Raw genomic sequence first — 72,089 nt, 5'->3', positions numbered from 1 at the left:
AAGTAACACAAACACTCACTTACACCAAGTAACAGAGACATACACTGACACCAAGTAACAAAGACATACAATTACACCAGGTAACAAAGACACACACTTACACCAAGTAACACAGACATACACTGACTCCAAGTAACAAAGACATACACTGTTACCCAGTAACACAGACACACACTTACACCTAGTAACAAAGACATACACTGATACCAAGTAACACAGACACACACTTACACCAAGTAACACAGACACACACTTACACCAAGTAACAAAGACATGCACTGACACCAAGTAACAAAGACATACACTTACACCAAGTAACACAGACATACATTGACACCAAGTAACAAAGACATACAATTACACCAAACAACAAAGACACACACGTACACCAAGTAGCACAGACATACACTGTCACCATGCAGCAAAGACATGCACTGATACCCAGTAACGGAGACAGACACTTACCCCAAGTTACAAAGACATACATTGACATCAAGTCACAGAGACTGACACTGACACCCAGTAACAAAGACAAACAGTGACACCAAGTAACGAAGACAGACACTGACACCCAGGAACAAAGACAGACATTGACACCACGTGACAAAGACATACACTGACACCAGGTATAAAAGACATACATTTACACCAAGTGACACAGACATACACTGACACCAAGTAACAAAGACATACACTGATACCCAGTAGCACAGACACACACTGGGCGGCACATTGGCACAGTGGTTAGTAGCCTCACAGCTCCAGGGACCCGGGCTCGATTATGGGTACTACCTGTGCGGTGTTTGCAAGTTCTCCCTGTGTCTGCGTGAGTTTCCTCCGGGTGCTCCGGTTTCTTCCCACATGCCAAAGACTTGCAGGTTGATAGGTTAATTGGCCATTATAAATTGACCCTAGTATACGTGGGTGGCAGGGAAATATTTCGGGACAGGTGGGGATGTGATAGGAATACGGGATTAGTGTAGGATTGGTATAAATGGGTGGTTGATGGTCGGCACAGACTCGGTTGGCCGAAAGGCCTGTTTCAGAGCTGTGTCACGAACCTAATTCCTGACACCCAGTAACACAAACAAACACACACTGACACCCAGTAACATCGAGAAACACTGATACACAGTAACAAAGACATACACTGACACACGGACACACACTGTCACCAAGTAACAAAGACATACACTGACACCCAGTGACAAAGACAAACACTCACACCGAGTCACAAAGACATACACTGATAACCAGTAACACAGACACACACTTACACCAAGTAACAACGACATACACTGACACCAAGTAACAAAGACATACACTTACACCAAGTAACAAAGACATACACTGACACCAAGTAACAAAGACATACACTGATACCCAGTAACACAGACACACACAGACACCAAGTAACAAAGACATACACTGACACCAAGTAAGAAAGGCATACACTTACACCAAGTAACAAAGACACACACTTACACCAAGTAACACAGACATACACTGACACCAAGTAACAAAGACAGACAATTACACCAAGTAACAAACACATACACTTACACCAAGTATTTTGACAGACACTGACACCAAGTAACAAAGACATCCACTGATACCCAGTAACACAGACACACACTTACACCAAGTAACAAAGACATACACTGACACCAAGTCACGAAGACACACACTGACACCCAGTAACAAAGACATACACTGACACTAAGTCACAAAGACATGCACTGATACCCAGTAACACAGACACGCACTTACACCCAGTAACACAGACATACACTGACACCAAGTAACAAAGACATACACTGATACCCAGGAACACAGACACACACTTGCACCAAGTAACAAAGACAGACACTGATACCCAGTAACACAGACACACACTTACACCAAGTAACAAAGACATACACTGACACCCAGTAACAAAGATATACACTGACACCCAGTAACACTGACACACACGGACACCAAGTAAAAAAAGACTCACACTTACACCAAGTAACAAAGACATACACTGACACCAAGTAACAAAGACTGACACTTACACCAAGTAACAAAGACATACACTGATACCCAGTAACACAGACACACACTTACACCAAGTAACAAAGACATACACCGACACCAAGTAACAAAGACAAACACTTACAACAAGTAACACAGACATACACTGACACCAAGTAACAAAGACAAACACTGAAACCAAGTTACGACGACAGGCAATGACACCCAGAAACAAAGACAAACAATGACACCACGTCACAAAGACAGACACTGACACCAAGTAACAAAGACATACTCTTACACCAAGTAACACAGACATACACTGACACCAAGTAACAAAGACCTACAATTACACCAAGTAACAAAGACACACACTTTCACCAAGTAACACAGAGATACACTGACACCAATTAACAAAGACATACACTGTTACCCAGTAACACGGACACACACTTACACCAAGTAACAAAGACATATACTGATACCAAGTAACACAGAAACACACTGACACCAAGTAACACAGACATACACTGACACCAAGTAACAAAGACATACACTGATACCCAGTAGCAGAGACACACACTGGGCGGCACATTGGCACAGTGGTTAGCAGCCTCACAGCTCCAGGGACCCGGGCTCGATTCTGGGTACTGCCTTTGCGGAGTTTGCAAGTTCTCCCTGTGTCTGCGCGAGTTTCCTCCGCGTGCTCCGGTTTCTTCCCACATGCCGAAGACTTGCAGGTTGATAGGTTAATTGGCCATTAGAAATTAGTATAGGTCGGTGGTAGGGAAATATATAGGGACAGGTGGGGATGTGACAGGAATACGGGATTAGTGTAGGATTAGTATAAATGGGTGGTTGATGGTCGGCACAGACTCGGTTGGCAGAAGTGCCTGTTTAAGTGCTGTATTTCAAAACAAAACTAAATACTGACACCGAGTGTCACAGACACACAATGACTGCCAGGAACACAAACAAACACACACTGACACCCAGGAACACAGAGAACCACTGATACACAGGAACAAAGACATACTCTGACACCAAGTAACACAGAAACACACTGACACCCAGTAACAAAGACATACACTGACAGCAAGTCACAAAGACATCCACTGACACCAAGTAACAAAGACATAAACTTACACAAAGTAACACAGTCATGCACTGCCACCAAGTAACAAAGACATACACTGACACGAAGTAACAAAGACACACACTTACACCAAGCAACACAGACATGCACTGACGCCAAGTAACAAAGACATACACTGACACGCAGTAACACAGACACACACTGATACCCAGTAACGCAGACACACACTTACACCAAGTAACAAAGACACACACTTACACCAAGTAACATGGACATACACAGACATACACAGACACCCAGTAACAAAGACATACACTGACACCAAGTCACAAAGACATACACTGACACCAAGTAACAAAGACATACACTGATACCCAGTAACACAGACACACACTTACACCAAGTAACAAAGACATACACTGACACCAAGTAACAAAGACATACACTTACAACAAGTAACACAGACATACACTGACACCAAGTAACAAAGACATACAATTACACCAAGTAACAAAACATACACTTACACCAAATAACACAGACATACAATGACACCAAGTAACAAAGACATACACAGAAACCCAGTAACACAGACACACACTTACACCAAGTAAAAAAGACATACACTGATACCGAGTGACACAGACACACACTTACACCAAGTAACACAAACACTCACTTACACCAAGTAACAAAGACATACACAGACACCAAGTAACAAAGACATACTATTACACCAAGTAACAAAGACGCACACTTACACCAGGTAACACAGACATACACTGACACCAAGTAACAAAGACATACACTGTTACCCAGTAACACAGGCACACACTTACACCAAGTAACAAAGACATACACTGATACCAAGTAACACAGACACAGACTTACACCAAGTAACACAGACACACACTGTCGCCATGTAGCAAAGACATGCACTGATAACCAGTAACACAGATACACACTTACACCAAGTAACAAAGATATACACTGATTCCCGGTGATACAGACACACACTTACACCAAGTAACAAACACATACACTGACACCAAGTAACAAAGACATACACTGACACCAAGTCACAAAGACAGACACTGACACCCAGTAACAAAGAGAAACACTGACACCAAGTAACGAAGACCGACACTGACACCCAGTAACAAAGACAGACAATGTCACCACGACACAAAGACATACACTGACACCAAGTAACAAAGACATACACTTGCACCAAGTAACAAAGACATACACTGTTACCCAGTAACACAGACACGCACTTACACCAAGTAACAAAGACATACACTGATACCCAGTAACACAGAATCACACCGGGCAGCACATTGGCACAGTGGTTATAAGCCTTACAGCTCCAGGGACCCGGGCTCGATTCTGGGTACTGCCTATGCGGAGTTTGCAAGTACTCCCTGTGTCTGCTTGAGTTTCCTCCGGGTTCTCCGGTTTCCTCCCACATGCCAAAGACTTGCAGGTTGATAGGTTATTTGGCCATTATAAATTGACCCCAGTATAGGTAGGTGGCAGTGGAAAATATAGGGACAGGTGCGGATGTGATACGAATACGGGATTAGTGCAGGTTTAGTATAAATGGGTGGTTGATAGTCGACACAAACTCGGTTGGCCGAAGTGCCTGTTTCAGTGCTGTATCACTAAACTAAATACTGATAACCCAGTAACACAAACCAACTCACACTGACACACAGTAACATAGAGAAACACTGATACACAGTAACAAAGACATACACTTACACACAGACACACACTGTCACCAAGTAACAAAGACATACACTGACACCCAGTAACAAAGACATACACTGACACCAAGTAACAAAGACATACACTGACACTGAGTCACAAAGACATACACTGACAACCAGTAACACAGACACACACTTACACCAAGAAACAACGACATACACTGACACCAAGTAACAAAGACATACACTTACACCAAGTAACAAAGGCATACACTTACACCAAGTAACAAAGACACACACTTACACCAAGTAACAAAGACAGACACTGATACCCAGTAACACAGACACACACTTCCACCAAGTAACACAGACATACACTGACACCAAGTAACAAAGACATACACTGATACCCAGTAACAGAGACACGCACTTACACCAAGTCACAAAGACATACACAGATACCCAGTAACACAGACAAACACTGACACCAAGTAACAAAGACAGACAATTACACCAAGTAACAAAGACATACACTTACACCAAGTATTTTGACATGCACTGACACCAAGTAACAAAGAAATACACTGATACCGAGTGACACAGACACACACTTACACCAAGTAAAACAAAAACTCACTTACACCAATTAACAAAGACATACACTGACACCAAGTAACAAAGACATACAATTACATCAAGTAACAAAGACACACGCTTACACCAAGTAACACAGACATACACTGACACCAAGTAACAAAGACATACACTGTTACCCAGTAACACAGACACACACTCACACCAATTAACAAATACATACACTGATACCAAGTAACACAGACACACACTTGCACCAAGTAACAAAGACACACACTTACACCAAGTAAAAAAGACATACACTGACACCAAGTAACACAGACATACACTTACACCAATTAACACAGACATACACTGACACCAAGTAACAAAGACATACAATTACACCAAGTAACAAAGACACACACTTACACCAAGAAACACAGACATACACTGTCCACCATGTAGCAAAGACATGCACTGATACCCAGTAACACAGACACACACTTACACCAAGTAACAAAGATATACTCTGATACACCGTAACACAGACACACACTTACACCAAGTAACAAAGACATACACTGACACCAAGTAACAAAGACATGCACTGACACCAAGTAACGAAGACGGACACTGACATCCAGTAACAAAGACAGACAATGACAGCACTTCACAAAGACATACACTGACACAAAGTAACAAAGACATACACTTACACCAAGTAACACAGACATTCACTGACACCAAGGAACAAAGACAAACACTGACACCAAGTAACAAAGACATACAATTACACCAAGTAACGAAGACATACACTGACACCAAGTAACAAAGACATACACTGATACCCAGTAACACAGACACACACTTACACCAAGTAACAAAGACATACACTGATAACCAGCAACACAGACACAAACTGTCACTAAGTAATAAAGACATACACTGACACAAAGTAACAAAGACATACACTTACACCAAGTAACAAAGACAAACACTGACACCAAGTAACAAAGACATACACAGATACCCAGTAACACAGACACACACTTACACCAAGTAACAATGGCATCCACAGACACCCAGTAACACAGACACGCACTGACACCCAGTAACAAAGACATACACTGACACCAAGTCACAAAGACATACACTGACACCAAGTAACAAAGACATACACTGATACCAAGTAACAAAGACATACACTGATACCCAGTAACACAGACACACAATGACACCAAGTAACAAAGACATACACTGTTAACCAGTAACACAGACACACACTTAAACCAAGTAACAAAGACATACACTGACACCAATTAACAAAGACATACACTGATACCCAGTAACACAGACACACACTTACACCAAGTAACAAAGTCATACACTGACACCAAGTAACAAAGACATACACTGACACTGAGTCACAAAGTCATACACTGACAACCAGTAACACAGACACACACTTACACCAACTAACAACGACATACACTGACACCAAGTAACAAAGAAATACACTTACACCAAGTAACAAAGGCATACACTTACACCAAGTAACAAAGACACACACTTACACTAAGTAACAAAGACATACATTTACACCAAGTAACACAGACATACACTGACACCAAGTAACAAAGACAGACACTGATACCCAGTAACACAGACACACACTTACACCAAGTAACACAGACAGACACTGACACCAAGTAACAAAGACATACACTGATACCCAGTAACAGAGACACGCACTTACACCAAGTCACAAAGACATACACAGATACCCAGTAACACAGACACACAATGACACCAAGTAACAAAGACATACACTGTTAACCAGTAACACAGACACACACTTACACCAAGTAACAAAGACATACACTGACACCAACTAACAAAGACATACACTGATACCCAGTAACACAGACACACACTTACACCAAGTAACAAAGTCATACACTGACACCAAGTAACAAAGACATACACTTACACCAAGTAAAAAATACAAACACTGACACCAAGTAACAAAGACATACACTGATACCCAGTAACACAGACACACACTTACTCCAAGTAACAAAGACATACACTGATACCCAGTTACACTGACACGCACTTACACCAATTAACACAGACACACAAAGACACCAAGTAACAAAGACATACACTGATACCCAGTAACACAGACACACACTTATACCAAGTAACAAAGACATACACTGACACCAAGTAACAATGCCATACACTGTTACCCAGTAACACAGACACACACTGACACCAAGGAACAAAGACAAACACTGACACCAAGTAACAAAGACATACAATTACACCAAGTAACGAAGACATACACTGACACCAAGTAACAAAGACATACACTGATACCCAGTAACACAGACACACACTTACACCAAGTAACAAAGACATACACTGATAACCAGCAACACAGACACAAACTGTCACTACGTAATAAAGACATACACTGACACAAAGTAACAAAGACATACACTTACACCAAGTAACAAAGACAAACACTGACACCAAGTAACAAAGACATACACAGATACCCAGTAACACAGACACACACTTACACCAAGTAACAATGGCATCCACAGACACCCAGTCACACAGACACGCACTGACACCCAGTAACAAAGACATACACTGACACCAAGTCACAAAGACATACACTGACACCAAGTAACAAAGACATACACTGATACCAAGTAACAAAGACATACACTGATACCCAGTAACACAGACACACAATGACACCAAGTAACAAAGACATACACTGTTAACCAGTAACACAGACACACACTTACACCAAGTAACAAAGACATACACTGACACCAATTAACAAAGACATACACTGATACCCAGTGACACAGACACACACTTACACCAAGTAACAAAGTCATACACTGACACCAAGTAACAAAGACATACACTGACACTGAGTCACAAAGACATACACTGACAACCAGTAACACAGACACACACTTACACCAACTAACAAAGACATACACTTACACCAAGTATTTTGACATGCACTGACACCAAGTAACAAAGAAATACACTGATACCGAGTGACACAGACACACACTTACACCAAGTAAAACAAAAACTCACTTACACCAATTAACAAAGACATACACTGACACCAAGTAACAAAGACATACAATTACATCAAGTAACAAAGACACACGCTTACACCAAGTAACACAGACATACACTGACACCAAGTAACAAAGACATACACTGTTACCCAGTAACACAGACACACACTCACACCAATTAACAAATACATACACTGATACCAAGTAACACAGACACACACTTGCACCAAGTAACAAAGACACACACTTACACCAAGTAAAAAAGACATACACTGACACCAAGTAACACAGACATACACTTACACCAATTAACACAGACATACACTGACACCAAGTAACAAAGACATACAATTACACCAAGTAACAAAGACACACACTTACACCAAGAAACACAGACATACACTGTCCACCATGTAGCAAAGACATGCACTGATACCCAGTAACACAGACACACACTTACACCAAGTAACAAAGATATACTCTGATACCCCGTAACACAGACACACACTTACACCAAGTAACAAAGACATACACTGACACCAAGTAACAAAGACATGCACTGACACCAAGTAACGAAGACGGTCACTGACATCCAGTAACAAAGACAGACAATGACAGCACTTCACAAAGACATACACTGACACAAAGTAACAAAGACATACACTTACACCAAGTAACACAGACATTCACTGACACCAAGGAACAAAGACAAACACTGACACCAAGTAACAAAGACATACAATTACACCAAGTAACGAAGACATACACTGACACCAAGTAACAAAGACATACACTGATACCCAGTAACACAGACACACACTTACACCAAGTAACAAAGACATACACTGATAACCAGCAACACAGACACAAACTGTCACTAAGTAATAAAGACATACACTGACACAAAGTAACAAAGACATACACTTACACCAAGTAACAAAGACAAACACTGACACCAAGTAACAAAGACATACACAGATACCCAGTAACACAGACACACACTTACACCAAGTAACAATGGCATCCACAGACACCCAGTAACACAGACACGCACTGACACCCAGTAACAAAGACATACACTGACACCAAGTCACAAAGACATACACTGACACCAAGTAACAAAGACATACACTGATACCAAGTAACAAAGACATACACTGATACCCAGTAACACAGACACACAATGACACCAAGTAACAAAGACATACACTGTTAACCAGTAACACAGACACACACTTAAACCAAGTAACAAAGACATACACTGACACCAATTAACAAAGACATACACTGATACCCAGTAACACAGACACACACTTACACCAAGTAACAAAGTCATACACTGACACCAAGTAACAAAGACATACACTGACACTGAGTCACAAAGTCATACACTGACAACCAGTAACACAGACACACACTTACACCAACTAACAACGACATACACTGACACCAAGTAACAAAGAAATACACTTACACCAAGTAACAAAGGCATACACTTACACCAAGTAACAAAGACACACACTTACACCAAGTAACAAAGACACACACTTACACTAAGTAACAAAGACATACATTTACACCAAGTAACACAGACATACACTGACACCAAGTAACAAAGACAGACACTGATACCCAGTAACACAGACACACACTTACACCAAGTAACACAGACAGACACTGACACCAAGTAACAAAGACATACACTGATACCCAGTAACAGAGACACGCACTTACACCAAGTCACAAAGACATACACAGATACCCAGTAACACAGACACACAATGACACCAAGTAACAAAGACATACACTGTTAACCAGTAACACAGACACACACTTACACCAAGTAACAAAGACATACACTGACACCAACTAACAAAGACATACACTGATACCCAGTAACACAGACACACACTTACACCAAGTAACAAAGTCATACACTGACACCAAGTAACAAAGACATACACTTACACCAAGTAAAAAATACAAACACTGACACCAAGTAACAAAGACATACACTGATACCCAGTAACACAGACACACACTTACTCCAAGTAACAAAGACATACACTGATACCCAGTTACACTGACACGCACTTACACCAATTAACACAGACACACAAAGACACCAAGTAACAAAGACATACACTGATACCCAGTAACACAGACACACACTTATACCAAGTAACAAAGACATACACTGACACCAAGTAACAATGCCATACACTGTTACCCAGTAACACAGACACACACTGACACCAAGGAACAAAGACAAACACTGACACCAAGTAACAAAGACATACAATTACACCAAGTAACGAAGACATACACTGACACCAAGTAACAAAGACATACACTGATGCCCAGTAACACAGACACACACTTACACCAAGTAACAAAGACATACACTGATAACCAGCAACACAGACACAAACTGTCACTACGTAATAAAGACATACACTGACACAAAGTAACAAAGACATACACTTACACCAAGTAACAAAGACAAACACTGACACCAAGTAACAAAGACATACACAGATACCCAGTAACACAGACACACACTTACACCAAGTAACAATGGCATCCACAGACACTCAGTCACACAGACACGCACTGACACCCAGTAACAAAGACATACACTGACACCAAGTCACAAAGACATACACTGACACCAAGTAACAAAGACATACACTGATACCAAGTAACAAAGACATACACTGATACCCAGTAACACAGACACACAATGACACCAAGTAACAAAGACATACACTGTTAACCAGTAACACAGACACACACTTACACCAAGTAACAAAGACATACACTGACACCAATTAACAAAGACATACACTGATACCCAGTGACTCAGACACACACTTACACCAAGTAACAAAGTCATACACTGACACCAAGTAACAAAGACATACACTGACACTGAGTCACAAAGACATACACTGACAACCAGTAACACAGACACACACTTACACCAACTAACAACGACATACACTGACACCAAGTAACAAAGAAATACACTTACACCAAGTAACAAAGGCATACACTTACACCAAGTAACAAAGACACACACTTACACCAAGTAACAAAGACATACATTTACACCAAGTAACACAGACATACACTGACACCAAGTAACAAAGACAGACACTGATACCCAGTAACACAGACACACACTTACACCAAGTAACACAGACAGACACTGACACCAACTAACAAAGACATACACTGATACCCAGTAACAGAGACACGCACTTACACCAAGTCACAAAGACATACACAGATACCCAGTAACACAGACACACAATGACACCAAGTAACAAAGACATACACTGTTAACCAGTAACACAGACACACACTTACACCAAGTAACAAAGACATACACTGACACCAATTAACAAAGACATACACTGATACCCAGTAACACAGACACACACTGACACCAAGTAACAAAGTCAGACACTGACACCAAGTAACAAAGACATACACTTACACCAAGTAAAAAATACAAACACTGACACCAAGTAACAAAGACATACACTGATACCCAGTAACACAGACACACACTTACTCCAAGTAACAAAGACATACACTGATACCCAGTTACACTGACACGCACTTACACCAATTAGCACAGACACACAAAGACACCAAGTAACAAAGACATACACTGATACCCAGTAACACAGACACACACTTATACCAAGTAACAAAGACATACACTGACACCAAGTAACAATGACATACACTGTTACCCAGTAACACAGACACACACTGACACCAAGTAACAAAGACATACACTGATACCCAGTAACACAGACACACACCGGGCGGCACATTGGCAGCCTCAGAGCCCCAGGGACCCGGGCTCGATTCTGGGTACTGCCTGTGCGGAGGTTGCACGTTCTCCCTGTGTCTGCGTGAGTTTCCTCCGGGTGCTCCGGGTTCCTCCCACATGCCAAAGACTTGCAGGTTGATAGGTTAATTGGCCATTATAAATTGACCCTAGTATAGGTAGGTGGTAGGAAAATATATAGGGACAGGTGGGGATGTGATAGGAATACGGGATTAGTGTCGAATTAGTATAAATGGGTGGTTGATGGTCGGCACAGACTCGGTTGGCCGAAGTGCCTGTTTCAGTGCTGCATCACTCAACTAAATACTGACACCCAGTAACACAAACAAACACACACTGATACCCAGTAACAGAGAGAAAAACTGATCCGCAGTAACAAAGACATACACTGACACACAGACACACACTGTCATCAAGTAACAAAGACATACACTGACACCCAGTTACAAGGACATACACTGACACCGAGTCACAAAGACATACACTGATAAGCGGTAACACAGACACACACTTGCACCAAGTAACAACGACATAAACTGATAACTAGTAACAAAGACATACACTTACATCAAGTAACAAAGACATACACTGACACCAAGTAACAAAGACATACACTTACAACAAGTAACACAGACATACACTAACACCAAGTAACAAAGACAGACAATTACACCAAGTTACAAGGACATACACCTCCACCAAGTATTTTGACATACACTGACACCAAGTAAGAAAGACAAACACTGATACCCAGTAACACAGACACACACTTACACCAAGTAACAAAGACATACAATGACACCAAGTCACAAAGACACGCACTGACACCCAGTAACAAAGACATACATTGACACCAAGTCACAAAGACATGCACTTACACCAAGAAACAAAGGCATACACTTACACCAAGTAACAAAGACACACACTTACAACAAGTAACACAGACATACACTAACACCAAGTAACAAAGACAGACAATTACACCAAGTTACAAGGACATACACCTCCACCAAGTCTTTTGACATACACTGACACCAAGAAAGAAAGACAAACACTGATACCCAGTAACACAGACACACACTTACACCAAGTAACAAAGACATACAATGACACCAAGTCACAAAGACACGCACTGACACACAGTAACAAAGACATACATTGACACCAAGTCACAAAGACATACACTGATACCCAGTAACACAGACACACACTTACACCAAGTAACACAGACATACACTGATACCCAGTAACACAGGCACACACTTACACCAATTAACAAAGACATACACTGACACCAAGTCACAAAGACACACACTGACAAACAGTAATAAAGTCATACACTGACACCAAGTATTTTGACATCCACTGACACCACGTTACAATGACATACACTGATACCCAGTAACACAGACACACACTTACACCAAGTAACAAAGACACGCACTGACACCAAGTCACAAAGACACACACTGACACCCAGTAACAAAGAAATACACTGACACAAAGTCACAAAGACATAAACTGATACCCAGTAACACAGACACACACTTACACCAATTAACACAGACATATACTGACACCAAGTAACAAAGACATAAACTGATACCCAGTAACACAGACACACACTTACACCAAGTGACAAAGACCAGCACTGATAGCCAGTAACACGGACACACACTTACACCAAGTAACAAAGACATACACTGACACCAAGTAACAAAGACATACACCGATACCCAGTAACACAGACACACACTTGCACCAAGTAACAAAGACATACACTGACACCAAGTAACAATGACATACACTGATACCTGTAACACAGACACACACTTACACCAAGTAACAAAGACAGACACTGATAACCAGTAAAACAGACAAACACTTACACCAAGTAACAAAGACATACACTTACACCAAGTAACAAAGACATACACTGACACCTAGTAACAAAGACATACACTGATACCCAGTAACACAGACACACACTGACACCAAGTAACAAAGACATACACTGACACCAAGTAACAAAGGCATACACTTACACCAAGTATCAAAGACACACACTTACACCAAGTAACACAGACATACACTGACACCAAGTAACAAAGACAGACAATTACACCAAGTTACAAAGACATACACCTCCACCAAGTATTTTGACATACACTGACACCAATTAAGAAAGACATACACTGACACCAAGTCACAAAGACAGATACTGACACCCAGTAACAAAGACAAACACTGACACCAAGTAACGAAGACGGACACTGACATCCAGTAACAAAGACAGACAATGACAGCACTTCACAAAGACATACACTGACACAAAGTAACAAAGACATACACTTACACCAAGTAACACAGACATTCACTGACACCAAGGAACAAAGACAAACACTGACACCAAGTAACAAAGACATACAATTACACCAAGTAACGAAGACATACACTGACACCAAGTAACAAAGACATACACTGATACCTAGTAACACAGACACACACTTACACCAAGTAACAAAGACATACACTGATAACCAGCAACACAGACACAAACTGTCACTAAGTAATAAAGACATACACTGACACAAAGTAACAAAGACATACACTTACACCAAGTAACAAAGACAAACACTGACACCAAGTATCAAAGACATACACTGATACCCAGTAACACAGACACACACTTACACCAAGTAACAATGGCATCCACAGACACCCAGTAACACAGACACGCACTGACACCCAGTAACAAAGACATACACTGACACCAAGTCACAAAGACATACACTGACACCAAGTAACAAAGACATACACTGATACCAAGTAACAAAGACATACACTGATACCCAGTAACACAGACACACAATGACACCAAGTAACAAAGACATACACTGTTAACCAGTAACACAGACACACACTTACACCAAGTAACAAAGACATACACTGACACCAATTAACAAAGACATACACTGATACCCAGTAACACAGACACACACTTACACCAAGTAACAAAGTCAGACACTGACACCAAGTAACAAAGACATACACTTACACCAAGTAAAAAATACAAACACTGACACCAAGTAACAAAGACATACACTGATACCCAGTAACACAGACACACACTTACTCCAAGTAACAAAGACATACACTGATACCCAGTTACACTGACACGCACTTACACCAATTAACACAGACACACAAAGACACCAAGTAACAAAGACATACACTGATACCCAGTAACACAGACACACACTTATACCAAGTAACAAAGACATACACTGACACCAAGTAACAATGACATACACTGTTACCCAGTAACACAGACACACACTGACACCAAGTAACAAAGACATACACTGATACCCAGTAACACAGACACACACCGGGCGGCACATTGGCAGCCTCAGAGCCCCAGGGACCCGGGCTCGATTCTGGGTACTGCCTGTGCGGAGGTTGCACGTTCTCCCTGTGTCTGCGTGAGTTTCCTCCGGGTGCTCCGCTTTCCTCCCACATGCCAAAGACTTGCAGGTTGATAGGTTAATTGGCCATTATAAATTGACCCTAGTATAGGTCGGTGGTAGGAAAATATATAGGGACAGGTGGGGATGTGATAGGAATACGGGATTAGTGTCGAATTAGTATAAATGGGTGGTTGATGGTCGGCACAGACTCGGTTGGCCGAAGTGCCTGTTTCAGTGCTGCATCACTCAACTAAATACTGACACCCAGTAACACAAACAAACACACACTGATACCCAGTAACAGAGAGAAACACTGATCCGCAGTAACAAAGACATACACTGACACCGAGTAACAAGGACATACACTGACACCGAGTCACAAAGACATACACTGATAAGCGGTAACACAGACACACACTTACACCAAGTAACAAAGACATACAATGACACCAAGTCACAAAGACATACACTGATACCCAGTAACACAGACACACACTGACACCCAGTAACAAAGACATACACTGATACCCAGTAACACAGACACACACTGACACCAAGTAACAAAGACATGCACTGACACCAAGTAACAAAGACAGACACTTATACCAAGTAACAAAGACACACACTTACACCAAGTAACACAGACATACACTGACACCAAGTAACAAAGACACACACTTACACCAAGTAACACAGACACACACTGACACCCAGTAACAAAGACATAAACTGATACCCAGTAACACAGACACACACTTACACCAAGTGACAAAGACAGGCACTGATAGCCAGTAACACAGACACACACTTACACCAAGTAACAAAGACATACACTTACACCAAGTAACAAAGACACACACTTACACCAAGTAACACAGACATACACTGATACCCAGTAACACAGACACACACTTACACCAATTAACAAAGACACGCACTGACACCAAGTCACAAAGACACACACTGACACCCAGTAATAAAGTCATACACTGACACCAAGTATTTTGACATCCACTGACACCACGTTACAATGACATACACTGATACCCAGTAACACAGACACACACTTACACCAAGTAACAAAGACACGCACTGACACCAAGTCACAACGACACACACTGACACCCAGTAACAAAGAAATACACTGACACAAAGTCACAAAGACATAAACTGATACCCAGTAACACAGACACACACTTACACCAATTAACACAGACATATACTGACACCAAGTAACAAAGACATAAACTGATACCCAGTAACACAAACACACACTTACACCAAGTGACAAAGACAGGCACTGATAGCCAGTAACACAGACACACACTTACACCAAGTAACAAAGACATACACTGACACCAAGTAACAAAGACATACACCGATACCCAGTAACACAGACACACACTTGCACCAAGTAACAAAGACATACACTGACACCAAGTAACAATGACATACACTGATACCCTGTAACACAGACTCACACTTACACCAAGTAACAAAGACAGACACTGATAACCAGTAAAACAGACAAACACTTACACCAAGTAACAAAGACATACACTTACACCAAGTAACAAAGACATACACTGACACCAAGTAACAAAGACATACACTGATACCCAGTAACACAAACACACACTTACACCAAGTGACAAAGACAGGCACTGATAGCCAGTAACACAGACACACACTTACACCAAGTAACAAAGACATACACTGACACCAAGTAACAAAGACATACACCGATACCCAGTAACACAGACACACACTTGCACCAAGTAACAAAGACATACACTGACACCAAGTAACAATGACATACACTGATACCCTGTAACACAGACTCACACTTACACCAAGTAACAAAGACAGACACTGATAACCAGTAAAACAGACAAACACTTACACCAAGTAACAAAGACATACACTTACACCAAGTAACAAAGACATACACTGACACCAAGTAACAAAGACATACACTGATACCCAGTAACACAGACACACACTGACACCAAGTAACAAAGACATACACTGACACCAAGTAACAAAGGCATACACTTACACCAAGTATCAAAGACACACACTTACACCAAGTAACACAGACATACACTGACACCAAGTAACAAAGACAGACAATTACACCAAGTTACAAAGACATACACCTCCACCAAGTATTTTGACATACACTGACACCAATTAAGAAAGACATACACTGACACCAAGTCACAAAGACAGATACTGACACCCAGTAACAAAGACAAACACTGACACCAAGTAACGAAGACGGACACTGACATCCAGTAACAAAGACAGACAATGACAGCACTTCACAAAGACATACACTGACACAAAGTAACAAAGACATACACTTACACCAAGTAACACAGACATTCACTGACACCAAGGAACAAAGACAAACACTGACACCAAGTAACAAAACACACAATTACACCAAGTAACGAAGACATACACTGACACCAAGTAACAAAGACATACACTGATACCCAGTAACACAGACACACACTTACACCAAGTAACAAAGACATACACTGATAACCAGCAACACAGACACAAACTGTCACTAAGTAATAAAGACATACACTGACACAAAGTAACAAAGACATACACTTACACTAAGTAACAAAGACAAACACTGACACCAAGTAACAAAGACATACACTGATACCCAGTAACACAGACACACACTTACACCAAGTAACAATGGCATCCACAGACACCCAGTAACACAGACACGCACTGACACCCAGTAACAAAGACATACACTGACACCAAGTCACAAAGACATACACTGACACCAAGTAACAAAGACATACACTGATACCAAGTCACAAAGACATACACTGATACCCAGTAACACAGACACACAGTGACACCAAGTAACAAAGACATACACTGTTAACCAGTAACACAGACACACACTTACACCAAGTAACAAAGACATACACTGACACCAATTAACAAAGACATACACTGATACCCAGTAACACAGACACACACTTACACCAAGTAACAAAGTCATACACTGACACCAAGTAACAAAGACATACACTTACACCAAGTAAAAAATACAAACACTGACACCAAGTAACAAAGACATACACTGATACCCAGTAACACAGACACACACTTACTCCAAGTAACAAAGACATACACTGACACCCAGTTACACTGACACGCACTTACACCAATTAACACAGACACACAAAGACACCAAGTAACAAAGACATACACTGATACCCAGTAACACAGACACACACTTATACCAAGTAACAAAGACATACACTGACACCAAGTAACAATGACATACACTGTTACCCAGTAACACAGACACACACTGACACCAAGTAACAAAGACATACACTGATACCCAGTAACACAGACACACACCGGGCGGCACATTAGCAGCCTCAGAGCCCCAGGGACCCGGGCTCGATTCTGGGTACTGCCTGTGCGGAGGTTGCACGTTCTCCCTGTGTCTGCGTGAGTTTCCTCCGGGTGCTCCGGTTTCCTCCCACATGCCAAAGACTTGCAGGTTGATAGGTTAATTGGCCATTATAAATTGACCCGAGTATAGGTCGGTGGTAGGAAAATATATAGGGACAGGTGGGGATGTGATAGGAATACGGGATTAGTGTCGAATTAGTATAAATGGGTGGTTGATGGTCGGCACAGACTCGGTTGGCCGAAGTGCCTGTTTCAGTGCTGCATCACTCAACTAAATACTGACACCCAGTAACACAAACAAACACACACTGATACCCAGTAACAGAGAGAAACACTGATCCGCAGTAACAAAGGCATACACTGACACACAGACACACACTGTCATCAAGTAACAAAGACATACACTGACACCCAGTAACAAGGACATACACTGACACCGAGTCACAAAGACATACACTGATAAGCGGTAACACAGACACACACTTACACCAAGTAACAACGACATAAACTGAAACCAAGTAACAAAGACATACACTTACATCAAGTAACAAAGACATACACTGACACCAAGTAACAAAGACATACACTTACAACAAGTAACACAGACATACACTAACACCAAGTAACAAAGACAGACAATTACACCAAGTTACAAGGACATACACCTCCACCAAGTATTTTGACAGACACTGACACCAAGTAAGAAAGACAAACACTGATACCCAGTAACACAGACACACACTTACACCAAGTAACAAAGACATACAATGACACCAAGTCACAAAGACACGCACTGACACCCAGTAACAAAGACATACATTGACACCAAGTCACAAAGAATGCACTTACACCAAGTAACAAAGGCATACACTTACACCAAGTAACAAAGACACACACTTACAACAAGTAACACAGACATACACTAACTTCAAGTAACAAAGACAGACAATTACACCAAGTTACAAGGACATACACCTCCACCAAGTATTTTGACATACACTGACACCAAGTAAGAAAGACAAACACTGATACCCAGTAACACAGACACACACTTACACCAAGTGACAAAGACATACAATGACACCAAGTCACAAAGACACGCACTGATACGCAGTAACACAGACACACACTTACACCAAGTAACACAGACATACACTGATACCCAGTAACACAGACACACACTTACACCAATTAACAAAGACATACACTGACACCAAGTCACAAAGACACACACTGACAAACAGTAATAAAGTCATACACTGACACCAAGTATTTTGACATCCACTGACACCACGTTACAATGACATACACTGATACCCAGTAACACAGACACACACTTACACCAAGTAACAAAGACACGCACTGACACCAAGTCACAAAGACACACACTGACACCCAGTAACAAAGAAATACACTGACACAAAGTCACAAAGACATAAACTGATACCCAGTAACACAGACACACACTTACACCAATTAACACAGACATATACTGACACCAAGTAACAAAGACATAAACTGATACCCAGTAACACAGACACACACTTACACCAAGTGACAAAGACAGGCACTGATAGCCAGTAACACAGACACACACTTACACCAAGTAACAAAGACACACACTGACACCAAGTAACAAAGACATACACTGATACCCAGTTACACAGACACACACTTGCACCAAGTAACAAAGACATACACTGACACCAAGTAACAATGACATACACTGATACCCTGTAACACAGACACACACTTACACCAAGTAACAAAGACAGACACTGATAACCAGTAAAACAGACAAACATTTACACCAAGTAACAAAGACATACACTTTCAACAGGTAACAAAGACATACACTGACACCAAGTAACAAAGACATACACTGATACCCAGTAACACAGAGACACACTGACACCAAGTAACAAAGACATACACTGACACCAAGTAACAAAGGCATACACTTACACCAAGTATCAAAGACACACACTTACACCAAGTAACACAGACATACACTGACACCAAGTAACAAAGACAGACAATTACACCAAGTTACAAAGACATACACCTCCACCAAGTATTTTGACATACACTGACACCAATTAAGAAAGACATACACTGATACCCAGTAACACAGGCATACACTTACACCAAGTAACAAAGACATACAATGACACCAAGTTACAAAGACACGCACTGACACCCAGTAACAAAGACATACATTGACACCAAGTCACAAAGACATACACTGATACCCAGTAACACAGACACACACTTACACCAAGTAACAATGGCATCCACAGACACCCAGTAACACAGACACGCACTGACACCCAGTAACAAAGACATACACTGACACCAAGTCACAAAGACATACACTGACACCAAGTAACAAAGACATACACTGACACCAAGTCACAAAGACAGATACTGAAACCCAGTAACAAAGACAAACACTGACACCAAGTAACGAAGACGGACACTGACATCCAGTAACAAAGACAGACAATGACAGCACTTCACAAAGACAGACACTGACACCAAGTAACAAAGACATACACTTACACCAAGTAACACAGACATTCACTAACACCAAGGAACAAAGACAAACACTGACACCTAGTAACAAAGACTTACAATTACACCAAGTAACGAAGACATACACTGACACCAAGTAACAAAGACATACACTGATACCCAGTGACACAGACACACACTTACACCAAGTAACAAAGACATACACTGATAACCAGCAACACAGACACAAACTGTCACTAAGTAATAAAGACATACACTGACACAAAGTAACAAAGACATACACTTACACCAAGTAACAAAGACAAACACTGACACCAAGTAACAAAGACATACACTGATACCCAGTAACACAGACACACACTTACACCAAGTATCAATGGCATCCACAGACACCCAGTAACACAGACACACACTTACACCAAGTAACAAAGACATACACTGACACCAATTAACAAAGGCATACACTGATACCCAGTAACACAGACACACACTTACACCAAGTAACAAAGTCGTACACTGACACCAAGTAACAAAGACATACACTTACACCAAGTAAAAAATACAAACACTGACACCAAGTAACAAAGACATACACTGATACCCAGTAACACAGACACACACTTACTCCAAGTAACAAAGACATACACTGATACCCAGCTACACTGACACACACTTACACCAATTAACACAGACACACACAGACACCAAGTAACAAAGACAGACAATTACACCAAGTAACAAAGACATACACTTACACCAAGTATTTTGACATGCACTGACACCAAGTAACAAAGAAATACACTGATACCGAGTGACACAGACACACACTGACACCAAGTAACAAAGACAGACAATTACACCAAGTAACAAAGACATACACTTACACCAAGTATTTTGACATGCACTGACACCAAGTAACAAAGAAATACACTGATACCGAGTGACACAGACACACACTTACACCAAGTAACACAAAAACTCACTTACACCAATTAACAAAGACATACACTGACACCAAGTAACAAAGACATACAATTACACCAAGTAACAAAGACACACGCTTACACCAAGTAACACAGACATACACTGACACCAAGTAACAAAGACATACACTGTTACCCAGTAACACAGACACACACTCACACCAATTAACAAATACATACACTGATACCAAGTAACAAAGACACACACTTGCACCAAGTAACAAAGACACACACTTACACCAAGTAAAAAAGACATACACTGACACCAAGTAACACAGACATACACTTACACCAATTAACACAGACATACACTGACACCAAGTAACAAAGACATACAATTACACCAAGTAACAAAGACACACACTTACACCAAGAAACACAGACATACACTGTCCACCATGTAGCAAAGACATGCACTGATACCCAGTAACACAGACACACACTTACACCAAGTAACAAAGATATACTCTGATACCCCGTAACACAGACACACACTTACACCAAGTAACAAAGACATACACTGACACCAAGTAACAAAGACATGCACTGACACCAAGTAACGAAGACGGACACTGACATCCAGTAACAAAGACAGACAATGACAGCACTTCACAAAGACATACACTGACACAAAGTAACAAAGACATACACTTACACCAAGTAACACAGACATTCACTGACACCAAGGAACAAAGACAAACACTGACACCAAGTAACAAAGACATACAATTACACCAAGTAATGAAGACATACACTGACACCAAGTAACAAAGACATACACTGATACCCAGTAACACAGACACACACTTACACCAAGTAACAAAGACATACACTGATAACCAGCAACACAGACACAAACTGTCACTAAGTAATAAAGACATACACTGACACAAAGTAACAAAGACATACACTTACACCAAGTAACAAAGACAAACACTGACACCAAGTAACAAAGACATACACAGATACCCAGTAACACAGACACACACTTACACCAAGTAACAATGGCATCCACAGACACCCAGTAACACAGACACGCACTGACACCCAGTAACAAAGACATACACTGACACCAAGTCACAAAGACATACACTGACACCAAGTAACAAAGACATACACTGATACCAAGTAACAAAGACATACACTGATACCCAGTAACACAGACACACAATGACACCAAGTAACAAAGACATACACTGTTAACCAGTAACACAGACACACACTTAAACCAAGTAACAAAGACATACACTGACACCAATTAACAAAGACATACACTGATACCCAGTAACACAGACACACACTTACACCAAGTAACAAAGTCATACACTGACACCAAGTAACAAAGACATACACTGACACTGAGTCACAAAGTCATACACTGACAACCAGTAACACAGACACACACTTACACCAACTAACAACGACATACACTGACACCAAGTAACAAAGAAATACACTTACACCAAGTAACAAAGGCATACACTTACACCAAGTAACAAAGACACACACTTACACCAAGTAACAAAGACATACATTTACACCAAGTAACACAGACATACACTGACACCAAGTAACAAAGACAGACACTGATACCCAGTAACACAGACACACACTTACACCAAGTAACACAGACATACACAGATACCCAGTAACACAGACACACAATGACACCAAGTAACAAAGACATACACTGTTAACCAGTAACACAGACACACACTTACACCAAGTAACAAAGACATACACTGACACCAACTAACAAAGACATACACTGATACCCAGTAACACAGACACACACTTACACCAAGTAACAAAGTCATACACTGACACCAAGTAACAAAGACATACACTTACACCAAGTAAAAAATACAAACACTGACACCAAGTAACAAAGACATACACTGATACCCAGTAACACAGACACACACTTACTCCAAGTAACAAAGACATACACTGATACCCAGTTACACTGACACGCACTTACACCAATTAACACAGACACACAAAGACACCAAGTAACAAAGACATACACTGATACCCAGTAACACAGACACACACTTATACCAAGTAACAAAGACATACACTGACACCAAGTAACAATGACATACACTGTTACCCAGTAACACAGACACACACTGACACCAAGGAACAAAGACAAACACTGACACCAAGTAACAAAGACATACAATTACACCAAGTAACGAAGACATACACTGACACCAAGTAACAAAGACATACCCTGATACCCAGTAACACAGACACACACTTACACCAAGTAACAAAGACATACACTGATAACCAGCAACACAGACACAAACTGTCACTAAGTAATAAAGACATACACTGACACAAAGTAACAAAGACATACACTTACACCAAGTAACAAAGACAAACACTGACACCAAGTAACAAAGACATACACAGATACCCAGTAACACAGACACACACTTACACCAAGTAACAAAGGCATCCACAGACACCCAGTCACACAGACACACACTTACACCAAGTAACAAAGACATACACTGACACCAATTAACAAAGACATACACTGATACCCAGTAACACAGACACACACTGACACCAAGTAACAAAGTCAGACACTGACACCAAGTAACAAAGACATACACTTACACAAAGTAAAAAATACAAACACTGACACCAAGTAACAAAGACATACACTGATACCCAGTAACACAGACACACACTTACTCCAAGTAACAAAGACATACATTGATACCCAGTTACACTGACACGCACTTACACCAATTAACACAGACACACAAAGACACCAAGTAACAAAGACATACACTGATACCCAGTAACACAGACACACACTTATACCAAGTAACAAAGACATACACTGACACCAAGTAACAATGACATACACTGTTACCCAGTAACACAGACACACACTGACACCAAGTAACAAAGACATACACTGATACCCAGTAACACAGACACACACCGGGCGGCACATTGGCAGCCTCAGAGCCCCAGGGACCCGGGCTCGATTCTGGGTACTGCCTGTGCGGAGGTTGCACGTTCTCCCTGTGTCTGCGTGAGTTTCCTCCGGGTGCTCCGGGTTCCTCCCACATGCCAAAGACTTGCAGGTTGATAGGTTAATTGGCCATTATAAATTGACCCTAGTATAGGTAGGTGGTAGGAAAATATATAGGGACAGGTGGGGATGTGATAGGAATACGGGATTAGTGTCGAATTAGTATAAATGGGTGTTGATGGTCGGCACAGACTCGGTTGGCCGAAGTGCCTGTTTCAGTGCTGCATCACTCAACTAAATACTGACACCCAGTAACACAAACAAACACACACTGATACCCAGTAACAGAGAGAAAAACTGATCCGCAGTAACAAAGACATACACTGACACACAGACACACACTGTCATCAAGTAACAAAGACATACACTGACACCCATTAACAAGGACATACACTGACACCGAGTCACAAAGACATACACTGATAAGCGGTAACACAGACACACACTTGCACCAAGTAACAACGACATAAACTGATAACTAGTAACAAAGACATACACTTACATCAAGTAACAAAGACATACACTGACACCAAGTAACAAAGACATACACTTACAACAAGTAACACAGACATACACTAACACCAAGTAACAAAAACAGACAATTACACCAAGTTACAAGGACATACACCTCCACCAAGTATTTTGACATACACTGACACCAAGTAAGAAAGACAAACACTGATACCCAGTAACACAGACACACACTTACACCAAGTAACAAAGACATACAATGACACCAAGTCACAAAGACACGCACTGACACCCAGTAACAAAGACATACATTGACACCAAGTCACAAAGACATGCACTTACACCAAGAAACAAAGGCATACACTTACACCAAGTAACAAAGACACACACTTACAACAAGTAACACAGACATACACTAACACCAAGTAACAAAGACAGACAATTACACCAAGTTACAAGGACATACACCTCCACCAAGTCTTTTGACATACACTGACACCAAGTAAGAAAGACAAACACTGATACCCAGTAACACAGACACACACTTACACCAAGTAACAAAGACATACAATGACACCAAGTCACAAAGACACGCACTGACACACAGTAACAAAGACATACATTGACACCAAGTCACAAAGACATACACTGATACCCAGTAACACAGACACACACTTACACCAAGTAACACAGACATACACTGATACCCAGTAACACAGACACACACTTACACCAATTAACAAAGACGTACACTGACACCAAGTCACAAAGACACACACTGACAAACAGTAATAAAGTCATACACTGACACCAAGTATTTTGACATCCACTGACACCACGTTACAATGAAATACACTGATACCCAGTAACACAGACACACACTTACACCAAGTAACAAAGACACGCACTGACACCAAGTCACAAAGACACACACTGACACCCAGTAACAAAGAAATACACTGACACAAAGTCACAAAGACATAAACTGATACCCAGTAACACAGACACACACTTACACCAATTAACACAGACATATACTGACACCAAGTAACAAAGACATAAACTGATACCCAGTAACACAAACACACACTTACACCAAGTGACAAAGACCAGCACTGATAGCCAGTAACACGGACACACACTTACACCAAGTAACAAAGACATACACTGACACCAAGTAACAAAGACATACACCGATACCCAGTAACACAGACACACACTTGCACCAAGTAACAAAGACATACACTGACACCAAGTAACAATGACATACACTGATACCTGTAACACAGACACACACTTACACCAAGTAACAAAGACAGACACTGATAACCAGTAAAACAGACAAACACTTACACCAAGTAACAAAGACATACACTTACACCAAGTAACAAAGACATACACTGACACCAAGTAACAAAGACATACACTGATACCCAGTAACACAGACACACACTGACACCAAGTAACAAAGACATACACTGACACCAAGTAACAAAGGCATACACTTACACCAAGTATCAAAGACACACACTTACACCAAGTAACACAGACATACACTGACACCAAGTATTTTGACATACACTGACACCAATTAAGAAAGACATACACTGACACCAAGTCACAAAGACAGATACTGACACCCAGTAACAAAGACAAACACTGACACCAAGTAACGAAGACGGACACTGACATCCAGTAACAAAGACAGACAATGACAGCACTTCACAAAGACATACACTGACACAAAGTAACAAAGACATACACTTACACCAAGTAACACAGACATTCACTGACACCAAGGAACAAAGACAAACACTGACACCAAGTAACAAAGACATACAATTACACCAAGTAACGAAGACATACACTGACACCAAGTAACAAAGACATACACTGATACCCAGTAACACAGACACACACTTACACCAAGTAACAAAGACATACACTGATAACCAGCAACACAGACACAAACTGTCACTAAGTAATAAAGACATACACTGACACAAAGTAACAAAGACATACACTTACACCAAGTAACAAAGACAAACACTGACACCAAGTAACAAAGACATACACTGATACCCAGTAACACAGACACACACTTACACCAAGTAACAATGGCATCCACAGACACCCAGTAACACAGACACGCACTGACACCCAGTAACAAAGACATACACTGACACCAAGTCACAAAGACATACACTGACACCAAGTAACAAAGACATACACTGATACCAAGTAACAAAGACATACACTGATACCCAGTAACACAGACACACAATGACACCAAGTAACAAAGACATACAATGTTAACCAGTAACACAGACACACACTTACACCAAGTAACAAAGTCATACACTGACACCAAGTAACAAAGACATACACTTACACCAAGTAAAAAATACAAACACTGACACCAAGTAACAAAGACATACACTGATACCCAGTAACACAGACACACACTTACTCCAAGTAACAAAGACATACACTGATACCCAGTTACACTGACACGCACTTACACCAATTAACACAGACACACAAAGACACCAAGTAACAAAGACATACACTGATACCCAGTAACACAGACACACACTTATACCAAGTAACAAAGACATACACTGACACCAAGTAACAATGACATACACTGTTACCCAGTAACACAGACACACACTGACACCAAGTAACAAAGACATACACTGATACCCAGTAACACAGACACACACCGGGCGGCACATTGGCAGCCTCAGAGCCCCAGGGACCCGGGCTCGATTCTGGGTACTGCCTGTGCGGAGGTTGCACGTTCTCCCTGTGTCTGCGTGAGTTTCCTCCGGGTGCTCCGCTTTCCTCCCACATGCCAAAGACTTGCAGGATGATAGGTTAATTGGCCATTATAAATTGACCCTAGTATAGGTCGGTGGTAGGAAAATATATAGGGACAGGTGGGGATGTGATAGGAATACGGGATTAGTGTCGAATTAGTATAAATGGGTGGTTGATGGTCGGCACAGACTCGGTTGGCCGAAGTGCCTGTTTCAGTGCTGCATCACTCAACTAAATACTGACACCCAGTAACACAAACAAACACACACTGATACCCAGTAACAGAGAGAAACACTGATCCGCAGTAACAAAGACATACACTGACACCGAGTAACAAGGACATACACTGACACCGAGTCACAAAGACATACACTGATAAGCGGTAACACAGACACACACTTACACCAAGTAACAAAGACATACAATGACACCAAGTCACAAAGACATACACTGATACCCAGTAACACAGACACACACTGACACCCAGTAACAAAGACATACACTGATACCCAGTAACACAGACACACACTGACACCAAGTAACAAAGACATGCACTGACACCAAGTAACAAAGACAGACACTTATACCAAGTAACAAAGACACACACTTACACCAAGTAACACAGACATACACTGACACCAAGTAACAAAGACACACACTTACACCAAGTAACACAGACACACACTGACACCCAGTAACAAAGACATAAACTGATACCCAGTAACACAGACACACACTTACACCAAGTGACAAAGACAGGCACTGATAGCCAGTAACACAGACACACACTTACACCAAGTAACAAAGACATACACTTACACCAAGTAACAAAGACACACACTTACACCAAGTAACACAGACATACACTGATACCCAGTAGCACAGACACACACTTACACCAATTAACAAAGACACGCACTGACACCAAGTCACAAAGACACACACTGACACCCAGTAATAAAGTCATACACTGACACCAAGTATTTTGACATCCACTGACACCACGTTACAATGACATACACTGATACCCAGTAACACAGACACACACTTACACCAAGTAACAAAGACACGCACTGACACCAAGTCACAAAGACACACACTGACACCCAGTAACAAAGAAATACACTGACACAAAGTCACAAAGACATAAACTGATACCCAGTAACACAGACACACACTTACACCAATTAACACAGACATATACTGACACCAAGTAACAAAGACATAAACTGATACCCAGTAACACAAACACACACTTACACCAAGTGACAAAGACAGGCACTGATAGCCAGTAACACAGACACACACTTACACCAAGTAACAAAGACATACACTGACACCAAGTAACAAAGACATACACCGATACCCAGTAACACAGACACACACTTGCACCAAGTAACAAAGACATACACTGACACCAAGTAACAATGACATACACTGACACAAAGTAACAAAGACATACACTTACACCAAGTAACACAGACATTCACTGACACCAAGGAACAAAGACAAACACTGACACCAGGTAACAAAACACACAATTACACCAAGTAACGAAGACATACACTGACACCAAGTAACAAAGACATACACTGATACCCAGTAACACAGACACACACTTACACCAAGTAACAAAGACATACATTGATAACCAGCAACACAGACACAAACTGTCACTAAGTAATAAAGACATACACTGACACAAAGTAACAAAGACATACACTTACACTAAGTAACAAAGACAAACACTGACACCAAGTAACAAAGGCATACACTTACACCAAGTATCAAGGACACACACTTACACCAAGTAACACAGACATACACTGACACCAAGTAACAAAGACAGACAATTACACCAAGTTACAAAGACATACACCTCCACCAAGTATTTTGACATACACTGACACCAATTAAAAAAGACATACACTGACACCAAGTCACAAAGACAGATACTGACACCCAGTAACAAAGACAAACACTGACACCAAGTAACGAAGACGGACACTGACATCCAGTAACAAAGACAGACAATGACAGCACTTCACAAAGACATACACTGACACAAAGTAACAAAGACATACACTTACACCAAGTAACACAGACATTCACTGACACCAAGGAACAAAGACAAACACTGACACCAAGGAACAAAGACAAACACTGACACCAAGTAACAAAGACATACACTTACACCAAGTAAAAAATACAAACACTGACAACAAGTAACAAAGACATACACTGATACCCAGTAACACAGACACACACTTACTCCAAGTAACAAAGACATACACTGATACCCAGTTACACTGACACGCACTTACACCAATTAACACAGACACACAAAGACACCAAGTAACAAAGACATACACTGATACCCAGTAACACAGACACACACTTATACCAAGTAACAAAGACATACACTGACACCAAGTAACAATGACATACACTGTTACCCAGTAACACAGACACACACTGACACCAAGTAACAAAGACATACACTGATACCCAGTAACACAGACACACACCGGGCGGCACATTGGCAGCCTCAGAGCCCCAGGGACCCGGGCTCGATTCTGGGTACTGCCTGTGCGGAGGTTGCACGTTCTCCCTGTGTCTGCGTGAGTTTCCTCCGGGTGCTCCGCTTTCCTCCCACATGCCAAAGACTTGCAGGATGATAGGTTAATTGGCCATTATAAATTGACCCTAGTATAGGTCGGTGGTAGGAAAATATATAGGGACAGGTGGGGATGTGATAGGAATACGGGATTAGTGTCGAATTAGTATAAATGGGTGGTTGATGGTCGGCACAGACTCGGTTGGCCGAAGTGCCTGTTTCAGTGCTGCATCACTCAACTAAATACTGACACCCAGTAACACAAACAAACACACACTGATACCCAGTAACAGAGAGAAACACTGATCCGCAGTAACAAAGACATACACTGACACCGAGTAACAAGGACATACACTGACACCGAGTCACAAAGACATACACTGATAAGCGGTAACACAGACACACACTTACACCAAGTAACAAAGACATACAATGACACCAAGTCACAAAGACATACACTGATACCCAGTAACACAGACACACACTGACACCCAGTAACAAAGACATACACTGATACCCAGTAACACAGACACACACTGACACCAAGTAACAAAGACATGCACTGACACCAAGTAACAAAGACAGACACTTATACCAAGTAACAAAGACACACACTTACACCAAGTAACACAGACATACACTGACACCAAGTAACAAAGACACACACTTACACCAAGTAACACAGACACACACTGACACCCAGTAACAAAGACATAAACTGATACCCAGTAACACAGACACACACTTACACCAAGTGACAAAGACAGGCACTGATAGCCAGTAACACAGACACACACTTACACCAAGTAACAAAGACATACACTTACACCAAGTAACAAAGACACACACTTACACCAAGTAACACAGACATACACTGATACCCAGTAGCACAGACACACACTTACACCAATTAACAAAGACACGCACTGACACCAAGTCACAAAGACACACACTGACACCCAGTAATAAAGTCATACACTGACACCAAGTATTTTGACATCCACTGACACCACGTTACAATGACATACACTGATACCCAGTAACACAGACACACACTTACACCAAGTAACAAAGACACGCACTGACACCAAGTCACAAAGACACACACTGACACCCAGTAACAAAGAAATACACTGACACAAAGTCACAAAGACATAAACTGATACCCAGTAACACAGACACACACTTACACCAATTAACACAGACATATACTGACACCAAGTAACAAAGACATAAACTGATACCCAGTAACACAAACACACACTTACACCAAGTGACAAAGACAGGCACTGATAGCCAGTAACACAGACACACACTTACACCAAGTAACAAAGACATACACTGACACCAAGTAACAAAGACATACACCGATACCCAGTAACACAGACACACACTTGCACCAAGTAACAAAGACATACACTGACACCAAGTAACAATGACATACACTGATAACCTGTAACACAGACTCACACTTACACCAAGTAACAAAGACAGACACTGATAACCAGTAAAACAGACAAACACTTACACCAAGTAACAAAGACATACACTTACACCAAGTAACAAAGACATACACTGACACCAAGTAACAAAGACATACACTGATACCCAGTAACACAGACACACACTGACACCCAGTAACAAAGACATACACTGACACCAAGTAACAAAGGCATACACTTACACCAAGTATCAAAGACACACACTTACACCAAGTAACACAGACATACACTGACACCAAGTAACAAAGACAGACAATTACACCAAGTTACAAAGACATACACCTCCACCAAGTATTTTGACATACACTGACACCAATTAAGAAAGACATACACTGACACCAAGTCACAAAGACAGATACTGACACCCAGTAACAAAGACAAACACTGACACCAAGTAACGAAGACGGACACTGACATCCAGTAACAAAGACAGACAATGACAGCACTTCACAAAGACATACACTGACACAAAGTAACAAAGACATACACTTACACCAAGTAACACAGACATTCACTGACACCAAGGAACAAAGACAAACACTGACACCAGGTAACAAAACACACAATTACACCAAGTAACGAAGAAATACACTGACACCAAGTAACAAAGACATACACTGATACCCAGTAACACAGACACACACTTACACCAAGTAACAAAGACATACACTGATAACCAGCAACACAGACACAAACTGTCACTAAGTAATAAAGACATACACTGACACAAAGTAACAAAGACATACACTTACACTAAGTAACAAAGACAAACACTGACACCAAGTAACAAAGACATACACTGATACCCATTAACACAGACACACACTTACACCAAGTAACAATGGCATCCACAGACACCCAGTAACACAGACACGCACTGACACCCAGTAACAAAGACATACACTGACACCAAGTCACAAAGACATACACTGACACCAAGTAACAAAGACATACACTGATACCAAGTCACAAAGACATACACTGATACCCAGTAACACAGACACACAGTGACACCAAGTCACAAAGACATACACTGTTAACCAGTAACACAGACACACACTTACACCAAGTAACAAAGACATACACTGACACCAATTAACAAAGACATACACTGATACCCAGTAACACAGACACACACTTACACCAAGTAACAAAGACACGCACTGACACCAAGTCACAAAGACACACACTGACACCCAGTAACAAAGAAATACACTGACACAAAGTCACAAAGACATAAACTGATACCCAGTAACACAGACACACACTTACACCAATTAACACAGACATATACTGACACCAAGTAACAAAGACATAAACTGATACCCAGTAACACAGACACACACTTACACCAAGTGACAAAGACCAGCACTGATAGCCAGTAACACGGACACACACTTACACCAAGTAACAAAGACATACACTGACACCAAGTAACAAAGACATACACCGATACCCAGTAACACAGACACACACTTGCACCAAGTAACAAAGACATACACTGACACCAAGTAACAATGACATACACTGATACCTGTAACACAGACACACACTTACACCAAGTAACAAAGACAGACACTGATAACCAGTAAAACAGACAAACACTTACACCAAGTAACAAAGACATACACTTACACCAAGTAACAAAGACATACACTGACACCAAGTAACAAAGACATACACTGATACCCAGTAACACAGACACACACTGACACCAAGTAACAAAGACATACACTGACACCAAGTAACAAAGGCATACACTTACACCAAGTATCAAAGACACACACTTACACCAAGTAACACAGACATACACTGACACCAAGTAACAAAGACAGACAATTACTCCAAGTTACAAAGACATACACCTCCACCAAGTATTTTGACATACACTGACACCAATTAAGAAAGACATACACTGACACCAAGTCACAAAGACAGATACTGACACCCAGTAACAAAGACAAACACTGACACCAAGTAACGAAGACGGACACTGACATCCAGTAACAAAGACAGACAATGACAGCACTTCACAAAGACATACACTGACACAAAGTAACAAAGACATACACTTACACCAAGTAACACAGACATTCACTGACACCAAGGAACAAAGACAAACACTGACACCAAGTAACAAAGACATACAATTACACCAAGTAACGAAGACATACACTGACACCAAGTAACAAAGACATACACTGATACCCAGTAACACAGACACACACTTACACCAAGTAACAAAGACATACACTGATAACCAGCAACACAGACACAAACTGTCACTAAGTAATAAAGACATACACTGACACAAAGTAACAAAGACATACACTTACACCAAGTAACAAAGACAAACACTGACACCAAGTAACAAAGACATACACTGATACCCAGTAACACAGACACACACTTACACCAAGTAACAATGGCATCCACAGACACCCAGTAACACAGACACGCACTGACACCCAGTAACAAAGACATACACTGACACCAAGTCACAAAGACATACACTGACACCAAGTAACAAAGACATACACTGATACCAAGTAACAAAGACATACACTGATACCCAGTAACACAGACACACAATGACACCAAGTAACAAAGACATACAATGTTAACCAGTAACACAGACACACACTTACACCAAGTAACAAAGACATACACTGACACCAATTAACAAAGACATACACTGATACCCAGTAACACAGACACACACTTACACCAAGTAACAAAGTCATACACTGACACCAAGTAACAAAGACATACACTTACACCAAGTAAAAAATACAAACACTGACACCAAGTAACAAAGACATACACTGATACCCAGTAACACAGACACACACTTACTCCAAGTAACAAAGACATACACTGATACCCAGTTACACTGACACGCACTTACACCAATTAACACAGACACACAAAGACACCAAGTAACAAAGACATACACTGATACCCAGTAACACAGACACACACTTATACCAAGTAACAAAGACATACACTGACACCAAGTAACAATGACATACACTGTTACCCAGTAACACAGACACACACTGACACCCAGTAACAAAGACATACACTGATACCCAGTAACACAGACACACACCGGGCGGCACATTGGCAGCCTCAGAGCCCCAGGGACCCGGGCTCGATTCTGGGTACTGCCTGTGCGGAGGTTGCACGTTCTCCCTGTGTCTGCGTGAGTTTCCTCCGGGTGCTCCGCTTTCCTCCCACATGCCAAAGACTTGCAGGTTGATAGGTTAATTGGCCATTATAAATTGACCCTAGTATAGGTCGGTGGTAGGAAAATATATAGGGACAGGTGGGGATGTGATAGGAATACGGGATTAGTGTCGAATTAGTATAAATGGGTGGTTGATGGTCGGCACAGACTCGGTTGGCCGAAGTGCCTGTTTCAGTGCTGCATCACTCAACTAAATACTGACACCCAGTAACACAAACAAACACACACTGATACCCAGTAACAGAGAGAAACACTGATACGCAGTAACAAAGACATACACTGACACCGAGTACAAGGACATACACTGACACCGAGTCACAAAGACATACACTGATAAGCGGTAACACAGACACACACTTACACCAAGTAACAAAGACATACAATGACACCAAGTCACAAAGACATACACTGATACCCAGTAACACAGACACACACTGACACCCAGTAACAAAGACATACACTGATACCCAGTAACACAGACACACACTGACACCAAGTAACAAAGACATGCACTGACACCAAGTAACAAAGACATACACTTATACCAAGTAACAAAGACACACACTTACACCAAGTAACACAGACATACACTGACACCAAGTAACAAAGACACACACTTACACCAAGTAACACAGACACACACTGACACCCAGTAACAAAGACATAAACTGATACCCAGTAACACAGACACACACTTACACCAAGTGACAAAGACAGGCACTGATAGCCAGTAACACAGACACACACTTACACCAAGTAACAAAGACATACACTTACACCAAGTAACAAAGACACACACTTACACCAAGTAACACAGACATACACTGATACCCAGTAGCACAGACACACACTTACACCAATTAACAAAGACACGCACTGACACCAAGTCACAAAGACACACACTGACACCCAGTAATAAAGTCATACACTGACACCAAGTCACAAAGACATAAACTGATACCCAGTAACACAGACACACACTTACACCAATTAACACAGACATATACTGACACCAAGTAACAAAGACATAAACTGATACCCAGTAACACAAACACACACTTACACCAAGTGACAAAGACAGGCACTGATAGCCAGTAACACAGACAGACAATTACACCAAGTAACAAAGACATACACTGACACCAAGTAACAAAGACATACACCGATACCCAGTAACACAGACACACACTTGCACCAAGTAACAAAGACATACACTGACACCAAGTAACAATGACATACACTGATACCCTGTAACACAGACTCACACTTACACCAAGTAACAAAGACAGACACTGATAACCAGTAAAACAGACAAACACTTACACCAAGTAACAAAGACATACACTTACACCAAGTAACAAAGACATACACTGACACCAAGTAACAAAGACATACACTGATACCCAGTAACACAGACACACACTGACACCAAGTAACAAAGACATACACTGACACCAAGTAACAAAGGCATACACTTACACCAAGTATCAAAGACACACACTTACACCAAGTAACACAGACATACACTGACACCAAGTAACAAAGACAGACAATTACACCAAGTTACAAAGACATACACCTCCACCAAGTATTTTGACATACACTGACACCAATTGAGAAAGACATACACTGACACCAAGTCACAAAGACAGATACTGACACCCAGTAACAAAGACAAACACTGACACCAAGTAACGAAGACGGACACTGACATCCAGTAACAAAGACAGACAATGACAGCACTTCACAAAGACATACACTGACACAAAGTAACAAAGACATACACTTACACCAAGTAACACAGACATTCACTGACACCAAGGAACAAAGACAAACACTGACACCAGGTAACAAAACACACAATTACACCAAGTAACGAAGACATACACTGACACCAAGTAACAAAGACATACACTGATACCCAGTAACACAGACACACACTTACACCAAGTAACAAAGACATACACTGATAACCAGCAACACAGACACAAACTGTCACTAAGTAATAAAGACATACACTGACACAAAGTAACAAAGACATACACTTACACTAAGTAACAAAGACAAACACTGACACCAAGTAACAAAGGCATACACTTACACCAAGTATCAAGGACACACACTTACACCAAGTAACACAGACATACACTGACACCAAGTAACAAAGACAGACAATTACACCAAGTTACAAAGACATACACCTCCACCAAGTATTTTGACATACACTGACACCAATTAAAAAAGACATAAAGACAGGGCTAAATTGTGGCGAGTCGAAGAGACTTAGTAGTTGGCAGGAAAAAAGACAGAGGCGCAAGGGGAGAGCCAACTGTGCAACAGCCCCAACAAACAAATTTCTCTGCAGCACCTGTGGAAGAGCCTGTCACTCCAGAATTGGCCTTTATAGCCACTCCAGGCGCTGCTTCACAAACCACTGACCACCTCCAGGCGCGTATCCATTGTCTCTCGAGATAAGGAGGCCCAAAAGAAAAGAACACTGACACCAAGTCACAAAGACAGATACTGACACCCAGTAACAAAGACAAACACTGACACCAAGTAACGAAGACGGACACTGACATCCAGTAACAAAGACAGACAATGACAGCACTTCACAAAGACATACACTGACACAAAGTAACAAAGACATACACTTACACCAAGTAACACAGACATTCACTGACACCAAGGAACAAAGACAAACACTGACACCAAGTAACAAAGACATACAATTACACCAAGTAACGAAGACATACACTGACACCAAGTAACAAAGACATACACTGATACCCAGTAACACAGACACACACTTACACCAAGTAACAAAGACATACACTGATAACCAGCAACACAGACACAAACTGTCACTAAGTAATAAAGACATACACTGACACAAAGTAACAAAGACATACACTTACACCAAGTAACAAAGACAAACACTGACACCAAGTAACAAAGACATACACTGATACCCAGTAACACAGACACACACTTACACCAAGTAACAATGGCATCCACAGACACCCAGTAACACAGACACGCACTGACACCCAGTAACAAAGACATACACTGACACCAAGTCACAAAGACATACACTGACACCAAGTAACAAAGACATACACTGATACCAAGTAACAAAGACATACACTGATACCCAGTAACACAGCCACACAATGACACCAAGTAACAAAGACATACACTGTTAACCAGTAACACAGACACACACTCACACCAAGTAACAAAGACATACACTGACACCAATTAACAAAGACATACACTGATACCCAGTAACACAGACACACACTTACACCAAGTAACAAAGTCATACACTGACACCAAGTAACAAAGACATACACTTACACCAAGTAAAAAATACAAACACTGACACCAAGTAACAAAGACATACACTGATACCCAGTAACACAGACACACACTTACTCCAAGTAACAAAGACATACACTGATACCCAGTTACACTGACACGCACTTACACCAATTAACACAGACACACAAAGACACCAAGTAACAAAGACATACACTGATACCCAGTAACACAGACACACACTTATACCAAGTAACAAAGACATACACTGACACCAAGTAACAATGACATACACTGTTACCCAGTAACACAGACACACACTGACACCAAGTAACAAAGACATACACTGATACCCAGTAACACAGACACACACCGGGCGGCACATTGGCAGCCTCAGAGCCCCAGGGACCCGGGCTCGATTCTGGGTACTGCCTGTGCGGAGGTTGCACGTTCTCCCTGTGTCTGCGTGAGTTTCCTCCGGGTGCTCCGCTTTCCTCCCACATGCCAAAGACTTGCAGGATGATAGGTTAATTGGCCATTATAAATTGACCCTAGTATAGGTCGGTGGTAGGAAAATATATAGGGACAGGTGGGGATGTGATAGGAATACGGGATTAGTGTCGAATTAGTATAAATGGGTGGTTGATGGTCGGCACAGACTCGGTTGGCCGAAGTGCCTGTTTCAGTGCTGCATCACTCAACTAAATACTGACACCCAGTAACACAAACAAACACACACTGATACCCAGTAACAGAGAGAAACACTGATCCGCAGTAACAAAGACATACACTGACACCGAGTAACAAGGACATACACTGACACCGAGTCACAAAGACATACACTGATAAGCGGTAACACAGACACACACTTACACCAAGTAACAAAGACATACAATGACACCAAGTCACAAAGACATACACTGATACCCAGTAACACAGACACACACTGACACCCAGTAACAAAGACATACACTGATACCCAGTAACACAGACACACACTGACACCAAGTAACAAAGACATGCACTGACACCAAGTAACAAAGACAGACACTTATACCAAGTAACAAAGACACACACTTACACCAAGTAACACAGACATACACTGACACCAAGTAACAAAGACACACACTTACACCAAGTAACACAGACACACACTGACACCCAGTAACAAAGACATAAACTGATACCCAGTAACACAGACACACACTTACACCAAGTGACAAAGACAGGCACTGATAGCCAGTAACACAGACACACAATTACACCAAGTAACAAAGACATACACTTACACCAAGTAACAAAGACACACACTTACACCAAGTAACACAGACATACACTGATACCCAGTAGCACAGACACACACTTACACCAATTAACAAAGACACGCACTGACACCAAGTCACAAAGACACACACTGACACCCAGTAATAAAGTCATACACTGACACCAAGTATTTTGACATCCACTGACACCACGTTACAATGACATACACTGATACCCAGTAACACAGACACACACTTACACCAAGTAACAAAGACACGCACTGACACCAAGTCACAAAGACACACACTGACACCCAGTAACAAAGAAATACACTGACACAAAGTCACAAAGACATAAACTGATACCCAGTAACACAGACACACACTTACACCAATTAACACAGACATATACTGACACCAAGTAACAAAGACATAAACTGATACCCAGTAACACAAACACACACTTACACCAAGTGACAAAGACAGGCACTGATAGCCAGTAACACAGACACACACTTACACCAAGTAACAAAGACATACACTGACACCAAGTAACAAAGACATACACCGATACCCAGTAACACAGACACACACTTGCACCAAGTAACAAAGACATACACTGACACCAAGTAACAATGACATACACTGATACCCTGTAACACAGACTCACACTTACACCAAGTAACAAAGACAGACACTGATAACCAGTAAAACAGACAAACACTTACACCAAGTAACAAAGACATACACTTACACCAAGTAACAAAGACATACACTGACACCAAGTAACAAAGACATACACTGATACCCAGTAACACAGACACACACTGACACCAAGTAACAAAGACATACACTGACACCAAGTAACAAAGGCATACACTTACACCAAGTATCAAAGACACACACTTACACCAAGTAACACAGACATACACTGACACCAAGTAACAAAGACAGACAATTACACCAAGTTACAAAGACATACACCTCCACCAAGTATTTTGACATACACTGACACCAATTAAGAAAGACATACACTGACACCAAGTCACAAAGACAGATACTGACACCCAGTAACAAAGACAAACACTGACACCAAGTAACGAAGACGGACACTGACATCCAGTAACAAAGACAGACAATGACAGCACTTCACAAAGACATACACTGACACAAAGTAACAAAGACATACACTTACACCAAGTAACACAGACATTCACTGACACCAAGGAACAAAGACAAACACTGACACCAGGTAACAAAACACACAATTACACCAAGTAACGAAGACATACACTGACACCAAGTAACAAAGACATACACTGATACCCAGTAACACAGACACACACTTACACCAAGTAACAAAGACATACACTGATAACCAGCAACACAGACACAAACTGTCACTAAGTAATAAAGACATACACTGACACAAAGTAACAAAGACATACACTTACACTAAGTAACAAAGACAAACACTGACACCAAGTAACAAAGACATACACTGATACCCATTAACACAGACACACACTTACACCAAGTAACAATGGCATCCACAGACACCCAGTAACACAGACACGCACTGACACCCAGTAACAAAGACATACACTGACACCAAGTCACAAAGACATACACTGACACCAAGTAACAAAGACATACACTGATACCAAGTCACAAAGACATACACTGATACCCAGTAACACAGACACACAGTGACACCAAGTAACAAAGACATACACTGTTAACCAGTAACACAGACACACACTTACACCAAGTAACAAAGACATACACTGACACCAATTAACAAAGACATACACTGATACCCAGTAACACAGACACACACTTACACCAAGTAACAAAGTCATACACTGACACCAAGTAACAAAGACATACACTTACACCAAGTAAAAAATACAAACACTGACACCAAGTAACAAAGACATACACTGATACCCAGTAACACAGACACACACTTACTCCAAGTAACAAAGACATACACTGACACCCAGTTACACTGACACGCACTTACACCAATTAACACAGACACACAAAGACACCAAGTAACAAAGACATACACTGATACCCAGTAACACAGACACACACTTATACCAAGTAACAAAGACATACACTGACACCAAGTAACAATGACATACACTGTTACCCAGTAACACAGACACACACTGACACCAAGTAACAAAGACATACACTGATACCCAGTAACACAGACACACACCGGGCGGCACATTGGCAGCCTCAGAGCCCCAGGGACCCGGGCTCGATTCTGGGTACTGCCTGTGCGGAGGTTGCACATTCTCCCTGTGTCTGCGTGAGTTTCCTCCGGGTGCTCCGGTTTCCTCCCACATGCCAAAGACGTGCAGGTTGATAGGTTAATTGGCCATTATAAATTGACCCGAGTATAGGTCGGTGGTAGGAAAATATATAGGGACAGGTGGGGATGTGATAGGAATACGGGATTAGTGTCGAATTAGTATAAATGGGTGGTTGATGGTCGGCACAGACTCGGTTGGCCGAAGTGCCTGTTTCAGTGCTGCATCACTCAACTAAATACTGACACCCAGTAACACAAACAAACACACACTGATACCCAGTAACAGAGAGAAACACTGATCCGCAGTAACAAAGGCATACACTGACACACAGACACACACTGTCATCAAGTAACAAAGACATACACTGACACCCAGTAACAAGGACATACACTGACACCGAGTCACAAAGACATACACTGATAAGCGGTAACACAGACACACACTTACACCAAGTAACAACGACATAAACTGAAACCAAGTAACAAAGACATACACTTACGTCAAGTAACAAAGACATACACTGACACCAAGTAACAAAGACATACACTTACAACAAGTAACACAGACATACACTAACACCAAGTAACAAAGACAGACAATTACACCAAGTTACAAGGACATACACCTCCACCAAGTATTTTGACAGACACTGACACCAAGTAAGAAAGACAAACACTGATACCCAGTAACACAGACACACACTTACACCAAGTAACAAAGACATACAATGACACCAAGTCACAAAGACACGCACTGACACCCAGTAACAAAGACATACATTGACACCAAGTCACAAAGACATGCACTTACACCAAGTAACAAAGGCATACACTTACACCAAGTAACAAAGACACACACTTACAACAAGTAACACAGACATACACTAACTTCAAGTAACAAAGACAGACAATTACACCAAGTTACAAGGACATACACCTCCACCAAGTATTTTGACATACACTGACACCAAGTAAGAAAGACAAACACTGATACCCAGTAACACAGACACACACTTACACCAAGTGACAAAGACATACAATGACACCAAGTCACAAAGACACGCACTGATACGCAGTAACACAGACACACACTTACACCAAGTAACACAGACATACACTGATACCCAGTAACACAGACACACACTTACACCAATTAACAAAGACATACACTGACACCAAGTCACAAAGACACACACTGACAAACAGTAATAAAGTCATACACTGACACCAAGTATTTTGACATCCACTGACACCACGTTACAATGACATACACTGATACCCAGTAACACAGACACACACTTACACCAAGTAACAAAGACACGCACTGACACCAAGTCACAAAGACACACACTGACACCCAGTAACAAAGAAATACACTGACACAAAGTCACAAAGACATAAACTGATACCCAGTAACACAGACACACACTTACACCAATTAACACAGACATATACTGACACCAAGTAACAAAGACATAAACTGATACCCAGTAACACAGACACACACTTACACCAAGTGACAAAGACAGGCACTGATAGCCAGTAACACAGACACACACTTACACCAAGTAACAAAGACACACACTGACACCAAGTAACAAAGACATACACTGATACCCAGTAACACAGTCACACACTTGCACCAAGTAACAAAGACATACACTGACACCAAGTAACAATGACATACACTGATACCCTGTAACACAGACACACACTTACACCAAGTAACAAAGACAGACACTGATAACCAGTAAAACAGACAAACATTTACACCAAGTAACAAAGACATACACTTACAACAGGTAACAAAGACATACACTGAGACCAAGTAACAAAGACATACACTGATACCCAGTAACACAGACACACACTGACACCAAGTAACAAAGACATACACTGACACGAAGTAACAAAGGCATACACTTACACCAAGCATCAAAGACACACACTTACACCAAGTAACACAGACATACACTGACACCAAGTAACAAAGACAGACAATTACACCAAGTTACAAAGACATACACCTCCACCAAGTATTTTGACATACACTGAAACCAATTAAGAAAGACATACACTGATACCCAGTAACACAGACACACACTTACACCAAGTAACACAGACATGCACTGATACCCAGTAACACAGACACACACTGACACCAAGTAACAAAGACATACTCTGACACCAAGTAACAAAGGCATACACTTACACCAAGTAACAAAGACACACACTTACACCAAGTAACACAGACATACACTGATACCCAGTAACACAGACACACACTTACACCAAGTAACAATGGCATCCACAGACACCCAGTAACACAGACACGCACTGACACCCAGTAACAAAGACATACACTGACACCAAGTCACAAAGACATACACTGACACCAAGTAACAAAGACATACACTGACACCAAGTCACAAAGACAGATACTGAAACCCAGTAACAAAGACAAACACTGACACCAAGGAACGAAGACGGACACTGACATCCAGTAACAAAGACAGACAATGACAGCACTTCACAAAGACAGACACTGACACCAAGTAACAAAGACATACACTTACACCAAGTAACACAGACATTCACTAACACCAAGGAACAAAGACAAACACTGACACCAAGTAACAAAGACTTACAATTACACCAAGTAACGAAGACATACACTGACACCAAGTAACAAAGACATACACTGATACCCAGTGACACAGACACACACTTACACCAAGTAACAAAGACATACACTGATAACCAGCAACACAGACACAAACTGTCACTAAGTAATAAAGACATACACTGACACAAAGTAACAAAGACATACACTTACACCAAGTAACAAAGACAAACACTGACACCAAGTAACAAAGACATACACTGATACCCAGTAACACAGACACACACTTACACCAAGTATCAATGGCATCCACAGACACCCAGTAACACAGACACACACTTACACCAAGTAACAAAGACATACACTGACACCAATTAACAAAGACATACACTGATACCCAGTAACACAGACACACACTTACACCAAGTAACAAAGTCGTACACTGACACCAAGTAACAAAGACATACACTTACACCAAGTAAAAAATACAAACACTGACACCAAGTAACAAAGACATACACTGATACCCAGTAACACAGACACACACTTACTCCAAGTAACAAAGACATACACTGATACCCAGTTACACTGACACACACTTACACCAATTAACACAGACACACACAGACACCAAGTAACAAAGACATACACTGATACCCAGTAACACAGACACACACTTATACCAAGTAACAAAGACATACACTGACACCAAGTAACAATGACATACACTGATACCCAGTAACACAGACACACGCTTACACCAAGTAACACAGACATACACTGATACCCAGTAACACAGACACACACTGACACCAAGTAACAAAGACATACACTGACACCAAGTAACAAAGACACACACTTACACCACGTAACACAGACATACACTGACACCAAGTAACAAAGACAGACAATTACACCAAGTTACAAAGACATACACCTCCACCAAGTATTTTGACATACACTGACACCAAGTAAGAGAGACATACACTGATACCCAGTAACACAGACACACACTTACACCAAGTAACAAAGACATACACTGACACCAAGTCACAAAGACACACACTGACAAACAGTAACAAAGTCATACACTGACACCAAGTATTTTGACATCCACTGACACCACGTTACAATGACATACACTGATACCCAGTAACACAGACACACACTTAAACCAAGTAACAAAGACATGCACTGACACCAAGTCACAAAGACACACACTGACACCCAGTAACAAAGACATACACTGACACAAAGTCACAAAGACATAAACTGATACCCAGTAACACAGACACACAGTTACACCAAGTAACACAGATATACACTGACACCAAGTAACAGAGACATAAACCGATACCCAGTAACACAGACGCACACTTACACCAAGTGACAAAGACAGGCACTTATAGTAGTAACACAGACACACACTTACACCAAGTAACAAAGACATACACTGACACCAAGTAACAAAGACATAAGCTAACACCCAGTAACACAGACACACACGGACACCAAGTAACAAAGACACACACATACACCAAGTAACACAGACACACACTGACACCCAGTAACACAGACACACACTTACACCAAGTAACAAAGAAATACACTGACACCAAGCAACAAAGACATACACTTACACCAAGTAACAAAGACATACACTGACACCAAGTAACAAAGACATACACTTACACCAAGTAACAAAGACATAAACTGACACCCAGTAACACAGACACACACGGACACCAAGTAACAAAGACACACACATACACAAAGTAACACAGACACCCAATGACACCCAGTAACACAGACACACACTTACACCAAGTAACAAAGACAGACACTCATACCCAGTAAAACAGACAAGCACTTACACCAAGTAACAAAGACAGACACTGACACCAAGTAACAAAGACATAAACTGACACCCAGTAACACAGACATACACTGACACCAAGTAACAAAGACATACACCGATACCCAGTAACACAGACACACACTTGCACCAAGTAACAAAGACATACACTGACACCAAGTAACAATGACATACACTGATACCCTGTAACACAGACACACACTTACACCAAGTAACAAAGACAGACACTGATAACCAGTAAAACAGACAAACATTTACACCAAGTAACAAAGACATACACTTACAACAGGTAACAAAGACATACACTGACACCAAGTAACAAAGACATACACTGATACCCAGTAACACAGAGACACACACACACCAAGTAACAAAGACATACACTGACACCAAGTAACAAAGGCATACACTTACACCAAGTATCAAAGACACACACTTACACCAAGTAACACAGACATACACTGACACCAAATAACAAAGACAGACAATTACACCAAGTTACAAAGACGTACACCTCCACCAAGTATTTTGACATACACTGACACCAATTAAGAAAGACATACACTGATACCCAGTAACACAGGCATACACTTACACCAAGTAACAAAGACATACAATGACACCAAGTCACAAAGACACACACTTACACCAAGTAACAATGGCATCCACAGACACCCAGTAACACAGACACGCACTGACACCCAGTAACAAAGACATACACTGACACCAAGTCACAAAGACATACACTGACACCAAGTAACAAAGACATACACTGACACCAAGTCACAAAGACAGATACTGAAACCCAGTAACAAAGACAAACACTGACACCAAGTAACGAAGACGGACACTGACATCCAGTAACAAAGACAGACAATGACAGCACTTCACAAAGACAGACACTGACACCAAGTAACAAAGACATACACTTACACCAAGTAACACAGACATTCACTAACACCAAGGAACAAAGACAAACACTGACACCAAGTAACAAAGACATACAATTACACCAAGTAACGAAGACATACACTGACACCAAGTAACAAAGACATACACTGATACCCAGTGACACAGACACACACTTACACCAAGGAACAAAGACATATACTGATAATCAGCAACACAGACACAAACTGTCACTAAGTAATAAAGACATACACTGACACAAAGTAACAAAGACATACACTTACACCAAGTAACAAAGACAAACACTGACACCAAGTAACAAAGACATACACTGATACCCAGTAACACAGACACACACTTACACCAAGTAACAATGGCATCCACAGACACCCAGTAACACAGACACACACTTACACCAAGTAACAAAGACATACACTGACACCAATTAACAAAGACATACACTGATACCCAGTAACACAGACACACACTTACACCAAGTAACAAAGTCGTACACTGACACCAAGTAACAAAGACATACACTTACACCAAGTAAAAAATACAAACACTGACACCAAGTAACAAAGATATACACTGATACCCAGTAACACAGACACACACTTACTCCAAGTAACAAAGACATACACTGATACCCAGTTACACTGACACACACTTACACCAATTAACACAGAGACACACAGACACCAAGTAACAAAGACATACACTGATACCCAGTAACACAGACACACACTTATACCAAGTAACAAAGACATACACTGACACCAAGTAACAATGACATACACTGATACCCAGTAACACAGACACACACTTACACCAAGTAACACAGACATACAATGATACCCAGTAACACAGACACACACTGACACCAAGTAACAAAGACATACACTGACACCAAGTAACAAAGACACAGTTACACCACGTAACACAGACATACACTGACACCAAGTAACAAAGACAGACAATTACACCAAGTTACAAAGACATACACCTCCACCAAGTATTTTGACATACACTGACACCAAGTAAGAGAGACATACACTGATACCCAGTAACACAGACACACACTTACACCAAGTAACAAAGACATACACTGACACCAAGTCACAAAGACACACACTGACAAACAGTAACAAAGTCATACACTGACACCAAGTATTTTGACATCCACTGACACCACGTTACAATGACATACACTGATACCCAGTAACACAGACACACACTTAAACCAAGTAACAAAGACATGCACTGACACCAAGTCACAAAGACACACACTGACACCCAGTAACAAAGACATACACTGACACAAAGTCACAAAGACATAAACTGATACCCAGTAACACAGACACACAGTTACACCAAGTAACACAGACATACACTGACACCAAGTAACAGAGACATAAACTGATACCCAGTAACACAGACGCACACTTACACCAAGTGACAAAGACAGGCACTTATAGTAGTAACACAGACACACACTTACACCAAGTAACAAAGACATACACTGACACCAAGTAACAAAGACATAAGCTAACACCCAGTAACACAGACACACACGGACACCAAGTAACAAAGACACACACATACACCAAGTAACACAGACACACACTGACACCCAGTAACACAGACACACACTTACACCAAGTAACAAAGAAATACACTGACACCAAGCAACAAAGACATACACTTACACCAAGTAACAAAGACATACACTGACACCAAGTAACAAAGACATACACTTACACCAAGTAACAAAGACATAAACTGACACCCAGTAACACAGACACACACGGACACCAAGTAACAAAGACACACACATACACAAAGTAACACAGACACCCAATGACACCCAGTAACACAGACACACACTTACACCAAGTAACAAAGACAGACACTCATACCCAGTAAAACAGACAAGCACTTACACCAAGTAACAAAGACAGACACTGACACCAAGTAACAAAGACATAAACTGACACACAGTAACACAGACACACACGGACACCAAGTAACTAAGACACACACATACACCAAGTAACACAGACACACACTGACACCCAGTAACACAGACACACACTTACACCAAGTAACAAAGACAGACACTCATACCCAGTAAAACAGACAAGCACTTACACCAAGTAACAAAGACAGACACTGACACCAAGTAACAAAGACATAAACTGACACCCAGTAACACAGACACACACGGACACCAAGTAACAAAGACACACACATACACCAAGTAACACAGACACACACTGACACCCAGTAACACAGACACACACTTACACCAAGTAACAAAGACATACACCGATCCCCAGTAACACAGACACACACTTGCACCAAGTAACAAATACATACACTGACACCAAGTAACAAAGACATACACTGATACCCAGTAACACAGACACACACTTACACCAAGTAACAACGACAGACACTCATTCCCAGTAAAACAGACAAGCATTTACACCAAGTAATAAAGACAGACACTGCCACCAAGTAACAAAGACATAAACTGACACCCAGTAACACAGACACACACGGACACCAAGTAACAAAGACACACACATACACCAAGTAACACAGACACACACTGACACCCAGTAACACAGACACACACTTACACCAAGTAACAAAGAAATACACTGACACCAAGCAACAAAGACATACACTTACACCAAGTAACAAAGACATACACTGACACCAAGTAACAAAGACACACACTGATACCCAGTAACACAGACGCACACTTACACCAAGTAACAAAGACATACACTGATACACAGTAACACAGACAGACACTTACACCAAGTAACACAGACATACACTGCCACCAAGTAACACAGACACACACTGACACCCAGTAACAAAGACATAGACTGACACCAAGTAACAAAGACATACATTGATACCAAGTCACAAAGACATACACTGATACCCAGCAACACAGACACACACTGACACCAAGTAACAAAGACAGACACTGACACCAAGTAACAAAGGCAGACAATTACACCAATTAACAAAGACATACACTTACACCAAGTATTTTGACATACACTGACGCCAAGTAACAAAGACATACGCTGAAACCAGTAACACAGACACACACTAACACCCAGTGACACGGACACAAACTTACACCAAGTAACAAAGACAAACACTGACACCAAGTAACAAAGACATACACTGACACCATGTAGCAAAGACATACACTGACACCAAGTCACAAAGACATACATAGATACCCAGTAACACAGACACGCACTTACACCATGTAACAAAGACAGACACTGACACCAGGTAACAAAGACATACACTGACACCCAGTAACACAGACACACACGGACACCAAGTTACACAGGCACACACTGACAACCAGTAACACAGACACACACTTACACCAAGTAACAAAGACATACACTGTTACCCAGTAACACAGACACACACTCACACCAAGTAACAGACACACACTGATATCAAGTAACACAGACAAGCACTTACACCAAGTATCAAAGGCACACACTTACACCAAGTAACACAGACAGACACTGACACCAAGTAACAAAGGCATACACTGTTACCCAGTAACACAGACACACACTCACACCAAGTAACAGACATACACTGATATCAAGTAAGACAGACAAGCACTTACACCAAGTAACACAGACAAACACTTACACCAAGTAACAAACACAGACACTGACACCAAGTAACACCGACACACACTGAAACCAAGTAACACAGACATACACTGACACCAAGTAACAAAGACATACGCTGATACCCAGTAACACAGACACACACTTACACCCAGTGACACAGACAGAAACTTACACCAAGTAACAAAGACATACACTGACACCAAGTAACAAAGACATACACTTACACCATGTAGCAAAGACATACACTGACACCAGGTAACTAAGACATACACTGACACCCAGTAACACAGACACACACGGACACCAAGTAACACAGACACACACTGACAACCAGTAACTCAGACACAAACTTACACCAAGTAACGAAGACATACACTGACACCAAGTAACAAAGACATACACTGATGCCCTGTGACACAGACACACACTGACACCAAGTAAGTAAGACATACTCTGATACCCAGTAACACAGACACACAGCTACACCAAGTAACACAGACATGCACTGACACCAAGTAACAAAGACATAAACTGACACCCAGTAACACAGACACACACGGACACCAAGTAACAAAGACACACACATACACCAAGTAACACAGACACACACTGACACCCAGTAACACAGACACACACGGACACCAAGTAACAAAGACACACACATAGACCAAGTAACACAGACACACACTGACATCCAGTGACACAGACACACAGTTACACCAAGTAACAAAGACATACACTGACACCAAGTAACAAAGACATACACTTACACCAAGTAACAAAGACATACACTGACACCAAGTAACAAAGACATAAACTGACACCCAGTAACACAGACACACACGGACACCAAGTAACAAAGACACACACATACACCAAGTAACACAGACACACACTGACACCCAGTAACACAGACACACACGGACCCCAAGTCACAAAGACACAAACTTACACCAATTAACAAAGACATACACTGACACCAAGTCACAAAGACATACATAGACACCCAGTAACACAGACACGCACTTACACCATGTAAAAAAGACATACACTGACACCAGGTAAAAAAGACATACACTGACACCCAGTAACACAGACACACAGGGACACAAAGTAACACAGACACACACTGACAACCAGTAACACAGACACACACTTACACCAAGTAACAAAGACATACACTGATACCCAGTAACACAGACACACACCTACACCAAGTAACACAGACATGCACTGACACCAAGTAACAAAGACATACACTGATACCCAGTAACGCAGACACACACTTACACCAAGTAACACAGACACACACTTGCACCAAGTAACAAAGACATACACTGACACCAGGTAACAAAGACATACACTGACACCCAGTAACACAGACACACACGGACACCAAGTAACACAGACACACACTGACACCCAGTAACACAGACACACACTTACACCAAGTAACGAAGACATGCACTGACACCAAGTAACAAAGACATACACTTACACCAAGTAACAAAGACAAACACCGACACCAAGTAACAAAGACATACACTGATGCCCAGTAACACAGACACAAACTGACACCAAGTAACTAAGACATACACTGATACCCAGTAACACAGACACACACCTACACCAAGTAACACAGACATGCACTGACACCAAGTAACAAAGACATAAACTGACACCAATTAACACAGACACACACGGACACCAAGTAACAAAGACACACACATACACCAAGTAACACAGACACAGACTGACACCCAGTAACACAGACACACACGGACACCAAGTAACAAAGACACACACATACACCAAGTAACACAGACACAGTCTGACACCCAGCAACACAGACACACACGGACACCAAGTAACAAAGACACACACATACACCAAGTAACACAGACATACACTGACACCCAGTAACACAGACACACACGGACACCAAGTAACAAAGACACACACATACACCAAGTAACACAGACACACACTGACACCCAGTAACACAGACACACACTTACACCAAGTAACAAAGAAATACACTGACACCAAGCAACAAAGACATACACTTACACCAAGTAACAAAGACATACACTGACACCAAGTAACAAAGACATACACTGATACCCAGTAACACAGACGCACACTTACACCAAGTAACAAAGACATACACTGATACCCAGTAACACAGACAGACACTTACACCAAGTAACACAGACATACACTGCCACCAAGTAACACAGACACACACTGACACCCAGTAACAAAGACATAGACTGACACCAAGTAACAAAGACATACATTGATACCAAGTCACAAAGACATACACTGATACCCAGCAACACAGACACACACTGACACCAAGTAACAAAGACAGACACTGACACCAAGTAACAAAGACAGACAATTACACCAATTAACAAAGACATACACTTACACCAAGTATTTTGACATACACTGACACCAAGTAACAAAGACATACGCTGAAACCCATTAACACAGACACACACTTACACCCAGTGACACGGACACAAACTTACACCAAGTAACAAAGACAAACACTGACACCAAGTAACAAAGACATACACTGACACCATGTAGCAAAGACATACACTGACACCAAGTCACAAAGACATACATAGATACCCAGTAACACAGTTACGCACTTACACCATGTAACAAAGACAGACACTGACACCAGGTAACAAAGACATACACTGACACCCAGTAACACAGACACACACGGACACCAAGTTACACAGACACACACTGACAACCAGTAACACAGACACACACTTACACCAAGTAACGAAGACATACACTGACACCAAGTAACAAAGACATACACTGATGCCCAGTAACACAGACACACACCTACACCAAGTAACACAGACATGCACTGACACCAAGTAACAAAGGCATAAACTGATACCCAGTAACACAGGCATAAACTGATACCCAGTAACACAGACACACACTTACACCAAGTATCAAAGACAGACACTGATACCCAGTAACACAGACAAACACTTACACCAAGTAACAAAGACATACACTGATACCCAGTAACACAGACACACACTTACACCAAGTAACACAGACATACACTGACACCAAGTAACAAAGACAGACAATTACACCAAGTAACAAAGACGTACACTTACACCAAGTATTTTGACATACAATGACACCAAGTAACAAAGACATACACTGATACCGAGTGCACAGACACAGACCAACACCAAGTTACACAAAAACTCACTTACACCAAGTAACAAAGATATACACTGACACCAAGTAACAAAGACAAACAATTACACCAAGTAACAAAGGCACACACTTACACCAAGTAACACAGACATACACTGACACCAAGTAACAAAGGCATACACTGTTACCCAGTAACACAGACACACACTCACACCAAGTTACAGACATACACTGATATCAAGTAACACAGACAAGCACTTACACCAAGTAACACAGACACACACTTACACCAAGTAACAAAGACAGACACTGACACCAAGTAACACCGACATACACTGACACCAGGTAACACAGACATACACTGACACCAAGTAACAAAGATATCCGCTGATACCCAGTAACACAGACACACACTTACACCCAGTGACACAGACACAAACTTACACCAAGTAACAAAGACATACACTGACACCAAGTAACAAAGACGTACACTTACACCATGTAGCAAAGACATACACTGACACAGGTAACTAAGACACACACTGACACCCAGTAACTAAGACATACACTTATACCTAGTAACACAGACACACACCTACACCAAGTAACACAGACATGCACTGACACCAAGTAACAAAGACATAAACTGACACCCAGTAACACAGACACACACGGACACCAAGTAACAAAGACACACACATACACCAAGTAACACAGACACACACTGACACCCAGTAACACAGACACACACGGACACCAAGTAACAAAGACACACACATACATCAAGTAACACAGACACACACTGACACCCAGTTACACAGACACACACTTACACCAAGTAACAAAGACATACACTGACACCAAGTAACAAAGACATACACTTACACCATGTAGCAAAGACATACACTGACACCAGGTAACTAAGACATACACTGACACCCAGTAACACAGACACACACGGACACCAAGTAACACAGACACACACTGACAACCAGTAACTCAGACACACACTTACACCAAGTATCAATGGCATCCACAGACACCCAGTAACACAGACACACACTTACACCAAGTAACAAAGACATACACTGACACCAATTAACAAAGACATACACTGATACCCAGTAACACAGACACACACTTACAGCAAGTAACAAAGTCGTACACTGACACCAAGTAACAAAGACATACACTTACACCAAGTAAAAAATACAAACACTGACACCAAGTAACAAAGACATACACTGATACCCAGTAACACAGACACACACTTACTCCAAGTAACAAAGACATACACTGATACCCAGTTACACTGACACACACTTACACGAATTAACACAGACACACACAGACACCAAGTAACAAAGACATACACTGATACCCAGTAACACAGACACACACTTATACCAAGTAACAAAGACATACACTGACACCAAGTAACAATGACATACACTGATACCCAGTAACACAGACACACACTTACACCAAGTAACACAGACATACACTGATACCCAGTAACACAGACACACACTGACACCAAGTAACAAAGACATACACTGACACCAAGTAGCAAAGACACACACTTACACCACGTAACACAGACATACACTGACACCAAGTAACAAAGACAGACAATTACACCAAGTTACAAAGACATACACCTCCACCAAGTATTTTGACATACACTGACACCAAGTAAGAGAGACATACACTGATACCCAGTAACACAGACACACACTTACACCAAGTAACAAAGACATACACTGACACCAAGTCACAAAGACACACACTGACAAACAGTAACAAAGTCATACACTGACACCAAGTATTTTGACATCCACTGACACCACGTTACAATGACATACACTGATACCCAGTAACACAGACACACACTTAAACCAAGTAACAAAGACATGCACTGACACCAAGTCACAAAGACACACACTGACACCCAGTAACAAAGACATACACTGACACAAAGTCACAAAGACATAAACTGATACCCAGTAACACAGACACACAGTTACACCAAGTAACACAGACATACACTGACACCAAGTAACAGAGACATAAACCGATACCCAGTAACACAGACGCACACTTACACCAAGTGACAAAGACAGGCACTTATAGTAGTAACACAGACACACACTTACACCAAGTAACAAAGACATACACTGACACCAAGTAACAAAGACATAAGCTAACACCCAGTAACACAGACACACACGGACACCAAGTAACAAAGACAAACACATACACCAAGTAACACAGACACACACTGACACCCAGTAACACAGACACACACTTACACCAAGTAACAAAGAAATACACTGACACCAAGCAACAAAGACATACACTTACACCAAGTAACAAAGACATACACTGACACCAAGTAACAAAGACATACACTTACACCAAGTAACAAAGACATAAACTGACACCCAGTAACACAGACACACACGGACACCAAGTAACAAAGACACACACATACACAAAGTAACACAGACACCCAATGACACCCAGTAACACAGACACACACTTACACCAAGTAACAAAGACAGACACTCATACCCAGTAAAACAGACAAGCACTTACACCAAGTAACAAAGACAGACACTGACACCAAGTAACAAAGACATAAACTGACACCCAGTAACACAGACATATACTGACACCAAGTAACAAAGACATAAACTGATACCCAGTAACACAGACACACACTTACACCAAGTAACAAAGACATACACTGACACCAAGTAACAAAGACATACACCGATACCCAGTAACACAGACACACACTTGCACCAAGTAACAAAGACATACACTGACACCAAGTAACAATGACATACACTGATACCCTGTAACACAGACACACACTTACACCAAGTAACAAAGACAGACACTGATAACCAGTAAAACAGACAAACATTTACACCAAGTAACAAAGACATACACTTACAACAGGTAACAAAGACATACACTGACACCAAGTAACAAAGACATACACTGATACCCAGTAACACAGAGACACACACACACCAAGTAACAAAGACATACACTGACACCAAGTAACAAAGGCATACACTTACACCAAGTATCAAAGACACACACTTACACCAAGTAACACAGACATACACTGACACCAAATAACAAAGACAGACAATTACACCAAGTTACAAAGACGTACACCTCCACCAAGTATTTTGACATACACTGACACCAATTAAGAAAGATATACACTGATACCCAGTAACACAGGCATACTCTTACACCAAGTAACAAAGACATACAATGACACCAAGTCACAAAGACACACACTTACACCAAGTAACAATGGCATCCACAGACACCCAGTAACACAGACACGCACTGACACCCAGTCACAAAGACATACACTGACACCAAGTCACAAAGACATACACTGACACCAAGTAACAAAGACATACACTGACACCAAGTCACAAAGACAGATACTGAAACCCAGTAACAAAGACAAACACTGACACCAAGTAACGAAGACGGACACTGACATCCAGTAACAAAGACAGACAATGACAGCACTTCACAAAGACAGACACTGACACCAAGTAACAAAGACATACACTTACACCAAGTAACACAGACATTCACTCACACCAAGGAACAAAGACAAACACTGACACCAAGTAACAAAGACATACAATTACACCAAGTAACGAAGACATACACTGACACCAAGTAACAAAGACATACACTGATACCCAGTGACACAGACACACACTTACACCAAGGAACAAAGACATACACTGATAATCAGCAACACAGACACAAACTGTCACTAAGTAATAAAGACATACACTGACACAAAGTAACAAAGACATACACTTACACCAAGTAACAAAGACAAACACTGACACCAAGTAACAAAGACATACACTGATACCCAGTAACACAGACACACACTTACACCAAGTAACAATGGCATCCACAGACACCCAGTAACACAGACACACACTTACACCAAGTAACAAAGACATACACTGACACCAATTAACAAAGACATACACTGATACCCAGTAACACAGACACACACTTACACCAAGTAACAAAGTCGTACACTGACACCAAGTAACAAAGACATACACTTACACCAAGTAAAAAATACAAACACTGACACCAAGTAACAAAGATATACACTGATACCCAGTAACACAGACACACACTTACTCCAAGTAACAAAGACATACACTGATACCCAGTTACACTGACACACACTTACACCAATTAACACAGACACACACAGACACCAAGTAACAAAGACATACACTGATACCCAGTAACACAGACACACACTTATACCAAGTAACAAAGACATACACTGACACCAAGTAACAATGACATACACTGACACCCAGTAACACAGACACACACTTACACCAAGTAACACAGACATACAATGATACCCATTAACACAGACATACACTGACACCAAGTAACAAAGACACACAGTTACACCACGTAACACAGACATACACTGACACCAAGTAACAAAGACAGACAATTACACCAAGTTACAAAGACATACACCTCCACCAAGTATTTTGACATACACTGACACCAAGTAAGAGAGACATACACTGATACCCAGTAACACAGACACACACTTACACCAAGTAACAAAGACATACAATGACACCAAGTCACAAAGACACACACTGACAAACAGTAACAAAGTCATACACTGACACCAAGTATTTTGACATCCACTGACACCACGTTACAATGACATACACTGATACCCAGTAACACAGACACACACTTAAACCAAGTAACAAAGACATGCACTGACACCAAGTCACAAAGACACACACTGACACCCAGTAACAAAGACATACACTGACACAAAGTCACAAAGACATAAACTGATACCCAGTAACACAGACACACAGTTACACCAAGTAACACAGACATACACTGACACCAAGTAACAGAGACATAAACTGATACCCAGTAACACAGACGCACACTTACACCAAGTGACAAAGACAGGCACTTATAGTAGTAACACAGACACACACTTACACCAAGTAACAAAGACATACACTGACACCAAGTAACAAAGACATAAGCTAACACCCAGTAACACAGACACACACGGACACCAAGTAACAAAGACACACACATACACCAAGTAACACAGACACACACTGACACCCAGTAACACAGACACACACTTACACCAAGTAACAAAGAAATACACTGACACCAAGCAACAAAGACATACACTTACACCAAGTAACAAAGACATACACTGACACCAAGTAACAAAGACATACACTTACACCAAGTAACAAAGACATAAACTGACACCCAGTAACACAGACACACACGGACACCAAGTAACAAAGACACACACATACACAAAGTAACACAGACACCCAATGACACCCAGTAACACAGACACACACTTACACCAAGTAACAAAGACAGACACTCATACCCAGTAAAACAGACAAGCACTTACACCAAGTAACAAAGACAGACACTGACACCAAGTAACAAAGACATAAACTGACACCCAGTAACACAGACACACACGGACACCAAGTAACTAAGACACACACATACACCAAGTAACACAGACACACACTGACACCCAGTAACACAGACACACACTTACACCAAGTAACAAAGACAGACACTCATACCCAGTAAAACAGACAAGCACTTACACCAAGTAACAAAGACAGACAATGACACCAAGTAACAAAGACATAAACTGACACCCAGTAACACAGACACACACGGACACCAAGTAACAAAGACACACACATACACCAAGTAACACAGACACACACTGACACCCAGTAACACAGACACACACTTACACCAAGTAACAAAGACATACACCGATCCCCAGTAACACAGACACACACTTGCACCAAGTAACAAATACATACACTGACACCAAGTAACAAAGACATACACTGATACCCAGTAACACAGACACACACTTACACCAAGTAACAAAGACAGACACTCATTCCCAGTAAAACAGACAAGCATTTACACCAAGTAATAAAGACAGACACTGACACCAAGTAACAAAGACATAAACTGACACCCAGTAACACAGACACACACGGACACCAAGTAACAAAGACACACACATACACCAAGTAACACAGACACACACTGACACCCAGTAACACAGACACACACTTACACCAAGTAACAAAGAAATACACTGACACCAAGCAACAAAGACATACACTTACACCAAGTAACAAAGACATACACTGACACCAAGTAACAAAGACACACACTGATACCCAGTAACACAGACGCACACTTACACCAAGTAGCAAAGACATACACTGATACACAGTAACACAGACAGACACTTACACCAAGTAACACAGACATACACTGCCACCAAGTAACACAGACACACACTGACACCCAGTAACAAAGACATAGACTGACACCAAGTAACAAAGACATACATTGATACCAAGTCACAAAGACATACACTGATACCCAGCAACACAGACACACACTGACACCAAGTAACAAAGACAGACACTGACACCAAGTAACAAAGACAGACAATTACACCAATTAACAAAGACATACACTTACACCAAGTATTTTGACATACACTGACACCAAGTAACAAAGACATACGCTGAAACCAGTAACACAGACGCACACTTACACCCAGTGACACGGACACAAACTTACACCAAGTAACAAAGACAAACACTGACACCAAGTAACAAAGACATACACTGACACCATGTAGCAAAGACATACACTGACACCAAGTCACAAAGACATACATAGATACCCAGTAACACAGACACGCACTTACACCATGTAACAAAGACAGACACTGACACCAGGTAACAAAGACATACACTGACACCCAGTAACACAGACACACACGGACACCAAGTTACACAGGCACACACTGACAACCAGTAACACAGACACACACTTACACCAAGTAACAAAGACATACACTGTTACCCAGTAACACAGACACACACTCACACCAAGTAACAGACATACACTGATATCAAGTAACACAGACAAGCACTTACACCAAGTATCAAAGGCACACACTTACACCAAGTAACACAGACAGACACTGACACCAAGTAACAAAGGCATACACTGTTACCCAGTAACACAGACACACACTCACACCAAGTAACAGACATACACTGATATCAAGTAAGACAGACAAGCACTTACACCAAGTAACACAGACACACACTTACACCAAGTAACAAACACAGACACTGACACCAAGTAACACCGACACACACTGACACCAAGTAACACAGACATACACTGACACCAAGTAACAAAGACATACGCTGATACCCAGTAACACAGACACACACTTACACCCAGTGACACAGACAGAAACTTACACCAAGTAACAAAGACATACACTGACACCAAGTAACAAAGACATACACTTACACCATGTAGCAAAGACATACTGACACCAGGTAACTAAGACATACACTGACACCCAGTAACACAGACACACACGGACACCAAGTAACACAGACACACACTGACAACCAGTAACTCAGACACAAACTTACACCAAGTAACGAAGACATACACTGACACCAAGTAACAAAGACATACACTGATGCCCAGTAACACAGACACACACTGACACCAAGTAACTAAGACATACTCTGATACCCAGTAACACAGACACACAGCTACACCAAGTAACAGAGACATGCACTGACACCAAGTAACAAAGACATAAACTGACACCCAGTAACACAGACACACACGGACACCAAGTAACAAAGACACACACATACACCAAGTAACACAGACACACACTGACACCCAGTAACACAGACACACACGGACACCAAGTAACAAAGACACACCCATACACCAAGTAACACAGACACACACTGACATCCAGTGACACAGACACACAGTTACACCAAGTAACAAAGACATACACTGACACCAAGTAACAAAGACATAAACTGACACCCAGTAACACAGACACACACGGACACCAAGTAACAAAGACACACACATACACCAAGTAACACAGACACACACTGACACCCAGTAACACAGACACACACGGACCCCAAGTCACAAAGACACAAACTTACACCAATTAACAAAGACATACACTGACACCAAGTCACAAAGACATACATAGATACCCAGTAACACAGACACGCACTTACACCATGTAAAAAAGACATACACTGACACCAGGTAAAAAAGACATACACTGACACCCAGTAACACAGACACACAGGGACACAAAGTAACACAGACACACACTGACAACCAGTAACACAGACACACACTTACACCAAGTAACAAAGACATACACTGATACCCAGTAACACAGACACACACCTACACCAAGTAACACAGACATGCACTGACACCAAGTAACAAAGACATACACTGATACCCAGTAACGCAGACACACACTTACACCAAGTAACACAGACACACACTTGCACCAAGTAACAAAGACATACACTGACACCAGGTAACAAAGACATACACTGACACCCAGTAACACAGACACACACGGACACCAAGTAACACAGACACACACTGACACCCAGTAACACAGACACACACTTACACCAAGTAACGAAGACATGCACTGACACCAAGTAACAAAGACATACACTTACACCAAGTAACAAAGACATACACCGACACCAAGTAACAAAGACATACACTGATGCCCAGTAACACAGACACAAACTGACACCAAGTAACTAAGACATACACTGATACCCAGTAACACAGACACACACCTACACCAAGTAACACAGACATGCACTGACACCAAGTAACAAAGACATAAACTGACACCAATTAACACAGACACACACGGACACCAAGTAACAAAGACACACACATACACCAAGTAACACAGACACAGACTGACACCCAGTAACACAGACACACACGGACACCAAGTAACAAAGACACACACAAACACCAAGTAACACAGACACAGTCTGACACCCAGCAACACAGACACACACGGACACCAAGTAACAAAGACACACACATACACCAAGTAACACAGACATACACTGACACCCAGTAACACAGACACACACGGACACCAAGTAACAAAGAAACACACATACACCAAGTAACACAGACACACACTGACACCCAGTAACACAGACACACACTTACACCAAGTAACAAAGAAATACACTGACACCAAGCAACAAAGACATACACTTACACCAAGTAACAAAGACATACACTGACACCAAGTAACAAAGACATACACTGACACCCAGTAACACAGACGCACACTTACACCAAGTAACAAAGACATACACTGATACCCAGTAACACAGACAGACACTTACACCAAGTAACACAGACATACACTGCCACCAAGTAACACAGACACACACTGACACCCAGTAACAAAGACATAGACTGACACCAAGTAACAAAGACATACATTGATACCAAGTCACAAAGACATACACTGATACCCAGCAACACAGACACACACTGACACCAAGTAACAAAGACAGACACTGACACCAAGTAACAAAGACAGACAATTACACCAATTAACAAAGACATACACTTACACCAAGTATTTTGACATACACTGACACCAAGTAACAAAGACATACGCTGAAACCCATTAACACAGACACACACTTACACCCAGTGACACGGACACAAACTTACACCAAGTAACAAAGACAAACACTGACACCAAGTAACAAAGACATACACTGACACCATGTAGCAAAGACATACACTGACACCAAGTCACAAAGACATACATAGATACCCAGTAACACAGTTACGCACTTACACCATGTAACAAAGACAGACACTGACACCAGGTAAAAAAGACATACACTGACACCCAGTAACACAGACACACACGGACACCAAGTTACACAGACACACACTGACAACCAGTAACACAGACACACACTTACACCAAGTAACGAAGACATACACTGACACCAAGTAACAAAGACATACACTGATGCCCAGTAACACAGACACACACCTACACCAAGTAACACAGACATGCACTGACACCAAGTAACAAAGGCATAAACTGATACCAAGTAACACAGACACACACTTACACCAAGTAACAAAGACAGACACTGATACCCAGTAACACAGACAAACACTTACACCAAGTAACAAAGACATACACTGATACCCAGTAACACAGACACACACTTACACCAAGTAACACAGACATACACTGACACCAAGTAACAAAGACAGACAATTACACCAAGTAACAAAGACGTACACTTACACCAAGTATTTTGACATACAATGACACCAAGTAACAAAGACATACACTGATACCGAGTGCACAGACACAGACCAACACCAAGTTACACAAAAACTCACTTACACCAAGTAACAAAGATATACACTGACACCAAGTAACACAGACACACACCTACACCAAGTAACACAGACATGCACTGACACCAAGTAACAAAGACATACACTGATACCCAGTAACGCAGACACACACTTACACCAAGTAACACAGACACACACTTGCACCAAGTAACAAAGACATACACTGACACCAGGTAACAAAGACATACACTGACACCCAGTAACACAGACACACACGGACACCAAGTAACACAGACACACACTGACACCCAGTAACACAGACACACACTTACACCAAGTAACGAAGACATGCACTGACACCAAGTAACAAAGACATACACTTACACCAAGTAACAAAGACATACACCGACACCAAGTAACAAAGACATACACTGATGCCCAGTAACACAGACACAAACTGACACCAAGTAACTAAGACATACACTGATACCCAGTAACACAGACACACACCTACACCAAGTAACACAGACATGCACTGACACCAAGTAACAAAGACATAAACTGACACCAATTAACACAGACACACACGGACACCAAGTAACAAAGACACACACATACACCAAGTAACACAGACACAGACTGACACCCAGAAACACAGACACACACGGACACCAAGTAACAAAGACACACACAAACACCAAGTAACACAGACACAGTCTGACACCCAGCAACACAGACACACACGGACACCAAGTAACAAAGACACACACATACACCAAGTAACACAGACATACACTGACACCCAGTAACACAGACACACACGGACACCAAGTAACAAAGAAACACACATACACCAAGTAACACAGACACACACTGACACCCAGTAACACAGACACACACTTACACCAAGTAACAAAGAAATACACTGACACCAAGCAACAAAGACATACACTTACACCAAGTAACAAAGACATACACTGACACCAAGTAACAAAGACATACACTGATGCCCAGTAACACAGACACACACTGACACCAAGTAACTAAGACATACTCTGATACCCAGTAACACAGACACACAGCTACACCAAGTAACAGAGACATGCACTGACACCAAGTAACAAAGACATAAACTGACACCCAGTAACACAGACACACACGGACACCAAGTAACAAAGACACACACATACACCAAGTAACACAGACACACACTGACACCCAGTAACACAGACACACACGGACACCAAGTAACAAAGACACACACATAGACCAAGTAACACAGACACACACTGACATCCAGTGACACAGACACACAGTTACACCAAGTAACAAAGACATACACTGACACCAAGTAACAAAGACATACACTTACACCAAGTAACAAAGACATACACTGACACCAAGTAACAAAGACATAAACTGACACCCAGTAACACAGACACACACGGACACCAAGTAACAAAGACACACACATACACCAAGTAACACAGACACACACTGACACCCAGTAACACAGACACACACGGACCCCAAGTCACAAAGACACAAACTTACACCAATTAACAAAGACATACACTGACACCAAGTCACAAAGACATACATAGATACCCAGTAACACAGACACGCACTTACACCATGTAAAAAAGACATACACTGACACCAGGTAAAAAAGACATACACTGACACCCAGTAACACAGACACACAGGGACACAAAGTAACACAGACACACACTGACAACCAGTAACACAGACACACACTTACACCAAGTAACAAAGACATACACTGATACCCAGTAACACAGACACACACCTACACCAAGTAACACAGACATGCACTGACACCAAGTAACAAAGACATACACTGATACCCAGTAACGCAGACACACACTTACACCAAGTAACACAGACACACACTTGCACCAAGTAACAAAGACATACACTGACACCAGGTAACAAAGACATACACTGACACCCAGTAACACAGACACACACGGACACCAAGTAACACAGACACACACTGACACCCAGTAACACAGACACACACTTACACCAAGTAACGAAGACATGCACTGACACCAAGTAACAAAGACATACACTTACACCAAGTAACAAAGACATACACCGACACCAAGTAACAAAGACATACACTGATGCCCAGTAACACAGACACAAACTGACACCAAGTAACTAAGACATACACTGATACCCAGTAACACAGACACACACCTACACCAAGTAACACAGACATGCACTGACACCAAGTAACAAAGACATAAACTGACACCAATTAACACAGACACACACGGACACCAAGTAACAAAGACACACACATACACCAAGTAACACAGACACAGACTGACACCCAGTAACACAGACACACACGGACACCAAGTAACAAAGACACACACAAACACCAAGTAACACAGACACAGTCTGACACCCAGCAACACAGACACACACGGACACCAAGTAACAAAGACACACACATACACCAAGTAACACAGACATACACTGACACCCAGTAACACAGACACACACGGACACCAAGTAACAAAGAAACACACATACACCAAGTAACACAGACACACACTGACACCCAGTAACACAGACACACACTTACACCAAGTAACAAAGAAATACACTGACACCAAGCAACAAAGACATACACTTACACCAAGTAACAAAGACATACACTGACACCAAGTAACAAAGACATACACTGATACCCAGTAACACAGACGCACACTTACACCAAGTAACAAAGACATACACTGATACCCAGTAACACAGACAGACACTTACACCAAGTAACACAGACATACACTGCCACCAAGTAACACAGACACACACTGACACCCAGTAACAAAGACATAGACTGACACCAAGTAACAAAGACATACATTGATACCAAGTCACAAAGACATACACTGATACCCAGCAACACAGACACACACTGACACCAAGTAACAAAGACAGACACTGACACCAAGTAACAAAGACAGACAATTACACCAATTAACAAAGACATACACTTACACCAAGTATTTTGACATACACTGACACCAAGTAACAAAGACATACGCTGAAACCCATTAACACAGACACACACTTACACCCAGTGACACGGACACAAACTTACACCAAGTAACAAAGACAAACACTGACACCAAGTAACAAAGACATACACTGACACCATGTAGCAAAGACATACACTGACACCAAGTCACAAAGACATACATAGATACCCAGTAACACAGTTACGCACTTACACCATGTAACAAAGACAGACACTGACACCAGGTAAAAAAGACATACACTGACACCCAGTAACACAGACACACACGGACACCAAGTTACACAGACACACACTGACAACCAGTAACACAGACACACACTTACACCAAGTAACGAAGACATACACTGACACCAAGTAACAAAGACATACACTGATGCCCAGTAACACAGACACACACCTACACCAAGTAACACAGACATGCACTGACACCAAGTAACAAAGGCATAAACTGATACCAAGTAACACAGACACACACTTACACCAAGTAACAAAGACAGACACTGATACCCAGTAACACAGACAAACACTTACACCAAGTAACAAAGACATACACTGATACCCAGTAACACAGACACACACTTACACCAAGTAACACAGACATACACTGACACCAAGTAACAAAGACAGACAATTACACCAAGTAACAAAGACGTACACTTACACCAAGTATTTTGACATACAATGACACCAAGTAACAAAGACATACACTGATACCGAGTGCACAGACACAGACCAACACCAAGTTACACAAAAACTCACATACACCAAGTAACAAAGATATACACTGACACCAAGTAACAAAGACAAACAATTACACCAAGTAACAAAGGCACACACTTACACCAAGTAACACAGACATACACTGACACCAAGTAACAAAGGCATACACTGTTACCCAGTAACACAGACACACACTCACACCAAGTTACAGACATACACTGATATCAAGTAACACAGACAAGCACTTACACCAAGTAACACAGACACACACTTGCACCAAGTAACAAAGACATACACTGACACCAGGTAACAAAGACATACACTGACACCCAGTAACACAGACACACACGGACACCAAGTAACACAGACACACACTGACACCCAGTAACACAGACACACACTTACACCAAGTAACGAAGACATGCACTGACACCAAGTAACAAAGACATACACTTACACCAAGTAACAAAGACATACACCGACACCAAGTAACAAAGACATACACTGATGCCCAGTAACACAGACACAAACTGACACCAAGTAACTAAGACATACACTGATACCCAGTAACACAGACACACACCTACACCAAGTAACACAGACATGCACTGACACCAAGTAACAAAGACATAAACTGACACCAATTAACACAGACACACACGGACACCAAGTAACAAAGACACACACATACACCAAGTAACACAGACACAGACTGACACCCAGTAACACAGACACACACGGACACCAAGTAACAAAGACACACACAAACACCAAGTAACACAGACACAGTCTGACACCCAGCAACACAGACACACACGGACACCAAGTAACAAAGACACACACATACACCAAGTAACACAGACATACACTGACACCCAGTAACACAGACACACACGGACACCAAGTAACAAAGAAACACACATACACCAAGTAACACAGACACACACTGACACCCAGTAACACAGACACACACTTACACCAAGTAACAAAGAAATACACTGACACCAAGCAACAAAGACATACACTTACACCAAGTAACAAAGACATACACTGACACCAAGTAACAAAGACATACACTGATACCCAGTAACACAGACGCACACTTACACCAAGTAACAAAGACATACACTGATACCCAGTAACACAGACAGACACTTACACCAAGTAACACAGACATACACTGCCACCAAGTAACACAGACACACACTGACACCCAGTAACAAAGACATAGACTGACACCAAGTAACAAAGACATACATTGATACCAAGTCACAAAGACATACACTGATACCCAGCAACACAGACACACACTGACACCAAGTAACAAAGACAGACACTGACACCAAGTAACAAAGACAGACAATTACACCAATTAACAAAGACATACACTTACACCAAGTATTTTGACATACACTGACACCAAGTAACAAAGACATACGCTGAAACCCATTAACACAGACACACACTTACACCCAGTGACACGGACACAAACTTACACCAAGTAACAAAGACAAACACTGACACCAAGTAACAAAGACATACACTGACACCATGTAGCAAAGACATACACTGACACCAAGTCACAAAGACATACATAGATACCCAGTAACACAGTTACGCACTTACACCATGTAACAAAGACAGACACTGACACCAGGTAAAAAAGACATACACTGACACCCAGTAACACAGACACACACGGACACCAAGTTACACAGACACACACTGACAACCAGTAACACAGACACACACTTACACCAAGTAACGAAGACATACACTGACACCAAGTAACAAAGACATACACTGATGCCCAGTAACACAGACACACACCTACACCAAGTAACACAGACATGCACTGACACCAAGTAACAAAGGCATAAACTGATACCAAGTAACACAGACACACACTTACACCAAGTAACAAAGACAGACACTGATACCCAGTAACACAGACAAACACTTACACCAAGTAACAAAGACATACACTGATACCCAGTAACACAGACACACACTTACACCAAGTAACACAGACATACACTGACACCAAGTAACAAAGACAGACAATTACACCAAGTAACAAAGACGTACACTTACACCAAGTATTTTGACATACAATGACACCAAGTAACAAAGACATAC

This window comes from Heterodontus francisci, unplaced genomic scaffold (genome assembly GCF_036365525.1).
Source record: "Heterodontus francisci isolate sHetFra1 unplaced genomic scaffold, sHetFra1.hap1 HAP1_SCAFFOLD_54, whole genome shotgun sequence".
In the NCBI taxonomy this organism is placed as follows: domain Eukaryota; kingdom Metazoa; phylum Chordata; class Chondrichthyes; order Heterodontiformes; family Heterodontidae; genus Heterodontus; species Heterodontus francisci.
The sequence above is the reverse complement of the archived record's forward strand: the minus strand, read 5'-3'. Positions refer to the sequence as shown.